Genomic DNA, 72,089 nt, shown 5'->3' on the forward strand with positions numbered 1-72,089 from the left:
CGACTGTTTGGGCGGCAATGAAGGCAAAGACAAAACTCGGCATGGGGATGAAAAAGCCGTCGACGACAAAGAGGAGGAAAAAACGAATACTTCCAGTAGCGAAACGCGGTGGTATTTTACCACTTTTACCGTTGTTGGGAGTTGTCGGTTCTTTAGCCGGCGGTGCGGCGGGAATCGCAAAGTTGGTAAACGATAGCAAGGCGGTGCAACGTCAGCTGGAAGAGTTGCAGCGTCACAATCGCGCTATGGAAGGTCGCGGACTTTATCTGGCTCCGTACAAGCGTGGACAGGGATTCTCAACAAAGTCTAAGAGAAAAAAAAACGTCGAAAAAACATTAAAAATGCCTACGGGTGCGACAACTAACGTGCAATTGGAACAATTGGCGAAACATATGCGCATACCTTTCTTTAGAGGTGTTTTCATGCGCAATAATTTACCGATAAGCAGTGTACGACGAAACGAGAGCGGTATCGTCAATTTGGATGACGTTGATGGTCCCGGTACTCATTGGGTAGCGTACGCAAAGAGGGGAGATCGTGTTGTATATTTCGACAGTTTTGGAAATCTTCGACCACCCAAGGAATTTGTGTGATATTTCGGATGAGTGAAAATTGAATACAATTACGCATCTTATCAAAGTTACAATCAGAGTACCTGTGGACAGTTGTGTTTAAAATTTCTTCAGACAGTCGACGATCAATTTAAAGCCTGACAATCCATCGTCACGACTCAGTATTCGTTTGACATGTCACTGACACTTACGTTGACTGGCAGAAGCAGCGTTCTCGCTGTAAGCTATTTTCCCGCTATAGATTTGACCGATGCCGATTACGAGTTCGGATTAACGGATTTTGAAACTTATCATACGATTCCAAACATAAATTTTTCGAATAATAAATTTTACTTTGGCAACGATGACAAGGAAATTACGATTCCCAAAGGATCGTACGAATTGCACGCTATAAATGACTATCTCAAACGCGCAATTTTGCGAGATGAACACCTTTCCAGAGATGTTGAAAACAATTATGATGAGGAATATCCAATAGTGCTCCGCGCCAATCATAGCACACTAAAGAGCGAAATCAAATGCGCCTACAGAATAAACTTTACCAAACCCGACAATGTAGGATCCTTGCTTGGATTCTCGTCGAATCGTATATTGCAACCTCACAAGTGGTACGAATCGGACGAACCGGTTAATATTGTAAACGTAAATATTATTCGTATAGAATGTAACGTGACTACTGGTGCGTACAGCAATGGCATGCGCGTACACACGATACATGAGTTTTCACCGAGCGTACCGCCAGGATATAAGATATCGGAAACGCCGGCACAGATCATTTATCTGCCGATCATCGTACGGAGCATTACGGATTTAACGATACGTATTGTGGATCAAAGAGGTCGATTGCTCGATTTTCGAGGAGAAGAAATTACCATAAGATTGCATATACGGCGGCGACAAACATAGTATGCTCGTGCTGAACGAAACGGAGCACGCGAGAGACAATACTTTTACGAGGGACAATACTATTGCAGTAAGGCGAGCGGTATCGGGTGACAATAATAAGATAGCTGTTAAAAAGAAGCTGAGCGCGTTGAATCGTGAATTTTTAAAATCATTGGGATTCATCGTACGAAAAGAATGATTGATATTTTGAATATCGGAGGTGAGCCAGTCTTTGACGATCGCATCGTCAAGATTGAGACTCATACGTATCATCCGTACGCCAATACGACGCTTGGATACAGCAATGAGATACGAATACCTTTACAACATCAGGATTTGTACACGTTACCGTGCGAAAGCTTCCTTTACATCGAGGGAAGGTTTAATGTGCGTAAAGCGAATGACGAAATGAAGGTTGTATTGGGAAACAATTGCGCCGCATTCATGTTTGATGAGCTTCGATACGAACTCGACGGAGTAGAGATTGAGCACAACAGAAATGTTGGAATAACTTCGACGCTCAAAAATTATGTCTCTCTAATGCACCAGAAAAGTATAAACTTGAAGAACGCTGCGTGGGATTTGATGTACAACGGTGACAAAAATTATTTCAACTATTGCGTACCGCTCAACATGTTGCTGGGATTTTGCGAAGATTATAAACGCGTTGTGATTAACGCTCGTCACGAATTGATTTTGATACGTTCGCGCAACGATAATAATTGTCTATTCGGACATCTATCGTCGGAAGCTGAGATTGAATTACTCAAGATACAGTGGCGTATGCCTCATGTAATATTGAACGAGATTAATAAATTGTCGATGTTACGAATGTTGGAAAGCGGACGATACTTGAACATGAGTTTCCGATCTTGGGATCTATACGAATTTCCTCTGCTGCATAGCACGACTAAGCATTCGTGGACCGTGAAAGCTGCCTCCCAGTTAGAGAAACCACGATACGTGATCTTTGCACTGCAAACTGGTAAAAATTCAGTGTCACAAGATGTTACATTATTCGACGACTGCAAATTGACCAACGTTAAACTCTATTTAAACTCGGAATTTTATCCCTACGATGATTTAAATTTAGATTTTGAAAAAAATAGATTCGCCGTCCTATTCGACATGTACTCTCGTTTTCGCAAATCTTATTACGGATGCGATAACAGCACCATGCTATTAACCATTTCAAAGTTTCTACACTGCGGTCCTCTCGCGATCATTGATTGCTCGCGGCAAAACGAGTCTGTCAAAACTGCTACCGTGGACGTGAGAATAAAGTTTGAATGCAGGGAAAATATACCGGCGAATACTGCCGCCTATTGTCTCATCTTGCACGATCGGGTTGTCGAATATAATCCATTGACCAATGTAGTCCGCAAAATTACATAAGTCAGCAAATATCCCCTCCATTGCATATGAAGAAAAATATAAAAAATTGAGATGTTTGATGATCGACATCAGATCATCAAACATCTCAATCTTTTATATTTTTCTTCATATATCATCATCATTAAACTTTAAATTATTCTAATTGAAACATTTACGAATTGCTTTAATAGATATATAATTATATATTTTGTATCAATGTATATCCGATTTCGGGTAGAAGAAACAGATTATTTAATGTAAAAAATTGATGGTAAAAAATGAAAAATTACTCACTATACATATTTATTTTAATAATCTTAAATTGTGATATATTACATTGTTGTTATTTTACTATTTTTCTTCTTTCAAAGATTACATCCTCAATTAATAAAAAAAATTTAGTTAAAAAGATTAAACAACAAAGAACAACTCAAAACAGATACACAACAAAATATTGTAACAACACTAACAACGTTCCAAAAGAAATCAACCGTTGCAGAAAAACAAGTAAATATTGTTTAATTGTTTAACATATTTAAAAAAAATAATTTTAAACGTCAATATTTCAGTAAAAAAATATTTTTGTATTTACAGGTTCATGATTTAATTTTGATAGTATTTGATAGAAGAAATGCGTCCTCTAAGTACTGTTTATAAACCGTCTTTCCGAAATTTAATTTGCGGATTAGTAGGCTGTAATGAGCCAGACAAATTTGTGCCTTTTTTTTTTTTCGATGGAGAAATCCTTTATGGATACCCGCACTCCCCGGGGAGGGAGGGCGGGTTATGTCGGACTCCCGGTCATGTGGTGCAAGGACCGGTATACCGACTAAAACTCCACCGGATGCCTACTCGGGTGCTGAGGGGAGGGCCGGGGACGCCAGAGGCATTACTTCCAGACACCCTTCCCCGACCCATCCGACATAATTAAAACGTCTTGGGGCCCACACACGCCGCCTATGTGGCGGCGCCATCCTATTTGCGGCGCAGAGGGGCATCACCTCCAAGACAAATTTGTGCCTGAAAAACATATTGTACGCTCTAAGATTAATAATCTATATGAAATTAAAAAAACTGAACTACAAGCTTTATTAGAAAAACAAACTTATATTTGTTTAACCACTGATATTTGGTCCTGTCGCAACAAGAGTTACTTAAGAATGACGACTCACTTTATAGTAAATACATTTGAAAGAAAGTCCTATATGTTAGCTTGTAAGGGAATTTTGTATAATCATACATACAAAAACATTGCTTTGCTTATGCATCATATATTGACAGAGTTCAATATTGATATATCTAAAGTTACTCATGTAATAACGGATAATGCCACAAATTTTGGCAAAACATTTAGATGCTTTGGTGTTACCCAACTTGAAAACTTAGATTTAACTCAATTTACAGTAGAAGAAGAAAATGAAGATAGCATAGATGAAGATTCAGATATTGAAGTCAATAATTTTGAAAATATTTTTAGAAATCCCGATAGTACTGAGAATGATAATTTATTTACAGATGAGTTGGGAAATGAAATTATATTACCTCCACAGTTAACATGCTGTTCCCATTCATTAAATTTAATCGTTACTGCAGATTGTAAAAAAATTTTAGAGAATCCTAGTAATGCCACTTTAAAAAAAATTTATCGTTCCACTTTTGCAAAGTTAAGTGCGTTTTGGAACATAGGTACTTAGTCGTAGCACGGTAGCTTCTGACATTTGTATTAAAAAATGCGGATGTAAATTTCCTGTACCCATTATTACAAGATGGAATTCTCAGTACGATGCTGTAAAAAAATTCTTGCTTATAAAAATAAGCTCAATACAGTTTTCGAAAAACTAAAGCTTCAGAAATTAAGAAATAATGAAATTGAGTTCTTAGAAGAATTTGTTATGATTATGGCTCCTTTAGCAACAAGTATTGATATTTTACAAGGCGAAGAAATGAGTATTTTGGGTTTGGTTGCACCTACTCTTATTGTATTGCGAAATAAGTTAAAAAACTGTATTCACTTGACATACTGTAACCCATTAGCAACTAGAATTGTATTGAATTTAGAAAAGCGATTTAAGCATGTTTTTGAGCTTGATCATTCTAATAGTAGAATTTACGTTCTTTCTGCTATTTCTTTCCCGCGGTTTAAATTAAATTGGATTCCAGAAGCTTATGTGGAGTTATGTAAAGACTTATTTTTAAAAGAAGTACAGTATTTATACTCCAAAAATGTCACTATACTCGAAAAATCAACTTCTAGTAGCAGTGGGGAGGAAGATTTCTTCCGCGATCTCGAGAAAAAAAGTGAGAATAATAATCAAACAGTTTTTAGCGGTAAAATCGAAGCACTTTCGTATTTGGGATGCAAATCAAAGGAACTCCAATCTCTTATGAACTTTCCAAATGTTAAAATGGTTTTTATGAAGTATAATACATCCTTACCATCGTCGGCACCAGTAGAGCGCCTTTTTAGTATGGCACAGCAAATAACTATACCTCGTCGCAACCGATTGTCAGATATGACGTTTGAAAAACTTTTATTTTTGAGGAACTTAAAACTTAATAACTTAAAATGAGAAAAGAACGCCGTCGAGTCTTTTCCATTCTGTTCATTTATTTAAATTTACTTACTTGCACTTGTTTTACTTAAATTTGTGCAATGCATTAATGTATATTTTATAAAAATGATATATGTATTGTTACACATTGATTATTATATTATTAATATATTATAAATATATTATAAATATGAATTAATAAATAAATATTTATCATATCATTTATATACCTTTTCGTTATTATTTAAATATTCTTTAGGAAAAGAGAATGAATATGTGTTTATGATTTTAATATCCCATTTATAATCTGCGTCACATTTTTTACAAATATTTATAGTCTTATAAAATAAACAAAAATATCTAGGTAATTATCTAGATTATCGCAATAATCATCTCATCTTTCATCTAGATTAAGTAAAAGCAAAATCATCTTTATCTCATCTAAGATAAATTTACGGATTTTTATCTTTATCTTTATCTAGATAATTTTGAAATTATCTACAGCAAACACTGTTGATAGGTTATTGCATCAATTATAATGAAGAGAGAGACAATGGAGAGCTGGACAAATAATCGAGTACTTGAACTTGTAGAAGACATAAGAGAACATAGATGTTTATGGGATCCAAAAGATAAATATCATTAAAAAAACTGGTCGAAGTAACGCGAACTAAGAAACGACGAATTACGAATTACGAATAATATACAGCGAATCGCGAATAGTGTGGAAGGTTTACACTGACGAATAACGAATCTCCCTGAATGTCCAACGAATCTCTATGAATCACGAATTACGAATCGCGAATTACGAATCACGCATAGTCTGGCGCTAGCTTTATGTACACGCGAATGTTTGTAAGGGATAAACGTATGTATATATAAACACATAAATAACAATTCTATTACGTAACTAATAATATTAAATGAATATTTTATAAATACTTAAACATTATACATTTTTATAATTCAAATATGTTATAATAATATCTCATACTTTAAAATATAATTAAATGAATGTGAATATAACGTAATTTAAAAATGTACAATATTAGTATATAGTAATAATGTGTGTGTGTGTGTGTACATACATATCATAAATAATTTTTTGCTAAAATTATATAAAATAAAATAAGATATAAAATAGAACATTCTAAAGAAGAAACATACACACAAAAGTTAAAATAATATCAATTTGATGTCATATTGAGTAAATTTTTATTATGTTTTAATCACTTTGACGTTAAATAACATTAGTTTGAATTTTATATTCTCCTTATTAAATTATTATATAAATATGGATAATAATATAAATGGGATTATACAGGGTGACCCATTTTAACTTAGGCAGCCAAATAACTCGAAAAATAAGCAAGATAGAGAAAAATGTTTTAGACAAAAGTTGTATGGTTTCGAGGGGGCCATAAGATGGTATCATTGGTTTGACCTTGAAGAGTCATTTGAAGGTCACGTGAAGGTCACTTCAATTTTTTTAAATGGAATACCCTATATATTTTTGTACATTCTTGTAGCTTATTTCGAGAGCTTTCCAAAACACTATAATTAAGTACCTTTCCGTTAAGTACTTTTTGAGTTATGATGCTTGAAATAATTTCTTAATTTTACATAAACCGTAAAATATCTTGTAAAATATTCATTTTTCGATTATCTTACCTTAATACTTTTATGTACAAAATAATGAGAGGAATCAATTGGTGTAAAGAAAACACATAGTTGTTTTTAAGAAAAAATATGGAATTGTTAATTGCAAATTACATATTTTTTCTTCGAAACAACTATGTGTTTTCTTTACACCAATTGATTCCTCTCATTATTTTGTACATAAAACTATTAAGGTAAGGTAATCGAAAAATGAATATTTTACAAGATATTTTACGGTTTATGTAAAATTAAGAAATTATTTCAAGCCTCATAACTCAAAAAGTACTTAACGAAAATGTACTTAATTATAGTGTTTTGGAAAGCTCTCGAGATGAGCTACAAGAATGTACAAAAATATATAGGATGTTCCATTTAAAAAAATTGAAGTGACCTTCACGTGACCTTCAAATGACTCTTCAAGGTCAAACCAATGATACCATCTTATGGCCCCCTCGAAACCATACAACTTTTGTCTAAAACATTTTTCTCTATCTTGCTTATTTTTCGAGTTATTTGGCTGCCTAAGTTAAAATGGGTCACCCTGTATAAATATATGGTAAAAATGAAGTACACATGTTAAATAATATATCTCCTTATTTATTTATTATGTTTTATAAAATTTTGCGTTCCTTTTAATTCGTTTAATTCGATTTATTTTCTTTTTTTCATTATTTATTTCATTTGCATTTTGTACACAAAACTATATAAAATTCAATAATTTGTACTAATACTTGGTCACCATGATCTTTACAAGGAAACGATATAGCAGGTGTATAAATGTCTTCAATTATTAATTCAAATATATTCGGTCGATGACAATGTTTTACAAATAAATCTTCTAAATATTTAATAAGATTATATAATTTTAAATTAAGATGTATTGTGCGTCTTTGTGTTGCATCTTTGTGTGTTTTCATATGAACTAGTAAAGCTGTAGGAAAAGCAGAATATGTAGCAGAACTGATAAATGCATTTTTGCATATGTCACATTTTATTGATTTCAGTATGTGATTTGATAAATATCCAGTTACGTAATAGATAACGCAGTCAATGATTTCTGGTCGACTGTAATCATAATCCATGAACAGATCAAAATTTTGATCAAATTCATTATTATTAATAGCATTGTCTAATTTTTGTTTTAATTTGTTTATATTACAGATGTTTTTTTTTTGAGAATCATAATAAAGATTTTTTATTTTCGAAAGTGTTCTAAACTAGAACATTAAAAAATTAAGACTCGAATAATTGTATTCGATTAAAAGGAGAGTCCAGGGCCCGACCGTTTATTCGGCGCCCCTGGCAGCCGGTAGCGAGATATCGCTTTGTCAGCGAAAATTCAAAACAGCACTCGTCCTTCTCAAAAGATCTAATGACAACAAATAGCACGTTAGATCGTTAAATTTAAACGTTGTCTCGGCCACCGTCGAGTTCTTGAAAAATCGGGATCCTTCGAGAAGGGCTTGAGTATAAATTGACGCGATCGGTGAGCGCTGCGCCTTTTGTCGAAAAGTCTCCGACGCGCTCATTTCGCTCTCTGATATTAAAAGTTCTTTCTGTTGCTCGCGGAATTTATCGATTCTTTCCGTTGCTTGCGGACTCTATAAAATTCAGCTTGAATTTTACGCATCGAAATTACACTTTTTTTTGGTTTATCATTATTCTTTTGTCCGTTAATTAAAAGACTGTAAATTTATTAGGACTGTATTTGTGAAATAGAATAAAGGACTTTGTACATATATATATATATATACAGGGTGGACCATTTTAACCTTTAATGGAGAATAACTCGACCGGTAAGCGAAATAATAAAAAAAGTTTTATACAAAAGTTGTTGGGCAAGGAGGGGGACGTATGACCATGACCTTAGGGGTTATTTGAAGGTCAAATAAAATTTTTCAAATGGAAACGCCTATTTTCGACCCCGGATTCGGAAAGAGCGGGAAATTTTACAATAGGATATGTATGATTGATAAGGTCAAATGTCATGTTTTGAGGTCATTTCAAGGTCAAAAGGAACTTGTACGTGTATTCATGCGAAAATCGTATCTGTATACGGGGATTTCTAAATAATCTTCTACACCGGCAGAACTCGAGGCGTCGATCAAAATCGGCAGGTAATAATGCTTGGGTCAAAGTGATATGATAAGCATGGTACTTCCGAGCCTTCAAAATCCGCAAGATTGTGGACTTCGGTATTCCTTATTTTTATATTGATAATAATGATTATAATAATTATTATTAATATAATAAAAATATTGTCCATAGTGATAAAACTTAATTATTATCACACAGCTTGTCTCTTAGTATCAATAAGCAGTGATCTGGTGTGATTAAAATGGGAGATTTTACACCCAATGAGATCGTTGATATGATTTTGATTTTAGGAGAACGTCAAGGTGTCTATGTGGATGCCGCAGCACTTTACGCTCAGCGCTTCCCGAGGAGACGACATCCGTGTAACGTGACGATTAGGAATTTGACCACGAGGGCACGTGCTGGGCAAATGACACGCCAACGTCGTCATCACGAATATGACGAGAATGACGTTCGAGTGCTGACTATTTTGGCATCGGTCTACCTCGATCCTCATATTTCGAGCCGTAGACTGGAGGTATCCACAGGAATACCGAAGTCCACAATCTTGCGGATTTTGAAGGCTCAGAAGTACCATGCTTATCATATCACTTTGACCCAAGCATTATTACCTGCCGATTTTGATCGACGCCTCGAGTTCTGCCGGTGGGCCTTACAGCAGATCGATCGGGACCCTAATTTTTTTAGATTTGTGATGTTTTCCGATGAAGCGACGTTCAAGAACACAGGGGAGTTGAACCGGCATAATTGCCATTATTGATCCGATACCAACCCGCACTGGCATAGAGCGATTGACAATCAACACCGCTGGAGCCTCAATGTCTGGTGCGGGATTGTTAATGGATACTTGGTCGGTCCATTCTTTTTCGAACATACTGTGAATGCAAATACGTACCTAGATCTGCTCACAGACCAATTGCCTCATTTGTTGGAGAACGTAGACTTGGAAACCAGGCGAAGGATGTTCTTCCAACAGGATGGTGCATCACCGCACTTTGCACGTATAGTCAGGAGGTTTTTAAATGAAAGGTGCCCGAACCGATGGATTGGTCGAGAGGGTCCGATTACATGGCCTCCTCGTTCTCCTGATTTGACGTCACTCGACTTTTATCTCTGGGGCTATTTGAAAGGAGTTGTTTTTGAAGAAGAACCAACAACAAGAGAAGATATGGAAAATCGCATAAGACGAGCTTGTGAAGCGATTCCACGAAATGTCTTGCTCAGCACAGTGGCCCATTTCCAAAGAAGGCTCAATTATTGCATAAATGCTAACGGTGCAGCTTTCGAAAACCTTTTGAATAGCTAGATTAACAATAGCAAAGTATGCATTGTGAGAGGACAAGGGGACTCACTTTAAACAAACACCCCGAGGAGTGAGAGGCAAGGGGACTCACTTTAAACAAGCACCCCGAGGAGTGAGAGGCAAGGGGACTCACTCTAAACAAGCACCCCGAAAGAGGCAGAATTCTACCACGTCCACGTCGTTGTCTCTGGGTAATGCTAAGTGTAGAAGATTATTTAAAAATCCCCGTATACAGATACGATTTTCGCATGAATACACGTACAAGTTCCTTTTGACCTTGAAATGACCTCAAAACATGACATTTGACCTTATCAATCATACATATCCTATTATAAAATTTCCCGCTCTTTCCGAATCCGGGATCGAAAATAGGCGTTTCCATTTGAAAAATTTTATTTGACCTTCAAATAACCCCTAAGGTCAAGGTCAAGGTCAAATTCAAGGTCATGGTCATACGTCCCTCTCCTTGCCCAACAACTTTTGTATAAAACTTTTTTTATTATTTCGCTTACCGGTCGAGTTATTCTCCATTAAAGGTTAAAATGGTCCACCCTGTATATACATATATATATATATATATATATATATATATATATATATATATATTGTGACGTTGCTGTCCCGATGCGCGTCCATCCGCCCTGAATATCTTGACGGGGCGCGAGCCGAGCGGCTGCGCCAGAAAAAGATAGCGAGAGCCGTATCGTGATCTCCGGAGAGACGAGCTATTATTGTAATTTCGCATTTTTCTAATTCTATCTTTTTTTCTTATTATTTTGTACGTCGGGCAACCCGCCGAAAAACAACCGGAAGAAATCGAAGAGGAATCTTTTTACGACCACCGACACGGCGCTCCCAGCCTTCAAGTAGAGAGCGGAGATAGCGCCCGAGGATCCGGACAGCGCAGAATCGCGGGTGGAATTCCCCTTCAATTAAAGGAGGAAAAGTCTCCTAGAAACAGCTATCTGGGACCGGGATCACCGGGCCGGATCGGCGCTATCCTCCGAGGACGGAGGACGAAAGATTAACCTGAGGAAGACCGCCGATAGGAGGGTCGCCGACATTAAGATTTTCAAATTATCGGGGCCGTTACGGCTCCTGATACGGCGTTGTCGCGGGGCGCATTAATATCTCGCTTGTCGCGGCGCTATTGGCCGCGAATCCGCGCACACCTGCGCGCAGGATTGACGCCGCTATCGACCCTGGATCGCGAGATCCAGGGAATCATTCTGGTGCGGGCGCTCACACAGAGTAGTCGTCTCGTATTTCGTTATTGTGTGTGTCGCAGACGAAATCAGGGCGAGAGGACGAGCCGAAGATCATCCCCTGGCCACGGGAGAAAGTATCGGTGAGGTTACCCATCGCATAATTGTAAGTTACGTACGCGATTCCGTCCACGGACCGGCCGCTCTGTCGCCGTCGCCATTTTCGTGTCTCGTTGTCGCTTGGTCTTTGTATCGAGCTTTCAATTTTCGTGTATTTCGGGCGACCGGAGACAAGCGACCGAGACATCAAGGACGATCGTAACGTCGGCCGTAGTCGATAAGGAACTGTTCGTCTCTCTTCGGGATTCGGGGTGTTGTAAAACGCGTAGCGACCGGTTCTCGTATATCGACCACGTGCACGGTAAATCGCGGGAGATTGCATTCGCTTTCTGTGCGGTCGAAAAGAATTGTCGACGCCGCGTAAGACATCCCCGCAATCGATCTTCGTGCGACTTTCGTTATTAATTAGCGTGTATGTGAGTTAGAGGCGTGCAAATCTGCTCTCACTCCCGCTCGTTCTCGACAGCGAGACTGGATTCTCGAGACTCAGATTATCGGGAGCGCTGTTATCGAGAATAGAGGCTCGAGAACGAGCGAGTTCTGAGTCTCGATGCTCTATTAGACGGAGTGGGGATAGAAATCTATCCCCACTCCGTCTAATAGAGCATCGAGACTCAGAACTCGCTCGTTCTCGAGCCTCTATTCTCGATAACAGCGCTCCCGATAATCTGAGTCTCGAGAATCCAGTCTCGCTGTCGAGAACGAGCGGGAGTGAGAGCAGATTTGCACGCCTCTAATGTGAGTGTGTGACCGTGTGCGTATCGTGAAATTTGCGAATGTCATGCTGTCCTTGTTGCGCTCGTTACGTGTATGATTTGCGCTTATTTCGAAATATCTGTCGTGCGTGTGAATGTGTCGCGGTGTGCGATAAATTACGATAAATTAAAAAATCGCCGAAATTCGAGCGAGATAAGGTGAGCTAGTCGGCCTGTGGCGAAACAGGCTAGCGTTTTTCGCGTTATTCTGGCATTTAGCGAAACTGATACGTAAAAGACCGTATCTGGCGTCCAACTTCGAGATCTCGAGACGGCCTTCGCTTCGCCGCGGCTCGCGCGAGAACACCCTCCATTCCTGTTCCTCTGAGCGCGAATATTCTCTATCCGCCTCGCGTTTTTGACGACGTTTTCGTTCCCCAAATTTCTATCTACCATCCGAGAAAAATCTTGGTAAATTGAAAAACACGTCGCAATATATATATATATATATATATATATATATATATATATATATATATACAGGGTGTTTCATTTTAATTCGACCAGTCGAATATCTCGAAAACCAAGCCCGGGAGAGAAAAATATTTCAGACCAAAGTTGTTTGGTTTCGAGGGGGCCATAAGATGGTATCATTGGTTTGACCTTGAAGAGTCATTTGAAGGTCACGTGAAGGTCACTTCAATTTTTTTAAATGGAACACCCTATATATTTTTGCACACTCTTGTAGCTTATCTCGAGAGCTTTCCAAAACACTATCATTAAGTACCTTTTCGTTAAGTACTTTTTGAGTTATGAGGGTTGAAATAATTTCTTAATTTTACATAAACCGTAAAATATCTTGTAAAATATTCACTTTTCGATTATCTTACCTTAATACTTTTATGTACAAAATAATGAGAGGAATCAATTGGTGTAAAGAAAACACATAGTTGTTTTTAAGAAAAAATATGGAATTGTTAATTGCAAATTACATATTTTTTCTTCAAAACAACTATGTGTTTTCTTTACACCAATTGATTCCTCTCATTATTTTGTACGTAAAAGTATTAAGGTAAGATAATCGAAAAATGAATATTTTATTAGATATTTTACGGTTTATGTAGAATTAAGAAATTATTTCAAGCCTCATAACTCAAAAAGTACTTAACGAAAAGGTACTTAATTATAGTGTTTTGGAAAGCTCTCGATGTCAGCTACAAGAATGTGCAAAAATATATAGGATATTCCATTTAAGAAATTTAAGGTGACCTTTATGTGACCTTCAAATGACTGTTCAAGGTCAAATCATTGTCACCATCTTATGGCCCCCTCGAAACCAAACAACTTTTGTCTGAAATATTTTTCTCTCCCAGGCTTGGTTTTCGAGATATTCGACTGGTCGGATTAAAATGAAACACCCTGTATATATATATATATATATATATCGGGACTTATCGTTCTTTTTCTCTCGTGCCGCGCTCACTTTCCGGTCTATTCTCGCGCTCTCGCAAACATTTGCTGGTCCTTCGAGCCGGATCGCTTGTCCGGTGCCGTGCAGTGGAGTGAGTGACCGCGCCTTTTCAGTGACCTTCCGTGCTATTCCGTACAGTGTCTACCTGGAAGAAGAGAGGAATCATGACAAAGGAAAGTAAAGGTATTTTGCGTGCTCAATACGAGCTTCACGGGCAAATAGCCCGAACCTACGACAACCTCCGGAAGTCTGGCGTCGCGAACATAACCGTCGGGCTGGTGGAGGCGCGCTTGCAAGCTCTCGAGTCGAACTGGTCCAAGTTCGAGACCAACCACATTAGGCTGATGACCGCCTACTGGGAAGTCTTGGAGAGACATGAGTATGTCCAAGACGACTTCCTGGCCACCGTGGAGGAAACTTACCTCGACCAGAAGGGTTTGTTCCTGGAGGAATTGCGCAAGACCAAGGCCGCTCACGATGTCACTCTTGCTGTCGCTCCTGTGGAGGCGTCCACGTCATCGCCTACTCACCGAACGACGTTGCCGAGGATACAATTACCTCCGTTTTCCGGGCTCTATCAGGACTGGCCGTCCTTCCGGGATCTCTTCAGCTCAATCATCGGCCAGGACACTGCTACCAAGTAGAAAAGCTGCATTACCTGAGGACGTGCCTGAAAGGAGAAGCAGCTTTATTAATTGGAGATCTGCCAGTGACCGGCGAAAACTTTACACGAGCGTGGACGGAGCTTACCCGCCACTACGAGAACAAACGTCTCCTGGTTCGTTCCTATCTTGTTCGCTTCTCGTCTCTTCCGGCACTAAAGGGTGAGTCCGCTTCTGATTTGCGCAAACTATTACATGGAGTTATCAATACGGTCAGTTCGCTCGAAAGCATTGGCCGGCCGACGAGCAGGGAAGACTTTTTCGTCTACTCCGTAGTAGAACGACTTGATCCTCGATCGCGGCGGGAATGGGAGCATTCCGTCAAAGGCACGACGGAGCCACCGTCGTATGCCACGTTGAGAGCGTTTCTTGATGAAAGGCTACAAACTCTCCAGGCTTTTCAGCCTTCCAAGGTCGCGACGGAGTCCACTTCTTCAAAATCAAATCGAGCGGCGCGCGTGCAACACGCTCGAAAATCACAAGGCAAGTGCGGTCGTTGCTCCGTTTGTCAGCAGGACCACTATATAATGTTCTGCGACGGATATAAGTCGAAGACCGCCGCCGAAAGAAAGCAGCTCATCGAGGCCGCTAATTTGTGCCTCAACTGTCTGGGCAAGCACAAGACAGGCGAGTGCGCTTCGAAAAAGTCGTGCTCCGCGTGCGGCGAGAGGCATCACACGACACTGCACGACGCTTGCATCGAACCTGCGATTGCCAAAACCGCGCACACCTCGCGTTATTAATCGAAGACTCCAATCGCCGTTCTGCTCGCGATGGCTCGCGTCCGCGTCACGGACCGATTCGGGGTTACGCACGTCGCTCGCGCCCTGGTGGATCAGGGCTCCGAATCTTCGCTAGTCTCTGAAGCCTTGGTACAGCGCTTACGACTAGCCCGAACGCCTACATCCGTCGCAGTGTTCGGCGTCGGCGGGAAACAGACAGGATGAGCCCGCGGACAAGTGGCGCTGAAGCTCTCTCCTCTGGGAGGCGGTTCGACGATGACGGTCTCAGCACTGGTGTTTCCTCGGCTCACAATTTATGATGGCAGAATCAAGGCCAACTCACGCACGTGGAATCATGTCAGCGGGCTGGAGCTTGCTGACCCAGATTTCCTGACGACGGATCCTGTAGATATCCTGCTGGGCGATGTCTATGCAGCCATCTTGCAGGAAGGACTTCACGAGGGTGAACCGCATTAACCTGTGGCACAAAAGACTTCGTTAGGATGGATCCTTTCCGACACCGTCGGCTCCGCGGCCGCTCCGCACCGCGCTCTAACTCACGCATGCCGCGTCGAAGAAGATCTGTCTGTTCTTGTCCGGCAGTTCTGACAGCAGGAGGAACTTCCCGTCGAAGATTCGCCTCTCAATCCTGAGGACCAGAGATGTGAGGACTTCTTCCATCAAACGTACTCTCGCGCGATTGACAGTCGCTACACGGTTCGCCTCCCTGTCATCAAGCCGCTGCCTAACCTTGAAGTCACGCGCCGATTCGCTCTACGAGTCCTCTTGAACGTGGAAAAGAGGTTCGTCCGAGAGGCCCGTCTGCAACAATTATACAAAGACTTCATGAGACAGTATGAAGAATTAGGCCACATGACCTTAGCGGGCCCCGCAGCTTCAAATCGGGTCAGCCACTTACCGCATCACGGCGTCATGCACGAGGCCAGCTCTTCCACCAAATTGCGCGTCGTCTTTAACGGCTCGTCACCAGTGTCGTCAGGAGCTTCGTTAAATCAATGTCTCCTCGTGGGGCCGAACTTACTGCCTCAGCTCGCGGACGTTCTACTGAGATGGAGACGACATCGCTACGTCCCACAGTGGGCGGAAATCCCGAAAACGTGGGCAAAAGTCGAAAAAGTTTTCCGATTTGCATAGAAATTGGTACAAAAGGATTTTCGGGGTCGCTGATTACGAATCTGGGATCAAAATCACGAAAAACAAAATGGCGGATCCAATATGGCCGACTTATATTTAACAAAATTTTACAAAATTTCAGATATAGATTCGTCTTCGGAATCACCTTCCGAATCGGAATCATCTTCCGAATCGCGGAATAACTCTGTGACATTTGGAGAGACGATCGGAGCTACTAATAGTTGCACAGCCTCTGGCAAAAAAGAATTTAATTTTTTGGACGGCAACTTCCTTAAACTCGAAATATAAGGATCTGAAGATACTGTTAACCAATTGAAAACATCTTTCACAGTCTTCGTCCTGCAACATTTTCTCGAAAAGCCTTCGCGATATTTTTTATGTCTTTATTACGGGCTTCTTGCGCATCTTCAGATAGTTGTCCGATTGGTAATATGTCCTTATCTTATTGGAAATATGTCCTTATAAGTATATATGAAGTGATCGTTACCCGATCGCGATCCTGTAATATAAGTATAACTCTTAACCTAACCTAATCTAATCGGCGCGCGGCGTGACAGCAAAAATGACCATATAACGCGTACCGCAGGTTGCTGCAGCTAATTTTGCGAAATTTCGTCGCGCAACACTTTAAACTAAAGATTGGTACTTGAAACATCACGGGATATTATGGGATCTTTAACTTTTGTCACCGTTGAATATAGATCTAATTGGAAATTCACAATTTATGGACACCAATTGTTTATCTTTAAATTCAATACATGCTAAGCTTAGAATGAATAAAAAATTAAAACAGAAATATTCTATATACTTCCAGGAATACCCTCCATTCTGCAGAATTGCGATCTAACACTCCTGTCAAAAGTTATACTCGTCCAAAGTCGATCGAAAATCGCTTGTATTTATACGCAGCGCGTGCTACTCTCTCGAAGGGCAATTACACACTGAGTTAGAAAGTCAGGTATGGAAGATAGCCTTCTCTTCTTTTGTCATTATATGCACAGAGAGGTCCCCCATAAGGCCCTATGGTTCTAAACTCAAAATAATAAATTTAATTTTTCGACTTTTGGCCACGTTTTCGGGATTTCCGCCCACTGTGCGTCCTAACTACAGACGTTGAGAAAATGTATCGTCAGATACTCGTGCACTCCGACAACCGCGATCTGCAAAGGATTTTGTGGCGTTACGACGAGAGCAATGAGATTCAGGAATATCAGCTGAATACAGTAACGTACGGACGCCCCCCTTCTTGGCGATGCGTACTCTTCGACAGCTCGCGGATGATGAAGAAGAGAAATATCCCGATGGAGCTGCTGTCATCCGCCGCGACGTCTACATGGATGATGTGCTCACGGGCGCGGACACTATTGAGGAAGCTTTGGCACTGCAGCGACAGCTAAACGACCTCTGCTTGGGGGGCGGCTTTCCGCTCCGAAAATGGTCATCAAACGATCCTGTCCTTTTGGTCGACGTTTCGGCTGAACACCGCATGCAGAGAGAAATTCGTGAGTGGCGACCACACGAGACCCACTTGGCCTCCAATGGCATCCGGCCGCTGACAGCTTCTCATTCGCCATGCGAAATATCTCCATGACTCAAATTACAAAACGTTCAGCTCTCTCTCTGACGTCTCGCCTATTCAATCCTCTTGGGTGGCTGGCCTCCACGGTAGTGAGAGCCAAGATCTCTCTTTAGCAGATCTGGCTTCAAGACCTCGGATGGGACGACCATCTCGACGTCTTCGCAAAGAAGTGGCGGAGTTATCAAGCGGAACTCCCGCTGCTCGAACAGATCCGAGTTCCCCGGTGGATTGGCCAGTGCACACCAAGTACCGAACTCGAGATGCACGGATTTGCTGACGCCTCCGAGAACGCCTACGCTGCCGTCGTTTACCTGCGGATTAAGCACAAACAATCCTGGAACACTACTCTGCTGGCTGCAAAAACGAAGGTCGCCCTAGTTAAGCGGGTGTCATTACCTCGGCTGGAATTCTCTGCGGCCACGCTCCTGGCACGACTCACTTCTCGTCTGCAGTCGGTACTTGACATTTCCAGAGCTCCTCTACATCTATGGTCGGACTCCACGGTGGCTCTTGGCTGGATAAAAGATCATCCTTCTCGATGGCAGAAGTACGTGGCGAACTGGATGTCCGAAATCCAGACGACCGTCCCGGATGCGCAATGGCCCCACATCCCCGGACGGGAGGACCCGGCTGACTGCGCCTCCCGCGGTCTGTCGCCCAGCGAGCTGGTCGACCATGAACTTTGGTGGCAAGGCCTTTCTTGGCTCAAGAAGAACTCCCTCGACTGGCCTACCGTCGCAGGTCCTATAGACGAGGAGATGCTGCCCGAGAAACGAGCCAAGGTCCACGCAACCGGAACTACAACAAAGGAGCCGGAGGAGTTGCTGAGATTCTCCTCTCTAAGCCGACTGTTACGCGTCACCGCGTGGTGTCGACGCTGGCTTCTAAGAAGGAAGAACAAAAATCGAGTAACCGCTGATCCTGATTCTGTTCTCGGAGAATTCCTCTCCACGACCGAACTCGACGACGCTCGACTGCTGTGGATTCGGCTGATTCAGGCTGCAAATTTAAATCCGAATTAATTGCCTTGCGACAAGGTCGAGATCTGTTAAGGTCAAGTCAGCTTAATCGACTTACTCCTTTTATAGATCCTCAAGGTCTCTTTCGAGTTGGCGGACGTTTGAAGCATGCTCTGCTGGCATATGACGAGCGACATCCACTCATCCTGCCTAGTGAGTCGCACTTCACTCGACGTGGACGCTTGTCATCTACGCTCGCTGCACAGCGGAGTCCAGATGACCTTAGGCTTGGTGCGCTAACGATATTGGATCCCTCGCGGGCGCGCGGTCGTAAAGCAGCGGATCCATCAATGCGTAACGTGCGCGAGATGGCGGGCGGCGACTCCTCAGCAACTCATGGGCAGCCTTCCTCGTGAGCGAGTGAGGCCAGCACGGCCCTTTCTTCACACAGAAGTGGACTACGCTGGCTCCATCCTTCTACGGACGATCAAAGGCCGAGGTCACCGGGCCTACAAGGCCTTCATCGCCATCTTCGTTTGCCTGACCACTCAAGCGGTGCACCTGGAGATAGTCTCGGACTACACCGCTGACGCCTTCCTCGCCGCGCTACGGCGATTCACCTGCCGACGTGGATTGTGCAGCACCCTCCGCAGCGACTGCGGGACAAACTTTGTCGGAGCCGACGCCCAGCTGAGAACTCTCTTCGCAGCCAGTCATCCAGAGCGATGCCTGATCGAACAAACTTGGCTCTCCGCCGAGCACATTCACTAACGATTCAATCCGCCGTCGGCTCCTCATTTCAGCGGTATCTGAGAGGCAGCCGTTAAATCTGTCAAACATCACCTGCGTCGGGTGTTGGGAGACGCCACGTTGACCTACGAGGAGATGAGCACTCTCCTCGCACAGATCGAAGCGTGTCTAAATTCTCGTCCGTTACAGGCACTTTCGGATGATCCGGACGACCCTGCTGCCCTAACTCCGGGACACTTCCTCGGGGGTTCCGCACTGACTGCCCCGGAACCGTCACTGGCGGATCAACCAGCGAATCGCCTAACCCGTTGGAGCCTCATCCAGCAGATGCGAGACCACTTCTGGGATCGATGGTCCAAGGAATACCTCCACGGACTCATCCATCGTTCCAAGTGGTGGAACAAGGACGACGAGTTTCAGATCGGCCGCTTATGCCTCATACGCAATGAGGCCACTCTACCTACGCGATGGCCTTTAGCGCGCATCGTGCGTGTCCATCCGGGCGAGGATGGACAGATCCGCGTCGTATCGATTCGTTCAGCCACGTCGGAGCTGACGCATTCAATTACGAAGCTCGTCCTCTTGCCGAAAGGCGACGAGTCGGCGAAAGACAATCCTTTGTAAATAACAAAAAAAGGGGGGGAACCTTGTAAATAATTATTGTATATAAATTACTTAGTTATAATCGATTTGTTAATAATTACCTGTCTTCACTTGTAGATAACTATTTCGCGAATCCGTATTGGTTTATTATTCACGCACTTCACTCGCGTTCACTTTTAAAAGACACAGATTTACGCGTTACAATGCGTTTACTACGGGCTCGCATTACGCCATTCATGTCAATTTCAACGGTACGCGAGGGGTGCCCCGTAAGGCTTTTAGTGGAAACCGCCGAGATTCCTGCTGTCTTTTTGTATCTTTTCGCCCGAAGCTTTGGACGAGGCGGGCGGAATGTTCGAAACTAGTCGAACATTAAAAAATTAAGACTCTAATAAATGTATTCGATTAAAAGGAGAGTCCAGGGCCCGACCGTTTATTCGGCGCCCCTGGCAGCCGGTAGCGAGATATCGCGTTGTCAGCGAAAATTCAAAACAGCACTCGTCCTTCTCGAAAGATCTAATAACAACAAATAGTACGTTAGATCGTTAAATTTAAACGTTGTCTCGGCCACCGTCGAATTCATGAAAAATCAGGATCCTTCGAGAAGAGCTTGAGTATAAATTGACGCGATCGGTGAGCGCTGCGCCTTTTGTCGAAAAGTCTCCGACGCGCTCATTTCGCTCTCTGATATTAAAAGTTCTTTCCGTTGCTCGCGGAATTTATCGATTCTTTCCGTTGCTTGCAGACTCTATAAAATTCAGCTTGAATTTTACGCATCGAAATTACACTTCTTTTTGGTCTATCGTTATTCTTTTGTCCGTTAATTAAAAGACTGTAAATTTATTAAGACTTTGTATTTGTGAAATAGAATAAAGGACTTTGTATATAGATATATATATATCGGAACTTATCGTTCTCTTTCTCTCGTGCCGCGCTCACTTTCCGGTCTATTCTCGCGCTCTCGCAAACAGAAAGTGAAATTGAATAGGTCCACAATATATATATTTGTAACGATGCATCCCGGTGCATCGTTACGATTCCCGGCATAACACCCGCCGGAAGCTGCCGCCGGGCATAGGCAGGGGCGCGGTGCGCCCACCTTTTTAATCGTTCTAAACACGGCCCGGAGCCGTTAAGGGCTTGAAAAGGCCGAACACCGCCGAGGGTAGCCAATGTGGCCCGAACCGCCGGCCGGCGGAAGCTTGTGTTCGGCGCGCACCCGAACCCCTCCGAGCGGGCCCGACCGTACCGTTTCCGAAATTCCGCTCGGTAGGGGTAATACCGCCGCGCGCCGACGCGGGTAATTAGCCGGAATAAAAAGGCCACGTCTCGGCACCTAAGGACCACTTCTCCAGATCCGCTCTAACAACGGGAGTGCCAAGTAGTGAGATCACGGATTTGGCTGAATTTTAAATATGTTTGTGAGGTAACCCCCCCCTACTTTATATGCAAGTGGCACGATGCAATATTCAAGTATTCGCGAGAAATTTGCATCGAATGTTTTCCGTGCGCCTTGTATACTGAACAGATTCAAGAGATTTTCAGGTAGTGAGCGTAGCGTAGCAGATAAGGTAGCGGACGAGAATACTGTACGTTGCAGGTTCGAATCCTACTTTTCCAATTTTTTTTTTTTTTTTTTATGTAAATTTATTCAAAATGCACATTAATGTGAATAATTTGGATCCATGGAGTCGTTAAGTTAAAAAATTATTATTTTTAGTATACAAAATTTAATATTTTATATTACATTCTTATTGCCGTTTCTACCTGCGAAAACCGTTATTTTCGGGAGAGTTAGGATGGGGATAGCCCTTGCTCTTCTTTGTCCATTTGATTCACTCCACAGTCAAACAGCAGCTGCCGTTATAACGAGTTGTTCAGTGACTAGTGCAGATAATATTTTGGAAACATGCAAGAGCCAGGCAGTAGTGCAGAGAAAAATCCATCTGATTGTGAATTAGAAATAGAAGAAACGAACGATGAGACGAAAAACACCTTTACTAACGCTTTTACATATTGTAAAAGTTTATTGGAATCCGAGAATCTTCTTACAAATACACCTCCTCAACAAATATCATCGGCTTCCATTGCAATGGGTGACGAAATTTTTAAAGAAATAATATGCATGTTAGGAGAAAGAAAATTAATAACGGACGAAGATCTCATAACTTTCGAGGAGACTGACACTATTAAATTTTGTGTACTAAAAATAATAATTTTTTAACTTAACGACTCCATGGATCCAAATTATTCACATTAATGTGCATTTTGAATAAATTTACATAAAAAAAAAAAAAAATTGGAAAAGTAGGATTCGAACCTGCAACGTACAGTATTCTCGTCCGCTACCTTATCTGCTACGCTACGCTCACTACCTGAAAATCTCTTGAATCTGTTCAGTATACAAGGCGCACGGAAAACATTCGATGCAAATTTCTCGCGAATACTTGAATATTGCATCGTGCCACTTACTTATAAAGTAGTGGGGGGTTACCTCTCAAACATATTTAAAATTCAGCCAAATCTGTGATCTCACTACTTGGTACTCCCCTTGTAAGCAGTAAGCTTCAGAGAGAGAACAGAGAAATCCTACCGAGCACGACTACCACGGACGAAAGGTGGAGTGAACTCCGTCTTAGCCGAGTGATCTCGATTCCAGAGTACGAGTGCATCCGCCTAATCCTGCAGCTGGGCCATCCCGGAAGGTGGAGCTCAGAGCCGCCCCGAGTCGAATGATCTCGACCCAGCTGCAACGCGAATTCCATCTTTCGCGACGCGATCCTGTTTCGCATTGCAAATATCACCGAGCGCACAGCGCATTCGTTTATCGCAGCCTCCGCCGCCGTCGTTAAAGAGCACCGTCTAAATAAAGCCGGACGCATAATTTAACATCTTTGCGATAGATCGAAACATCTGGGAAACTAATATTTCCACAAAAGCGACCGTCGATCGCGCGAAACCGGGGATTCTCGGAACGCCGGGATTCCTCGTGGAAAAAGCGCCGCAGAAACGCGTGCGGCACATTGACCTAGATTCGCGCGTTATAAACACGAACACGTGTCCGACATAAAGGCCGTATTTCGATACTCTCGAAACTGCGTTTACCACGTTACTTCGTCGTCACATCAATTATAATAATTTAGCGCAACTAATATCCGCACAACACACACACACATACACACACTCACACACACTCACACGCGCACACAACCACATACACTCTGTACATTTATTCAAATACAAATAAAGACATCCAATTAAACACACATCGCGTATTTTCTTTAAAGGACCTTGCACCGGCGATCTATCCGTAGCTGCGAAAAACGCCCGAAAATACGACCGTTACATGTTATATCCAAAAATTTGCAATTTCCACATTTAGGTGGTTTAATAATACTGAAAATGCTTAATATTTTATAAATTTGAAGAAAAATAGGGGTTCCTGGATAATCATTCGATCTTGCCGCATGTCTAACTGTTCCAAAGAATCTCAGACTTGACCGACTTGACGAACTTGACGGATTTGATGGACATGATCGGATATAAGAATTACGGAGTGAATGGAGAGAACTACGGATATGAGAATTACGGAATAGCTTAGAGCGCTTAGAGACTGAATGAACTAACCTCAAAACTAAACATAATAGGGCTACATATCAGGTAGCGCCGCGTAATGACTTTAAGACATTAAGTAGACATCCCGTAACAAAGGATTTCAAGAAAGTGTCAGAGGGCTGAGACAGACAGTCAAGCGAAGAGCACAGACTTTTGCATAAGCACATAACCATAAGCATAAGAAAATTGATTGGTTCATTTTCTTATGCATATACTTGTGGACCAATCAATTTCCTTATACATATGGTTATGCGCCTATGCAAAAGCTTGTGTTCCCGGCTTCACTTATCGCTTGCGTCTCAAATCAAAGCGATCGGGGAGTCGCTTTATGCCCGTATCACACTAGCGGCTGCGACTGCAATTGCATTTGCGATTGCGATTCCATTTGAATCAATTAGAAACCAATGGCCAGCGATTGCGACTGACGACTGACGACTGCCATTTAGCTTTCCATCTATTTTTCTTGAGTCGCAATCGCAGTCGCGGCCGCGGCCGCGAGCCGCTAGTATGATATGGACATTATGTGCTAAAAGTGTCGTTCCATCTTTGTTACTTATAGAAATTGAGCAAGGACAGAGCACGCCCATAGCGTTAAAAGCGTGTTTTCCGAACGTACCTAGATAGTAAATTGTTTTAAGAGACAAAAGGCTCTATCCATGATACCACATTGCATAAACGTGCGTGGACACGAATCATCGAAGTGACACAAATTGCCTTTTTGTTGGTGCTGAAAGCAATTAGTGTTTTTGGCAAGGAAACAATAAATATGATAAAAGTAAGTCTCAAATAACGTCTGCATAAATCATTTTAAGTAACATTCTGAAATGCCTCCGAGAAAAATTTTACTGAAAATCTATAATATACATAACGTGCACTATAGGTTTTGAAATAAAATTTTTCTCGAAGACGTTTCGGAATGTAACATAAGTATATACCTAAGTATATTAATGATACAACGTATTAAATTTTTTTAAATGTTTTCATCATGTGATATGTATTTTGGAAGCGTAATTGAAATATAATCTTTATATCTAAGAATAAATATACACAGAACAATAAATGCGAGCATTGAATACTGTTTGTTGAATATTTAAACATTTATATTCATGATTTATTCATTTTTTTTGTTTATATTGAAAAGTTGTAATCACAATCAGGATTACAATTCTGTAATATGCTACCAATTATCGGCATCGATAACTATCGGTATCGATAATTATATTGTTGCACAGATAATTGTAATATATAACATATCACAGAAAAACATGCAACATAAATTATTAAATATACAACACATTATATATTTTGAATTATTATTTACAAGTACTGTTCTTCTTAAATTTCATGCTCTTTAAATTTTAAATTTTCTTATCCTTAAAAAAAGATTTTTGTTTCCTAAATCAAATGTTATTGTTAATAAATAAAGAATAGCTTATTTAAATTTATAAGTGAAGATACACATACGTTTTTTCTGTTTTTATTTCTGTTATTGTTTATTGCAATGTCCTCAAAAAGACGTGCCAAATAGCAAGTGATAAATAAAAGAGTAAAAAAACATTTGACACTTGAAATACAAGATAATGAAATAAATGAAATAGAAAATAGTTTTCAGAAAGAAATTCAGTTAATAATAGCCAAACTATTAAAGAACCATTAATAATAGTCAAACTACTAAAGAACCTATTAAACTATTAACATTAATAATAGAAGAACCTATTAAACTATTAACATTAATAATAGTCAAACTATTAAAGAACCTATTAAACCAGAATATCTTCTTGATTCTGATATTTCAAAAAATTCCCAACAACTTGATAAGCATGATTTTTTTACGATAACTCTATACTCTAACAACACACATGTCCAAAAGACACGTCTATAGAATATAGACTAGAGGACAGCCAAAGGATATTTTATGTCCTCTGGACATCTTTTGGACATGTGTGTTGTTAGGGTAATAAAAAAACAAATAATATTTTTAATTGTGCAAATAATGCATCTGATAATAAATCTTGTTCTTCAATAGAAAATTATATAATTAAAAATGATATAATTGAAGAAAGTTGTAGAAATAAGAAACAATAACGCAGAATTTTTTAGTAGTAATAGTAATAATAACCCTAGTAGCACAATGCATTGACGCAATATTGGGAAATAATGTAAATTCGATATTATATATTGGGTGTGAATTGATGCCCAACATTGCACAGTGGGCCAGGAGACCCAAATTCTTGGCCAAAAACCAAGTATGGAATTTAAGTAACAGAAACTATTCACGTTTTTGTAGGTACTATAGAGTACTTGAAAATCGACTCTAACGTACATATTCATCGATTAATATCATTGGGCGGCACTTTGAACTTAGAAAACCACATAAAATCAGTAATAGGAAGCATAGTGCATTGACTAAAATATATTTTCGAAAAATTTTGTTACAGTTTTTTTTGTATTTTTGCATTTATAAATGTTGAGAAAGAATAAAATAAGTAAAATAGCTATAAAGAAATATGCGACTTTAATGTGTCTGGTAAAATTTCTTCACCCGTAAATTGATATTTTCCATGTATGCATATTGTCAATTATCGCTACACTTGAACTTCACACTCAAATGAGAAAAATGAAGTATCATTTTATTCGATAAAATGTGTGCATTGTCATTGACCTTGAGTATGTTACAATAAATGTTGAAAATGTTCACCATTTTCCTGAATACAAGCAGACACGGATCCTGGATCTCAATCCAATAGACTTTTATTTGTGGGGACATTTAAAGACAATCGTACATGCTACACCAGTGCGTGATATTCAAGATCTTCGTGACCGTATCACTGCAGGTTGCGAGACAATCCGCTGTACGCCAGGCATTTTTTAACGTGTCCCTGAATCGATGCGTCGACGTGTCACTGCTTGTATTCAGGAAAATGGTGAACATTTTCAACATTTATTGTAACATACTCAAGGTCACATTAAAACCAAATGTAAATAAGCCTAATTAAACGATTGTCGTCTACAATAATTAATCCTAAATTTTTCCTTGTGTAAGTAATACAGCTAACAGTATTTTCAACATAACTCCTGAAATAAGCATTTCCGCACCTATGTCCATATAACATTTTTTCATCCTTCAGGTGTGAGGAATATCTCCTTAAATTTTTGACATACCTTTTTAGAACACCCTGTATATAAATTTACCGATTCGTTTTCTCGTGATTGTTCTGTGAGATCCATTGTTTGAATTATCTCTTGAATGATATGTTGATCCACAGCCTGATTGAGCTATATCTCCCTGAAACTGAGTTTCATATGTCAAATTGCTTGTACAAATCACTTCATCTGTACGTGTATGTGTATGTATATGTATAGGAACAGGAGGTAAATAATTATTGTTTTCATAATTATGTAACTAATTGTGTACGAAGTGATGGGAAGTGTTGTATATGTAGTAGGTGTATATGTAGTTTATGCATATGTGTGTGGTGGTGTATTTGTGGACATTTGTCATAAGTAATTTTGTTCTCAAAAAATTAAAAAGAAAATGGCATAAGAGCCAACGCGCGGCAGTTGGAGCGCAGAGAAGCAGCAACACTTCTTTCTCCCCTCAGTATTAGTTTATTAAAAAACACATTATAACAACAAAAAACGTCGTTTGACGTTTTTTGTTGTTATAATGTGTTTTTTAATAAACTAATACTGAGGGGAGAAAGAAGTGTTGTTGCTTCTCTGTGCTCCAACTGCCGCGCGTTGGCTCTTATGCCATTTTCTTTTTAATTTTTTGATTACTTGAGCCAAATCTCTAATTATTAAATTTAATTTTGTTCTGTATATGTGCTTTGAGAGTATGAAAAAATATTATCAGTCTTATCTGTAATTGTAGAGTCATTTTCTAAAATCCCTCATAGATCACTGATGTCCTTGTTGATATCTGCATCTGTCATTGTTGGTGGTGGATCGTAAAATTTTTTTCGTCTTGGAGTTTCGTCCTCCGAAGAAGTCGTCTGGTAACGAGATGGCTTGGCGACAACGCGCTGTGGTCGTTCCATCTGAAGCAAAATGTATTTATTGTTAACATAATAGTATATATCATATATATGTTTTTCATATTACAGCTACAATATCGAATCATCTTTCTCTGAAGCTAACTCAAATCTATAACAATGTAACGATGCAGTAGGGCACCGTGTTGTGTCCGCGCCGTGGGGGACGGGACTTCAGGGTTTTTTTCTGCCACCCCGTCGTGGTGATCGGTTTATATATCGTTGGGTACAGGAAGGATGAGGCCGTGACTTGCTTTTCTTTTCGTCACGTTTTATTTTTATTTCTTAATATCTTAATATCTTATTTCCTAATCTCTTTCTTTTAGTTTAATTAAATTATTATTTCGTCGGGTTACGACATCCTTCCCTCCTTGGGGAAAGAAAATTTACTGGCGGTAAATTTTCTTTACCTGTTTTCAATTATATCTATTTTGTTTAGTATAATATTGCTGTGTTGTTTGTCGGTGAGTCTGGTTGGTAGGGTCTGTCGTAGATATGTTCTCTTGATATTCGCGGTATGCTTATTGGGTTTAATATTGCGTTGACTGGTGCTTTCTTTTTCGCTTGGTTCTTTTTTATCGCATAAGTTATCGCTACAAGGCTGACTATTATTACCGTCCCTGTGATACTTGAGATCGCCGGGTATAGTATATGTTCTCGAATCTGTAGGTTGTCTTCGTTTATTTGTTCGTCTATGTCGGTCAATGTTTTGCTGAGTTCCATTAATTCTGATGGGTTTTTTATTATTTTTCGTAACTTAATTGTCTCGATTCTATTTAGTAGTCTGTCTGTTTGTTTTTTGGGCGTTAGTGTTAAATTATAATCTGGTATGTGTGTTTTGATGTACGTTACTAGTGTAGATTTTTTCGTTCTTATTATTACGTCGGGTGTTACGATTTTACATTTCCCTCTAATCGTTAACTGTCCCGTTCTATCAATCTCGACTTTCCGTGTCGTCTCGTTCTCGCACGTTATCTCTACCTGCTGTTTCGCTCGCGTGGAATATATCCATGTGTTCGCGTTACTTAACATTGTCCATATCGTTGTGTTCGTGTGTACGTATTTTATGTTACAGTTGTCTGTGTGTTTTTCTAGTTGTACATATGTCTGTATTTCACACAACGCTTGGTCATCTACATGATGTATCGGATAGTTTTGTTCGCATACATATTCGTTGTTATTTCGCATACATTTTTCTAATTCGTTTTCCGTGGTTGTAAAATATGTTCGGCTGTCCATGTCTACCGCTATTATGGGTTGGTTTACCTCTATACATATAAAGGTGTTGTTTTGTTTGTGGGTGGGTAGGGGTGTTGCCTTTATTATATCATATGTGGGGTACATAATTAGTGGGAGTTTTATTACCGTAATTATGTCTTCGTTATCGTAGTATGCGCTAATCGCTATAAATTTTTCGATTGTTCCCCAATTTTCCTGTGTTATTTGAAAGGGGAAGTGCGTTCCTTGTGGTACTTGTGTCGCGATTTCCTTAAGGTTATCAATAATTGTTTCGATCGGTATTAATCTTATGTTTATTATTCCACTTTTTGTGCTGGTTAGGTGGTCAATAATGTCTGTAGTATCGATTATTAGATCTCTAATGATTGCATTTAATACGATGAAGTGTTCGTCCATCTCTTCTCTATCTCCAAAACTTGCTGTCGTTCGTAGCCAACTTTGTCGCATTTTTTCCGTTATATTTAGAAATCTTTCTTCGTTTTCTTGTATAATTTTTTCTGATTCGTCCACATGTGCGATAGTTGCGTTTAATACTCTTACTTGATTTTTTAATGCGTGCTGCAGCGTTTGTTGTTTTCCCTTTATTAATTTTAATTGTTCAGTGATGATCTTTTCATCGTCGGCGTCCATTGTGCCGAATAGCGTTTTTGCTATTGTTCCGAGGCCGTTTATTAGTCCTCTTCGTGTTTTCTTCGTTAATTGGTAAGTTTTCCTTAATCGTGTCAATAAGGTTTCTGCTTTTTTATATTCCTTCTCTGTTACTTGTAGTAATATGCTGCATGTTTCTTTCATTTTTTGTTCTAATGGCTTATCATAGCATAATGCTCTTGTTTGTGCCATATATCCCGTTACTTGTTCTTGTCGGTGGTCCATTGCTGTGATGTCTGCTCTGATCACCATTTTCCATGTGGACTCGACTTGATTAATTTTTCCTATTTTTTCAAAATATATGCCTGGTTCGTGCCGGAATTTTTTTATTTGCCAGGTCTTATAGGTGTCAGGTTCTTCTGTCCTGCCTCCGCTCAGGGCAGAGAGACTCCTGCAATACATGGGTATCATATTACGTTGTTGCGTTTTCCTAAAGAGTTTTATGCTCTCGCTGTCTTTTATCTAATTCTTTCTTAGGTTTGTTAACGTTTTCCTCCCCCCCTCTCTCTCTCTCTCTCTCTTTTTTTCCTTTTTGTGTGTTTAATGTTCGATAAAGGCTTTTAATCGGTTCACGTGTACGCGTATTGTTCTTCTTCCCATTTTGATCGTGTAGTTCACGTCGGAATTTTTCCCGGTGATTACGTAAGGCCCTATCCATAGGGAATCTAGTTTTTTCGATCGTCCTCGGCGAACTGTTTCGTCGTGTAATAGGACTTTTTCTCCTACTTCGAATTTCGTTTCATGTGTCTTCCTGTCGTAGTTTCCTTTAGCCTTCATCTTTTCGTTGCGTATATGCTCTTTCGCAACTTGTTGCGTCGCGCGCAATTTTTCTTTGAGTTCGTTCGCGTAGTCTTCGTACGTATATGTGGGTCTTGGAGGTTGTGATAGCGTTGTCGGTAGAATCGCAGTATGCCCGTAAATCAGTTCAAATGGGGTGAATCCTGTTGCTGTGTGTGGGGTTGTATTATATGTAAACATTGCGTATGGAATCCACTCGTCCCAGTCGGTCTGATCTGCATTTATATAATGTCGTAGGTATTCAGCTAGTGTCCGGTGTGATCGTTCCAGTGCTCCGTTGCTTTCCGGATGATACGCTGTCGTCTGTATTTTCTCGATTTTCAATAGTTTGCAAGTATTCTTGAATATCTCGCTTAGGAAATTTGTTCCTTGGTCGGTTAGAATTTTTTCTAGTATACCGTGCTCGAATATGATTTTAGTTGTGAATTCCCTCGCGATTGTCGCGGCCTCTTGGTTTGCTATCGGTATCGCCTTGCTAAATTTCGTCAGATTGTCTTGGAAGGTTAATATATATTTGTTTCCCTTATTTGTAATTGTTAATGGTCCTACTATATCTAATGCGCATTTCTCAAATGGTTTGTCGGCGGTATCTGTTAATATTAATGGCGCTTTGTTTTTTCTTGACAGTTTATTTTTCTGACAGAGTTCGCATTTCGTTATATAATTTTCGACGTCCTTCGTCAGCCCTTTCCAATCGTGGGTCCTTCGAATCCGGTTTATCGTGCGTTCAATTCCCTGATGTCCTCCTAAGGGTGCGTCGTGATATTCATATAGTATTCTTTGCTTTCCTCTGTATATTCTTTCTTTGTCGTAACGTCGTCTGTCTCTTTCTCTTCGACCGCATTGATGTCCGCCACATGCTGACTTAACGCGTCAGCATTTCTGTTTGCTGTCCCGGGCTTGTGTATTATTACATAATCGTATTCTTCTAGTTTAAGCCTCCATCTGATTAATCGGGATCCGGGGTCGGTGACATTGAATAGCCATACAAGCGATTTGTGATCCGTGACAATGGTGAACTTTGTTCCATATAAATACGGTCGGAAATGCTTAACGGCCCATACTATAGCGAGTAATTCTTTCTCGGTCGTGTTATAGTTTAATTCGGCCTTTGACAGTACACGGCTTGCATATGCTATTGGCCGGTCTTGCCCTATCTGGCCTTGTGATAATATGGCTCCGATTGCGTAGTCGGAGGCATCCGTTGTACTATAAATTCTTCCGTAAACTCTGGATACTTTAATACCGGCGCTGTCGTCAGTTTTTCTTTTAATGTCTCGAAAGCGTTTTGTTGTTCTTGCGTCCACTCGAAATTTTTTCCTTTCTTCGTTAGTTTCGTGAGCGGTTTCGCTATTTTGGAAAATCCTTCGATAAATTTTCGATAATATCCGGCTAGTCCTATAAATGCTTGTATGTCCTTAACCTTCTTTGGTATAGGAAAATGTTTTACAGCTTCTAATTTAGCTGGATCCGGTGATATTCCGTTTTCCGTTATTTTATGTCCAAGGTACGTAACTTCTTTCCTCAGAAATTCGCATTTGTCAGGTTGCAATTTTAGTCGATTTTCCCGCAATCTTCTCAATACTTCTCTCAATCTTTTGTTATGTTCCGTTAGGCTGACTCCAAAAATTACGATATCATCTAAATATACTAGACATTTTATTCCTTGTAGTCCGCTTAGCACCGCGTTCATTAAACGTTGGAATGTGGCGGGCGCGTTTTTTAATCCAAACGGCATTCTATTAAATTCGTAATGCCCGTATGGAAAACGCTGTCTTGCATTTGTCGCTCTCTTCCATTTCAATTTGATGGTACCCTGATGCCAAATCGAGGGTTGTGAAGTATTTTGCATTTCCTAGTTGGTCTAGTATGTCGGTGATATTCGGTAGAGGGAATGAATCGCCTACCGTTAGGTCGTTCAATTTTCGAAAGTCTACTACCACTCTCAATTTTTGTTTTCCAGACGCATCTGGTTTTTTCGGGACAACCAATAAGGGTGCGTTCCATTGGCTTACGCTTTTTCGAATTATTCCATTTCTTAGCATCTCTTGCACTTGTTTATTCACTTCGGTTTTTTGTTTCTCTGGTAGCCGGTACGGTCGTATGTTGACCGCTGCGCTATCCGCTTGCGTTGCAATTCGATGTGTCACTGTATTTGTACATGTGAGCGGCTCTCCCTCTGTGTGGAATACGTCGCTATATTCTCCGCAGATTTCCTTTACTGACCTTTCCTCTTCTTTGTTTAGATGTCCAGTGCGGAGATCCTGCAATATTTTCTCAGTGCGCCGGGGGATTTTCCCCTCCGCTTTTGTGCAAGTTTTATTTACTTCTGCTGTTTCTTCGGTTTTAATTTCCTCTAGTGATATTTGAGGCATTAGTATTTCGACCTCGTTTTCATTCGTGTTTATTACGCTCGCGGGGCATAAAAAATTTTCGGGCTCTACTAGGCAGTTCCCTATAAATACTCCTGGTATTATTTCTTCTGCTCTGGTTATCCCCATCATGTTGATTGTAGTTGCTACTTGCATTATCGTCTCGCTCCGTGGTTGTAACGTGATCTTCCGATAAGGATATAGTCTTAGTATATTCCGTCCGATTCTTAGCTGTTTTATGGCGTAATTACATATCGCCTTTTGTTCTTTAAGGAAGTCTATTCCCAATATTCCTTCATATTCCGAAGGGAAATCGTCTTTCACGACATACAGTCTGTGTTTTATTTTCTCATCTCGTAGGTTTATGGTGGCGTTTATCCGCCCAATTGGGTGGATCTTGTGTCCGGTCACACCTGTGAGGACTGTTTTATCCTCGGTTATCATTGTCTCTCCTTTTAACTTTCCTACTTTAATAAGTAAAATGGCCGCTCCTGTATCGCATAATAGGTTTGTTTTTCCTCCTTTTGCCTCCTGCATGGGTAATGCAATTAAATCCAGGCCTGTGTGTGTGCGAGGTGTTCGTCTTATGTGCGATACGTGATACTCGCTGGCGGGCCTCTGTTTTTCCTCTTCCTTGTTTTCTTCGTCACTCTCTTGAGCGTAGTAGGTCTTCTTTTTCTTTCTGTCGTGATTATATCGATTTTTGTTGTCTCGTGCCGTTTGATTCGGCTTTTGGCGGTTAGGTCGATCTCTGTTAGGTCGTCCGTGTAGCAGCCAACATTCTTCGCGATTGTGACCAGTTTTCTTGCAATGGTTGCAGTATTTGTCAACGGTATTTACGCGCGAGTGTCGCTCTGGTTTCGGTAATGAAAATCGTGTAGCGTAACGGCTCGTACGGCATTCTCGCCCATGATGCCCTAATTTTCCGCATTTTTGGCATTGTATGACATTTCTAGTGTCACGGTAATATGTCGGCGTCGCAGCGCTCTTTGGTCGTGTGCTGACTATCGCCGGTCCCTTGACCTTCTCTTCTGCGCTCGCAGCCGATATTGCTTCTTGCAGTGTCGTATAACCTCGGGATCGCACTACTGTTTTTATATCATCGTTTAATCCGATCTGGAAATTCTCTAAGGCTTGTTGTTGGATAATATTGAGTATTACGCGTTTTTGATCGGTCGTATACTGTTGTCCGTCTAGCATTGATTCGTATAGTTCCATCGCTAACTTGTCTGTTCGAAGTCCGTATGTTCTCGCGTTTTCGCCGGTTTTCTGTTTTAACGTATTGAAATCTATTTGTAGATGTGTCGTATTCCTTTTACTGGCGTAACAGGCTTCTAATTCTTGTTTCAATTGTGCAAAATTTTGAATCTTTCGCGTTTGAAAATCTAGCATCGCTCTGCCTTTTAGTTTCGTGCATAATACTGCGCCTAATAATGTGACTTCATCTAACGGATTAATATTTTCAACCGCGTACGTGGTTGCACTCACGAATTCCTGTAGTTTGTTTGCTGATCCGTCGAATTCTGGTATTAAACCGCGTGCTTCTTTCAACGATAGATGTCCGCGTCCCCGATGATGTCGTACATCGTCGAACGAAAGGTCGTATGTTGATTCGCGTCTATCTTCTAATGGCGTGAGGCGTCCAGTACTCTGTCTTCCTTGCCTCTCTCTGACATCATTTATTTCGACGTGCAGGTTTCTAATCTCCTGCATCATTGCTTGCATCATATCTCTGAATTCGTCGGGTGGATTATTTATTTCTTGTTGCGATCGAGCATTCGTGGTATCGTTATCCAATTCTTCTCGTAACCGATTGATTTCTCTATTTACTTCTACGGAAGTGATGTCTCGCGATGTACCCTGTGGTGCGTGTGTCATGTCTCCACGTTCGCGATATATTATTTCGGGGTTGAAAATACTCGAACCGTATGACGTTAATGAAAATTCGCGCCTATGTGTTATTCTACTGGGTGAGCTAACCGCTGACTCCGCGTCGTCGGTGTTCGCGATTAAACTCGGATCTATTTCGCCGAATGAATATTCGCGTTCAATTATTACGTTCGCTCCGTATTCGTTTTCGGACGAGCTGTCGCTTGAGTAGTATGCTTCTAAATTTTTACGCACATTACTACTGATATCTTGAAGCGCGGTCTCTGCTATTCTTTGCGAGCTTAATAGACTACGTGTTATCGCTCTTTCCGCAAAATCGCTATGTAGCCACGATGCGTTCGTTCTATTGTTTGATCGTTTGTTTTGTCCTTCCGACATCCACGCGTTATAATAATTGCTTCGTTCGACTTACATTAGTGCGATGAGCAGCATTCTCCTTTGGTCGCAGTTCTCGCGTTGTCCTCCGCGGTTGAGGTAGGTCGTCTCCTCCTTGGGTTGCAGTCCGGTCGTTACCTCGTTAAATCGGGTGTCCGGGAAGTTCCTAGTTGACTTCTCTGCTTTTCGTTGTAGTAGCGGGTGTGTGCAGTCACGACGTTTTTTATTTCCTTTGTCTCACTTGATGCAGGCGAATCCCACCGCTGCCACCAATTTATGTTGTGCCCGCGCCGTGGGGGACGGGACTTCAGCGTTTTTTTCTGCCACCCCGTCGTGGTGATCGGTTTATATATCGTTGGGTACAGGAAGGATGAGGTGTCCCTGGGCCGGAGCGCGGTTCGTGCTCCGTTTTGTTATGCTTATTCAGCTTTGGCCGTGACTTGCTTTTCTTTTCGTCACGTTTTATTTTTATTTCTTAATATCTTAATATCTTATTTCCTAATCTCTTTCTTTTAGTTTAATTAAATTATTATTTCGTCGGGTTACACGACAACCGTTACTACGAGCAATAAACTAATTTTACTAATCTAGGTATTTATTGCATGTCGCCTTTCCCTCGCTCCTTACCGCTTTCTCGCTCGCACGTATGGTCGTACACATCTGCTTTCGCATTCGTACACTCGCTTTCTCGCTCACTCGCCCGTTCGACGCTTGCTGTCTCGCTCTTACGCATGGGTGCTCTCTCCCTACTTCGCTCGACCGTTCGCTGCCTCTCTCGCACGCACTCGTCTTACCTGAGTGGCCCCTTGGAAGGGGAACTGTGAAATGCGGCCGACCGGGTATAAAAGCCGCCCGAGCCGGCACATCGAGACCAGATCCTGCGATTCTACTGAACGCTCCGACCAGATCACTCAGCCGAGGTGTCTCTCGGATCCGCTACCAGTCAGACTCGAGGCGTTTCTCGAGTCAGCCGGGTGTCTCCGGCTCCTGCTATCCGTCCGTACCGAGGTGTTTCTCGGATCCACTACCGAGGTGTCTCTCGGTTCCGTTACCAGCCCGAATCGAGGTGTCTCTCAGTTCCGCTACCAGCACGCATCGAGGCGTCTCTCGATTCGACCGGGTGTCTTCGGCTACCTTTCCGAGCCGAGGTGTTTCTTAGCCCGACCGGGTGTCTCCAGCTTCGCGTCCGGGTCGAGGTGTCTCTCGACTCCACCGGGAGTCTCCGGTCCTCTCGAGCTGACGTGGCACTCAGCTCTCGCGTTGTACTGTTGCATTAAGCCGTACCAACCTGCGAAGTATCGCTTACACACGCTTGACGCTGCGTCGTCACTCCGCCTGCAAACACCGCCTGGTTTCCGCATATATCGTAGACCGCCGCTTGTACATACCGCGTAGTTTCGTAAGACACACTCGTACACTATCTACTCGCACACACACACACACACATACACGCACACACACATCCACACTCACACTGCAACTCTGTAAATAGTACACATTAGTTAATAAAGAAATATTAATCATACACCGCTTTTGTTCGCACAAGCTTGTTTCTCCCCTTTCCTCGAATCCTGGTAATCCGACGATCCGATCCGGAGCGTCGAGGAAGGCGACCGTGTTACAACAATATAATTTTTAATCCATTTTCTTAATATTTGTTCGAGAAACGAGAAAAGTCATTCATAACATGCATCGCAATCAAAATTAGTATTAGCTGAAATATTACAAAATCATTCTCGAATTCAAAATTAACGGGTATTCAGAACCTTCTCGATTTTTCGAACATCCAGAAAAAACTCAACCGCTCGCTTATCTACCGCTTTTTCTATCACACAAGAAACGTACATTATAAACATTCATGATAACAACATCAACCGTCAGCAGAATCAGAACAGCGCACGGGCATGCGCGCCCATACGTCACGATCAGCTGATTGCCAATCAGCTGATCGAAAAAGGGTGCGCGCATGCCAACCGCAAATTTTGGCATGTCAAAACCCAGCAGTAGCCTATCAGACCACGAGCCCTGAGGTCACCGCCAAAAAATTGAAACCATTGGCCCACGCCGCAAAGGGGCACCTCAATAAAAGACGCGACTTCCATGAAACGGGCGCAGTCTAGTACTTCTCGCAAAACCGCATTTTTGATAATTCGCTTAGATAAACCGCTTCGCTAAGATAAACCGCCACACTCAGCCGCTCGATAATCTGAAAGCAAATTAGCTGTTCAGCATTGTATATATACAGGGTGTCCTAGACCACCCGTACACCCCTTTTCTTTCAAAAACTAAGCATTTTAGAGAAAAACGTTTTCGACAAAAATTGTATGGTTTTGAGGGGAACATAAGATGGTGTCATTGGTTTGACCTTGGATGGCATCGTTAAGGTGAGGTCAAGGACACCTTTAATTTCTTAAATGGAACCACCTATTTTTATTGCATATTCTTATAGCTTATGTCGAGAGCTTTCCAAAACACTATAATAAAGTATTTTTTTATCAAGTACTTTTCGAGTTATAAGGCTAGAAATAATTTCTTAATTTTACATAAACCATAAAATATCTAGTAAAATATTCATTTTTCGAATATCTTACCTTAATACTTTTATGTACAAAATAATGAGAGGAATCAATTGGTGTAAAGAAAACACAAAATTGTTTTGAAAAAAAAAATGTAATTTGCAATTAACAATTATATTTTTTTTTTAGAGAAACCTCACGGTCGGCGAAGTCGCACTTTGTAAAAAACACTTCCGACTTCTCGAAGTGCGCCGTGTGTAAGGGGAAGCACTCCCTCATGCAGTGCACTGAATTTAAGGTAAAACCCGCGAGCGAGAGAAAGAACATCGTAGAAACAGACTCTGTTATAACTGTCTCGGCAACCACTTGATGGCAAAGTGTCAGTCTGTTAAAACCTATTTCACATGTAAATCTCGACACCACACACTACTACACGACGCGTACACTCGACCCGACGAAGCAAACGCGTTGTCCACGACTCAACTCTCGTCGGACCGCAAGGCGATCCTCCTCGCTACCGCACGTATCACAATCGCGGATCACATGGGAAGACCTCAAGCCGTCAGGTCGCTAATCGACCAGGGATCAGAGGTCTCCCTGGTCTCTGAGGCTCTAGCGCAATGCTTGCGCTTGCCGCGAGTCCGCTCCTCGATGTCAGTCGCTGGTATTGGAGGGGCACCATCCGAAACCACTCGCGGAAAGACACTTATGAGCCTCTCCTCTGGGGTGACAGGAGAAGCCCTCCCTGTAGAAGCGTATGTCCTTCCACGCCTCTTGTCTTACCAGGGACCCATCATCCGAAGCAACACCAGTTGGCCACACCTGCGCGGCTTTTCTCTGGCGGACCCTCAGTACCTTAGTCGAGATCCGATCGATTTACTTCTCGGTGCTGATGTGTACTCCTCCATCCTGCAGGATGGGCTTCGCAAGGGACGCGAAGACGAGCCCATCGCACAGAAGACAGCCTTCGGATGGATTCTATCGAGAGGCCGCAGGGCGACACCCCACAGGCACCACAACTCGCATCAATGCACCGTCGACCACGAGCTGAACGAGCTCGTTCAGCGGTTTTGGGAGCAAGACAAGGAGCCCTCCGCCGCGGTCGCTCTCACCCCGGAGGAAGAGAAGTGCGAGGAGCTCTTCGCCCGCACTCACTGCCGCACGTCCACCGGACGATACTTGGTGAGACTGCCGTTCTCTGGATCGCCGCCGTCTCTCCCCGAAACCCGCAAGCCGGCCGAGCGCCTGCTGTCCGCTATGGAGCGTCGCTGTGTTCAGGACGCCCAGTTCGGGGAGTTGTATCGCACCTTCATGTTTGAATACGAGAACCTGCAACACATGGAGGAAGTCAACGCATCGCCAAAGGAGCAAAACACCGCATCATGCTACTTACCACACCACGGAGTGCTGCGGAATTCCAGTTTGACCACGAAGCTCCGAGTTGTGTTCAACGGGTCGCAGCGAACGACGTCTGGCACCTCGTTGAACGCCCAACTGCTCGTAGGCACCAACCTCCTGCCAGCCCTCGCTGACGTGCTCCTACATTGGCGCTGGCACCGCTACGTTCTGGTAACGGACATTGAGAAAATGTACCGTCAGATCCTTGTCCACCCAGAAGACCGCGATCACCAGCGGATTCTCTGGCGGCACAATGCCGCCGACGACGTCCGCGAGTACCGCCTGATGACGGTCACATATGACCTAGCTTGCGCACCGTTCCTAGCTATTCGGACTCTTCACCAGCTCGCTGACGACGAGGGTTCGCGGTTCCCGCGAGGAGCCATCACTTTAAAAACGGACACCTACGTGGACGACATCGTGACTGGAGCAAGCACCGCGTCGGAAGCCACCTCGCTACAGAAGGAATTGCGCGGCCTGTGCACGGCGGGCGGGTTTCCGCTGAGGAAATGGGCAGCAAACAACCCCGACATTCTGGTTGGAGTTCCTCAGGAGCACCGACTCACGAGAGCACCACACTCTTGGTCACTTGAAGCCCACTCAACTCTGGGACTACTCTGGCACCCGACCGGTGATCACTTCGCCTACGCGATTCAAGCCCGGCAAGTCATGGAGTTCACAAAAAGACGCGTCCTCGCTGAGACCGCACGCTTATTCGACCCACTAGGGTGGCTCACTCCGGTCACCATGCGGGCAAAAATCCTCATCCAGTCCGCTTGATTGAGAAAATTAGACTGGGACACTCCACTTCCGACGGCGGACACTCAAGCATGGAGGAATCTCCTGTCTGAACTTCCGCTCCTCAACAAGGTAACGGTCTCGCGCTGGTTAGGCAGCGACGGACCGAACACAAGAATCGAACTCCATAGGTTCGCCGATGCCTCGGAGCGAGGATACGCCGCGGTAGTGTACCTCCGTTCCATCACTGACGGCCACACCGCACTGCACCTATTGGCGACGAAGGGCAAGGTCGCTCCAGTGAAGCCAGTATCACTACCGCGATTGGAACTGTGCGCTGCCTCTCTTCTGACCAATCTTGCGGTTCACACCCGCGCCCTCTTAAAACTGTCCACAGCGCCTGTCTTCCTCTGGTCAGACTCCAAGGTCGCTCTCTTCTGGATCCAGGGACACGTATCTCGATGGAAGACATACGTGGCCAATCGGGTGTCACACATTCAACAGCACTTTCCAGAGGCTCAGTGGAGACACGTGCCCGGGCGAGAAAATCCAGCGGACTGCGCTTCCCGAGGACTCCAGCCCGGCGAACTGGTCAGCCATCCGCTGTGGTGGACGAGACCCGCTTGGCTTCTCCGGAGCCAACCCTTCTGGCCGAGTGACGACTGCGACGTGATCGACGTCGAGCTGCCAGAACAACGAGCCGCCAGCTCACTGAATGTCGTCAACCGAGCGATCGCTGAGCCAGAGATTCTCCTTCGTTTCTTCTCCTTACACCAGCTCGTGAGAGTCTCGGCTTGGTGTCTTCGCTGGCGACACAAAACCGCATCGTCAAGGACGCGCCACCCCACGAACATCGCGCTAACACTCGAACCACACGAGATCGACGACGCACTAATACGATGGATCCGCACTTCACAGACACTGCACTATAGCAACGAGGTCGCACTACTGGGCAAAGGACGCACAGTGCCGCCCCGCAGTCCACTTGTTCAGCTGAGTCCCTTCCTCGATCACGATGGCGTGATAAGAGTCGGAGGCCGACTAAAACATGCCATCCTATCGCAAGACGAACGACATCCTATGATCGTACCACCGGAGTCTTGGATAGCTCAACTCCTGGTGGACTCCTGCCATCGGCGGTCATTGCATGGAGGAACTCAGCTGACTCTTGGGCTGCTTCGCCTCCGATTTTGGATCCCGCGAGGCCGAGCAGTCGTGAAGAAGCTGATTCACCACTGCGTCAACTGCACTCAATGGAGAGCTGCTACTCCGCAGCCCATGATGGGTAACCTCCCTCAAGAGCGGGTGACTCCTGCTCGTCCGTTCCTGCGTACCGGAGTTGATTACGTCGGCTCGATCCTCATCCGGATCGGCAAAGGGCGAGGCCACCGGGCACACAAAGGTTTTATAGCCGTTTTTGTTTGTCTCAGCTCCAAGGCGGTTCATCTCGAGTTGGCATCGGACTACACGGCCGAGGCGTTCCTGGCTGCCTTCCGTCGCTTCGTTTCCCGACGAGGCCTCTGTCACGAAGTGTTTTCGGATTGCGGCACCAACTTCGTTAGGGCGAGTCGGGAACTCCGGGAGATGTTCCGTGCGTCAACTACCGACGGCCGTCGCATCGCGCAAGCAGCAGCCTCCGACGGCGTAAGGTGGAGGTTCAACCCACCCGCGGCGCCTCACTTCGGGGGAAGCGGCCGTCAGATCCACGAAACACCACCTTCGAAGAGTCATCGGTGAGGCAACGCTCACCTTCGAGGAGATGATTACCCTTCTCACACAGGTGGAGGCGTGCCTCAACTCGCGCCCACTGCAGCCATTGACCGACGGTCCAGACGACCTCACAGCACTCACGCCCGGACATTTCCTGGTTGGGGCCCCTCTTCTGGCCGTTCCCGAGCCGTCGCTGACAGACGCGAAGGATAACACGCTGTCTCGTTGGCAGCTCATTCAAAAAATGCGCGACCACTATTGGCAACGACAATATTTAAACCTTTTAAAATATTTGTCATCTCTAATATGCAGTACAGTTAAAGTTATATTTTTTATATTTTATTATATTTTTATATATTTTAGGGACCTTCTGAAACTTTTAATGATATCGTTACATATATATACACACATTGCAATATTGATATTCTAATCTAATATGGCTTTACGCATAATGCAGAAAATATTAGGAATACAAGTAAGGCTCTGCGCACAATAGAGAAAATATTTGGAATAGGAATAGAAATAAATCTTAGCACAGAAAGAGAGAGAAGAGATCTCTCTCTTTCTGTGCTAAGATTTATTTCTATTCCTATTCCAAATATTGAGAAGATCTCTTCTCTCTCTTTCTTCTGATATTTATTCTTACTCCTAATATTTTTCCTATTGCGCACAGGTTCTTATTTCTATTTCTAATATTTTCCTATTGCGCACAGAGGCATATTCAATTATGATATCAATATTGCGGTGTATATATTACATCCTAAAATAAAATGCACTTAAGCTTTGCTGTTAGAGTACTATAGAAAACACAAATATTTTAAAAGATCTAAAATGAAAAAAATAGATGAAAAATTATATTATTAAAGATATTGTGCGTAACATTCTAGAAATTATATTTTTTAATCATTTAATTATTTATGCAATAACTAGTTCTAGCATATCATCTTTATCTATCTGTCTTTTTCACAAATTTATATTAGCACTAACTTTGCCAAAATATAAAATTATGACATAATCTCCTGTTTTCTAAATATCAACTGAAACGACGAAGTAAAAAAGAAAAAATGTGTTAATCTTAAAAATAATGATGAATATATTGAAATCTTACAACATTGAAAAACTCACAACTTGAGCTACCAAGTATATTGATAAAAGACTTCCTATTGTTTCTCATTCAATGTATAAGAGCAGCGACAACATAAGATTCAGATATTTCTAAATCATCTTCTTCATCACTGTCGTTATCTGTCATCGATATCGAATTCCAAAAAGGCATCCTGTAACATTTTGAAAGAACTTCGTCCAGATAAACATAAAAGATGTCGTTACTTAATGTGGAACATTTATATATTTGAAGAACTAAGGATGAGATACCAATATCATATAAATCTTTAACCTGCAGAAATCTTTTGACTGCTAAACGATAGGAGTTATTATCCATGACAATATTGAAAATGATATAAATAGATTTATCATATAAAATGCAACAGTTGTCACGTGTCTCTATACTTAGGGATATTCTATTAAATCGAATTGTACGATATTGATGGTAATTATCATTATTATGCAATGGAATCACGCGAATAGATGAATCTGTATCATAATCATTATCTGTTTTATGAATGTCTATTTCTGTCATCCTATTGAAGATTTGCTGAAGTGGTAAACCTGGCTTACGACAATATTTCCTAAAAATTGACATGTTACTTTCATAGGGAAAAGCAGAAAAAGAATTTAAGGTACCGAAATGTCTCACATCGTCGGTAAGATGAAGAAAATCACCCAGACAGCACACGATATCTTATGGATATCCGTTTTATGTCCATTTCATGTCGGAATGTCCATGGACATTAAAAAGATATTCATAAGATATACAATTTTGGACATTTCATTTATCCCAAAATGGATACGTTAATATATCCATATAAAAAAATAAATAATATTTTTGTAAACGCCGGGTGCTGTGTAACATATCAATAAAGCTGACCAAAAAAGTACAAAATGTTTGCAATAATTAATTGAGATTTAAGGTTTGTCCTCGTCGCATGCCTCAATAACATATTATGCTCCAACATATTTTCCTTTTAAAAAAATTAGACATTGATAATAAATTCAATTAAGTGCGCGTTTTACGCAGATGGGTGATTGGCTATTATAATGCCCCAGGCACGTTAACAAAAGTGTCGCATAGCAACGAAAATAAGGCGCGAAGATTATCAACACAGGGCGTTATGATCGATGCCGCGAGCCGCTTCTGCCTACTTCTGCCTGTTTGCTACTCAAATGAAGTAAGTATAAGCTATATATTTTTATATTATATAGAATTATATATGTAAGATATGATAAAATATTCAGATTGGTGATTCTTTTTAGGTTAATTTGCCTCATATATAAGATATTTATATATAACCTCCAATATAATCTCAACCTCAAAAAGTAAAAAGCAAGTCTACTCTACTATTAAATTTTGCTAAACCTGAAGGCAGGATTGAAGCCAGCGCATTTGATTTATTATCCAACCAAACTCAAAAAGGAAGGTAACCATTTAGTGTAATATAAGTTTTGCGTATCAATTTATTACAATATGATAAAAATAAGACACCGGTCATTAAAACGAAGAAGTGTATATAAAAAAGCAACTAAAAAAGCATATTTATCTATTGCTGTAGATTATTTTGAAGAAAATTCCGTTGATACTGATTCAATTAATATAGAAAATAACTCGGTTTTGGATTCTGTAGCATCAACTTCTAATAATTATAATGATACATGTAGTGTAAAATATTCCTCTATTATTGAAAATGAGTGTTCACATACATTTGACAGTGAGATATTTAATGATATAATTTCAAACGTGTCTATAAATGTTGAAGAAAATGATTTAAATGAAAATAGAGAGAGTAATATAAACAACAACAATATATGTACTTATGATGAATCACAAAATAATATTGTTTCAAAAATGAAAGAATGGGCAACGAAACATAAAATTACACATTCAGCTATAAACGATTTATTAATAACTTTAAAGCCAGACTATCCTGAGTTTCCTTTTAATGTTAGAACTTTATTGAAACTCCAAGAAAAATTACAGTAAAAAATGTAGAACCTGGCATATATTATCATTTTGGATTGCAGCAGTGCATTGAAAACCTATTAACAAAAACCCATAATTCTTTAATTTCAAATTGTATAGAAATTTTAATCAATATTGATGGTTTACCGATTGCTAAAAGTACTAGTAGTCAGTTTTATCCTATATTATGCTGTATATTTACTACTTCTAATGTTGAAATTGTCGGTATTTATCATGGATATGAAAAACCAAATAATGCAAATGTATTTTTAAAAGACTTAGTCGATGACATAAATAATCTAACATCTAATGGTATATATTACAGTACAAAATTATATTCAATAAAAATAAAAGCATTTATTTGTGACGCACCTGCAAAATCATTTATTACATTTACTAAAGGTCGTTCAGGATATTACTCGTGTACAAAATGTTATGAAAAAGGAACATATATTAATAATCGTATTTGTTTTCCTAATATTAATAACTTAACTTTGCGTTGTGACAGTGAATTTAGATCTAAGCGTCAAGAAAATCATCATATTGGTACTACAATATTAGAATCCATTGTAAATATTGACATGATACATGATTTTTCATTAGATTATATGCATTTAATTTGTTTAGTCGTTAAAAAATTGCTTATGTTTTGGACTTATGGAAAACCATCAACAAAATTATCATACAATCAAACATCTAATATTTCTAAGTCATTACTTAATTTAGCATGTATAACGACAGAATTTAATCGTAAACCTCGTGATCTCAATGAAGTCAAACGGTGGAAAGCAACAGAATTCCGACAATTTCTTTTATACACAGGTCCTGTATGTCTTAAATCTATTATAAGTCATGATAGATATATGAATTTTTTATCGTTACACATAGCCACATCCATTTTATGCAATCCAATAAATTATAAAAAGTATATAAATTATGCAAAATCTTTAATGCAATATTTTATAAAGACATTTATAATTTTATATGGCAAAGATCAAGTCTCTCATAATGTACATAACTTGTTACACATTTGTGATGATGTTGAAAAATTCGGAGCATTAGATCAATTTAGTGCATTTGCATTTAAAAATTATTTACAATCATTAAAAAAATTAATTAAAAAGCCTGAAAAACCATTACAACAAATAGTTCGACGAAAATATGAAATAGATAACAGTAGTTCATTAAATAAAAATAAATTGCATTTACCAATTCCAAAAAAACAACATAACATGGGGCCAATAATCAATAATATATTTTTTCTTGCACAATATAAAAAAATAATTTTAAGCAAATTTGTATTAAAAATAACCGAGCCGGATAATTGCTGTTTCACAGTTAATAATAAAATAATAAATATAAAAAATATAATATCTATCACTAATGATGACATATTATTAATTGCTCAAGAATTTTTAGTGCTTGAAGATTTTTATACAAAACCTTGTAAATCTTCATCTTTAGATATACAAGTATATGCTGCTAAGAATAATTTAGGCTCACTTACATTATGGCAACTTGATCAAGTACGTAATAAATGTGTAAAATTATGGTTCAAAGATATGTATGTAATATTTCCTTTATTACATTCAAATTTAGAGCTGACTACTAATACTCTTTAGCAATAATACATTTTAGTATATAATATGCATATATATGTACATATACATGATGAATTATTTCTCAAAGATCCTTAGAGCTTTTTTTTATAAAAAAAGAAATTTGCTTTTTAAGTTGTTTTTTGAGATACACTTCTTTTGAATATTAATAAATTGTTAATTAGTTAATTTTACTTTTTCTCTTATACAAATATATGTTTTGTATATTTGTGAGTAATAAATAATGTACTTATAACTGATGAGAAGAAATGAAGAAAACGTGGACAGTTGTGCGGTTTGATGATGAAAATGTAGTGAAAGCAGTGCCAACAACTTGGATAAGTAATAACACATGTTATTGGCCACCATATACAATAGAGAAAGTCTTAAAAGCTATAAAAGACCATGCTGAGTGTGATCGTTCATGGGCGAGTTATGAAGTGTACGTTTTAAAAAGCAGTACTTCTGGTAAGAAATAAAATGTATTATACCCCATTGTATTTCACACACATGCGCACACACGCGCGCGCACACACACACACACACACCACACCACACACACACACACACACACACACATCTACACAAAATATTTAACAACATTTCATAAACTAAACATTTATATATATGTATATTACAATTTATCATTTTAGAAAGTTATCAAGCTTGTAGGCTAAAAGTCAAAAAGGCAGAAGATACATCGGATTTAACTTCTGATAATAACAAAAGAAAAAGAAAACGTAATTATGATAGCGATTCTAGCGTGGAATCAGACAATGAATCAACGGAGTTACCATCTCCACCAAGTATAATTAAACATTTTTTTAATTGCTTTCTTTTATTGCTATATACGTGTATGTATCGATATTTTTTTCATAAAAGAAACACCCAAAAATTTGTGAATGGTGCTTTTGCATCATTAAATTATTTCATACAATACATATGAAAAAAGTATATTGCTTTTTTTTTTAAGAATTAAAATATAGCAATATATATTTTTTTTTAAATTTACAAGAGCATTCTGACACAGAAATCTTAGAACTAGCAGGCAAGTTCTTATTTATTATTTCAATGTTTGATTTATAATGTTAAAAATTATTATATTAATACTCGTTAATCTTTCAGATAAAAATCCCACAACTGAGAAAGAAGAGAGTTATACACAAAATAGTACATTCCACAAACATTTCATTTAACAATTGTTTGCAGTTGTTTACATCTATATATTATTACATAATGCATAATCGAAGACCTACGTTTATATTATTTTAATCTTACCTATATTTCAGATATGAGATGCAATAACTATTTAAATAACAATGTAGAAAATAAAACATGTGCAATATTTAATTTAAAAGATAAATGTTCTAACAAACAAAACTGTACAACATCAGGCAAGTTTTTGTTATTGTATTATTTCAATATATAATTTCTATAATAATTTAAATATTAATTTATTAATTTTTTAGATCAAAAGTCTTCAAAAGACAAATCTAGAAAAGAAAATACATATTTTGGAAAGAGATATGACTCTTTAAATAATGACGTACCTGGACCATCTAATACAAATATTTGCGCTTCTAATAATATGCAACAAAGATATTTGCAAAAAGTGTATGTGTTTGTGATTATTTCTGCTAATTCTCTTAATTTTCATAAATAGCTTTATTGTTAAATTATTTTCAATTAAAGTTTGTTGCATGTTTGTTATGCATGCAGTTTGTTATAATTATGATTTATTTTTGTATATATGAATGTTCATACTATTTACTTTTAATCAAATATATTCTTTATCGGGCGCAGTATATTATTAATTAAATATATGTGTATTATTTAATACATGAACAATACATTTTATATGTGAACATGATAGACATAATACAAGTTCTAATTACAGAAAAAGAAACTAATAATAATGCACAAATTTGCACATGTTGCCCCATTCATAAAAATAGTGGTACGTATCAAGTATGTTTACAGTTTTAATTAAGTATTAGCTTTTAATATATTTTAATAAATTGTTTTTATATTGTAACCGGTTTTAGTTTTTATCATAACTTTTCTTTTAATCCTTTTGTTTAGATGAAAAATTCCGAAGAGTATTTAAAGAATTATTTTTGATTAGAGAAATCACAAAAGAATGTTGTGAAGAACTAAAAGTTACAATTATGGAAAAAGGAAATGTAAATGTAACAGATGGGAATGAGCCTACATTTTTAAGTACATTCCATTTTCCATTGCAAAATATACAAGAATTGGAAGAAGTAGAACAATATCTCGAAGAACGAAATCATTTCCAACCCACCGTATGTTCTCTATATTTTTGCTTCAAGTTTTTATGCTTTGATTCAAGTTTTTATAATCAACTTTAATTATTCATTATTATAAATTAAATATTGCTTTTATTATAAATTAAATTAAATATTTGCATATTGCTTACATATTTTTTAGGTACGAGAACTGTCCAAAATAGGAGGAACTACTCCATATGATTTTATAAAACGATGTTTGTCACTTCTCTTCACAAATAGATTTGCTGAACAATACAGCTGGTACGGTGCCAAAAAAAAGCAAATTTTTGGAAAATTACATTTAGCAAATGTGTTACTAGGTAAGTTACTGCTAGTCAAGTCATCTAAAATATAAATATAAGTGCTAAGACATAAGTTCCGATTCATATTACATCAGTTCTGAAAAATAACATGTTAAAAAAGTTAGTACTAAAATTACTAAGTCACTAATTTAGAAAAAAATATATGTATATATACTATATACTATATAAACTAGATATATATACATATATGTTGTGACGTTGCCGTCCCAACGCGCGTCCATCCGCCCCGGAAATCTTGACGGGGCGCGAGTCGAGCGGCCGTGCCAGAAAAAGATTGCGAGAGCCATATCGAAATCTTCGGAGAGACGAGCTATTGTTATAATTTTGCGTCATTACTAATTCTTTTTTTTTTTGGTATTATTTTGTATACAACGTATACAACGTGCCCGTATACAACGGGCAACCCGCCGGAGAACATCTTGAAGAAAAAGAAGAGGAATCTTCTGCGACAACCGATACGACATTTCCGGCCTCCGATTCGAGAGCGGAGATAGCGCCAGAGGATCAGGACAGCGCCGAGTCGCGGGTGGAATTCGCTCCCCGCGAAAAGAGGATGAACAGCGGAAAACAAAACGGCTGTCAAGGACCGGAATCGCAGGGCCGGGTCGGCGCTATCCTCCGAGGACGGAGGACGAACGATCGGCATAAAAAAGACCGCCGACAGCAGGGTCACTGAAATTTTGATTTTCGAATTATCGGGGTCATCACGGGCCCCGATACAGCGTTGTCGCGGGGCGCATTAATATCTCGCGTGTCGCGGCGCTATTGGCCGCGAATCCGCGCACCCCGGCGCGCAGGATTGACGCCGCTATCGACCCTGGATCGCGAGATCCAGGGAGACATTCTGGCGCGGGCGCTCATGTCGAGTAATCGTCTATTGTAAAGTCGTGTGTCGTTGTCATCCTCGTGAGGGGTGTCCCAGCCGAGATTGGCGAGAGGACGATCCGAGGATCATCCCCTGCCTGCGGGAGTAAATATCGGTGAGGTTGCCCATCGCATAATTGTAAGCCACGTACGCGATTCCGTCCGCGGACCGGCCACTCTGTCGCCGTCGCCATTTTCGTGTCTCGTTGTCGCTCGGTCTTTGTATCGAGCTTTCAATTTTCGTGTATTTCGGGCGATCGGAGACAAACGACAGAGGCAACAAGGACGATCGTAACGTCGGCCGTAGTCGATAAGGAACCGTTCGTCTCTCTCGGGGATTCGGGGCGTCGTAAAACGCGTAGCGACCGACTCTCGTATATCGACCACGTGCGCGGTAAATCGCGGGGAATGCGTTCGCTATCCGTGCGATCGAAAAGAGTTGTCGAAGCCGCGTGAGACATCCCCACAATCGAGCTTCGGGCGATTTTCGTTGTTAATTAGCGTGTATGTGAGTGTGTGACCGGGGCGTGTCGTGACGTTGCGAATATCGTGCTGTCTCTATCGCGCTCGTTACATGTATGATTTGCGCTTATTTCGAAATATTTGTCGTGCGTGTAAATGTGTCGCGGTGTGCGATAAATTACGATAAATTAAGAAATTGCCGAAATTTGAGGGCTTCGCATAAGTAAAAAACGCCACGCCAAAAGGAAAGTAAGCGACGTCCGACAGCTGTCGATTACACAGGCCCACAAAAAAAAAAGTACCTTGTGCTGGCGATCTGACTAGGCTAGTTTTATGTATTTTGGCCCGCTGAATCTGACGTCAGAATTGCTCCATCACGTCACAGTTTTTTTTAAATCTCAAAAATAGACGAAAATTTCGTAAAAATCGACATTCTAGGATAATAAGACTGCGCTTCTTAAAGAAAAAATTACCAAAATCATATTTTAATGTATTTTCAGACATTATAAATCCGACCTAGAATATAAACGTTGTGCTCAATTTTTTTTGTGCTCATTTTTTATTTTTTTTATTTTTTCAGATTGTAACACCTAAAATTTACTGCAAACAGATTCTATTTATCAAGATGCGAAGATATTAAGATAGGTTTTTATCTCCAGATAGCACAATCTTTTTTTTCATGTACCTCTAGCGCTTTAAAGACATGAAAAGAGGTTTGTGACATATATAAAGAAATTTCTGCATCTTATACGAACTCAACAGCTAGAAGCTGTAAGTTTCGAAAAAATTTTTCTCAAAATTTGGACTTGGAGAATATAAGATTAATTCTTTCCAATATAATATTTATGAATGAACTAAAATCAAATATGGAATACGGAAGATTGCTACTTTTTCATGACAAATGTTAATGGAATCGATGGTATGATTGGTGTGACAAATCGGATTTGGATTTATAATGCCAGAAAATACATGGAAATATGATTTCGGTAACTTTTCCCTCAAGAAGCGCAGTCTTACTACCCTAGAATGTCGATTTTTACGAAATTTTCGTCTTTCTCTTTTGAGATTTAAAAAAAACTGTGACGTGATGGAGCAATTCTGACGTCAGATTCGAATTCAGCGGGCCAAAATACATAAGACTAGCCTAGTCAGATCGCCAGCACAGGGTACTTTTTTTTTTGGGAGCCTGTGTTATCGATTGCATCAAACGCGTCCGTCGCAAGCGAGATCGTCCGTCTTCGCAAATTGCTTAATTGCTCTCGCTCAATCATTAAACCTCTTTTCGAATAGGTGGCCGTCGATTAACAGAGCGAGGGAAAGAATAAAAGGAAAAAAAAATCTGTAAAATGAGTCGGCGATGAGAGTGTTAAAATTTCCGTTTCGTTTTCGAAACGCTGTTCGGCCTCGCAAAGTCTCGCCATAAAAACGGGCTAGAGAAACTATCAAAAACAGCGCTTTCTTATAGTCTCGATTTCGTACTGTTATTATTATAACCGCTATTGAAGACTACTCGGTTCTATATTCCGTTATTTCAAAATTTCGAAGTTATGCTAACATCTGATATATTTCGTTATTTCAAATTTGCTAAGTTATATTGTTCTTATTTTTTTCTTGAATTCGTTATTTCTGTTACTTTCTATATTTTTTTTTATACATTTCTTTTCTTGAATAAATTTGTTATCTTGTCTTTTATATTAAGCCCGCGTAATTTATTTGAGTGTTCGCGTTTCATGATTGTTAAAGTCCGTTGTGCCTGTCGATTTTCGAAATTCCCGAAAGCCTCGCATAAAATAATTCAATATCCTTTTCCACAGACCCTGCCCCTCTACCGTAAGGTGAGCTAGTCGGCCCGTGGCGAATTAGGCAAGCGTCTTTCGCGTTATTTTGGCGTTTAGCGACTGATACGTGAAAGACCGTATCTGGCGCCCAACTTCGAGATCTCGAGACAGCCTTCGCTTCGCCGTGGTTCGCGCGAGGACACCCTCCATCCCTGTTCCTCCGAGCAAAGTTGCCAGATCTTCTCCGCAAACAACATGCAACGCGCAGTGGAGGGGGTAACGGAGATGTGAGCGTAAGCGTACGTGTGAGCTTGGCGCTTCGGCTAGTTTCGGATAGAAGAGGACAGAATACAGTTTTCTGTCTCCTTCTTACCAAGCAGGCAACGAAAGCGACGGGCGACGCGCGACGCTGCTCGCTCCTCAATATCTCGATACATGCTCGATATGTTTCTCTGTTACAGCTTTTCTTTATGTTTTATATTTTTGTTACAACTGTGTGGTAAATATGTATAAATATATATATATATATAAACGTATAATATATTTAAAAAAATATATGTATATATATATTATAAATATATTATTTATATATACATATTTATACATATATATAAAAATTTATATATACATATTTTATACATATTTATAAAAGAATATATATATATATATCGATATATGCTCGATATGTTTCTCTCTTACAGCTTTTCTTTATGTTATATATGTATACACACACACACACACACACACGTTTTGCGATATATTTAATATTATTAATTTTTTTATATATCAAATAATAAAAAAATAAAAATATAAGTGGCGACTTTCCACACCACCCATGAGGTATCACCAATGGCGCGTTAGGTTTTTCATGTGGACCTTCGCCTGAAGCCCTATTATACCACATTGCATTATTTTGTTATATTTTAAGTATGGTGTCTGTTATACAGACAAGATATTTTTTATAATCTAGTTTTTTCAAGTATGGTGTCTGTTAGACAGACAGACAGACACACACACACACACACACACACACAAGATGTTTTTCATATTCTTGCTTTCTGCAAGTATGGTGTCTGTTATACAGACAAGATATTTTTTATATTCTTGCTTCTTACAAGTATGATGTCTGTTAGACAGACAGACAGATACACACACACACACAAGATGTTTTTCATATTCTTGCTATCTGCAAGTATGGTGTCTGTTTTACAGACAAGATATTTTTTATATTCTTACTTCTTACAAGTATGGTGTCTGTTAGACAGACAGACAGACAGACAGACACACACACACACACACATACACACACACACAAGACGTTTTTTTATATTCTTGCTTTCTGCAAGTATGGTGTCTGTTAGACAGACAAGATGTTTTATACAAGCGTAATGTCTTTAATAAATTTATTATTAATGAGATGAGGGGCCAGCTATGTCAGTATCTGCAGCATGTAATCTTAAAATACTTTTATTTTTCTTAGTAGCGGTAGCATATAATTTATCCGCTGACATAAGAGATAAATGCTTTTTATCAATTTTCATTTTTATAGCTGTTTCGCCCCTCGTTCTTAATGCCGATTTAAATACACAAATAGCATTTACAGTAGTTGACGAAAAACTGTTACGTTTTTTCGTTTTTAAATTATTCAAAAGAGAAAACATTCTTTCCGGATCGGCATTTGAATTTGGAAGAGATCTTATAGTACTTATAACCTTTTTTAAATTGGGATATTTAGCAAAATTATTATGTTGATTTTGTAAAATTTTTTTCCACATGCTGTCGAAATTTAATTTGGAAAAGCTTTGTTTTTCTTCTATTGTAAAATCTAATGGTAAAGCAATCCATTCTTTCTTTAAACCATTTTCATCAAAACCGCCGATAGTTTTAGCTATAAAAAAAACATCATTGAATGATGTTTCTCTATTATCATCAAATAAACTTATGTATGGCCGAAAAACTTGTAACTTTGATAAAAATATGTTATTTATAGGTAATTTTTTACTTCCGCAGCAGTCACATAAAATGTTAAACATTCCTCTTGAATAATATTAACTATGTTTATGTGACCTTTCAGCGTTAATTCGTTTAGATATTCTTCACATTCTGTTTCCAAAATAATTTCATTCATAGTTTTTTTATTTTCTTTTAATGAGAATATAATGTTTGTAGAAAATGGTTTTGGAATGGAATGGTTTGGAATGGATTTGGAAAAGAAAGTTTATAGATTTAGGATGTAATAAATGAATCCTTGTTTCTAATGCTTGAAAAAATGCATTAAATGCATTAAAGAAATTCAAAACGTATTTTAAAAACAGAAAATAAGCTTTCATCTCTACGTTGTTCATCATAGACAATAGATATTCTCCAGAATTTGATTTTTCACACAACCATTTCAGTAAGAAAGTATTTAATTGCATCCCAAGATTCAAGAAGCCTTTCGATACATAAATAGTGCGAAAGCCAGCGTGTATCACATAATTTCAATATTTTGCGATTTGTTTCTTGGAAACATTCGCAAAATTCAAGAAAAATAGCCGAACGTTTTGGACTACTATTGAGATAAGTAGCAATTTTTTTTAGAAATTTCTTTAGAAAGAAATTTCTTTAGAAAGAAAACACAATTGTTTCGAAAAAAAAATGTAATTGTTAATTGCAAATTACATTTTTTCTTTCGAAACAATTATATGTTTTCTTTACACCAATTGATTCCTCTCATTATTTTGTACGTAAAAGTATTAAGGTAAGATAATCGAAAAATGAATATTTTACAAGATATTTTACGGTTTATGTAAAATTAAGAAATTATTTCAAGCCTCATAACTCAAAAAGTACTTAACGAAAAGGTACTTAATTATAGTGTTTTGGAAAGCCCTCGAGATAAGCTACAAGAATATGCAATGAAAAATAGTAGGTTCCATTTAAGAAATTGAAGGTGATCTTTATGTGACCTTCAAATGACTATCCAAGGTCAAATTTTTGCCACCATCTTCTGTTCCCCCTCGAAGTCAAGCAACTTTTATTTGAAACATTTTGTTGTACATTAAAAAATAAAAAAGTTATTGGAGTGGGTAACTTAAAATGGCTCACCCTGTATATGCATCATTATAATTTATTTATTTTATTTTTCAGAAAACAACAAAAAAGAGAGGAGGCGGCCAGTCTCGTGCCCGGTGATATGCCTGGCGGCACCAGGGCACCAGGGCCACCAGGGGCACCAGGAGCGTCGCCCGAAATAATAGTCGTGGCAGTCAAGGCCGAGGAGGCGGACGAGGCCGAGGAGGCGGTCGAGGCCGAGGAGGCGGCCCGACTATTATTAAAAACTATTATTATTATTAATTATTAAATAAATATCAAAAAATAATTCAGGGAGTATTTATTTTTACTTTCCCATACTTTCTTCCTTTATTTTTTTTCCTTCTAAAATATAATATAAAACAATGTGGTATAATAGGGCTTCAGGCGAAAGTCCACATAAAAAACCTAACGCGCCATTGGTGATACCTCATGGGTGGTGTGGAAAGTCACCATTTTTATTTTTTTATTATTTTAGATATATAAAAAAATTAATAATATTAAATATATCGCAAAACGTGTGTGTGTGTGTGTGTGTATACATATATAACATAAAGAAAAGCTGTAAGAGAGAAACATATCGAGCATATATCGAGACTGGGTGTTAAAAAAGTCTGGACACGGTCGAATATCACGATAAGGAAGAGTTTTACTAGAAAGTGTTTCAGACAAAAGTTGTATGGCTTGAAGGGGGCCATCAGATGGTGGCAATGATTTGACATTAAAGATAAGAGAGATAAGATTTGAAGGTCATGTGAAGATCACCATCAATTTCTTAAATGGAACCCCCTACTTTTTATTGCATATTCTTGTAGCTTATCTCGAGGGCTTTCCAAAACACTATAATAAAATATTTTTCCCCCAAGTACTTTTTGAATTATAAGGCTTGAAATAATTTCTTAATTTTACATAAACCGTAAAATATCTAGTAAAATATTCATTTTTCGATTATCTTATCTTAATACTTTTATGTACAAAGTAATGAGAGGAATCAATTGGTGTAAAGAAAACACAGTTATTTTTAAGAAAAAAAATGTAATTGTTAATTGCAATTGTTAATTACATATTTTTTCTTCGAAACAACTATGTGTTTTCTTTACATGAATTGATTCCTCTCATTATTTTGTACATAAAAGTATTAAGGTAAGATAATCGAAAAATGAATATTTTACAAGATATTTTACGGTTTATGTAAAATTAAGAAATGATTTCAAGCCTTCTAACTCGAAAAGTATTTGAGGAAAAAATATTTTATTATAGTGTTTTGGAAAGTCTTCCAGATAAGCTACAAGAATATGCAATAAAAAGTAGGGGGTTCCATTTAAGAAATTGATGGTGACCTTCACGTGACCTTCAAATGACTCTTCAAGGTCCAAATCATTGCCACCATCTGATGACCCCCATTAAGCCATACAACTTTTGTCTGAAACACTTTCTAGTAAAACTCTTCCTTATCGAGATATTCGACCGTGTCCAGACTTTTTTAACACCCAGTGTATATGTATATATATGTTTCTCTGTTACAGCTTTTCTTTGTTTTATATTTTTGTTACAATTGTGTGGTAAATATGTATAAATATGTATATATAAACGTATAATATTTTTAATATATATATATATATATATTATAAATATATTATAAATATATTATTTATATATACATATTTATACATATTTACCACACAGTTGTAACAAAAATATAAAACATAAAGAAAAGCTGTAACAGAGAAACATATCGAGTATATATCGAAATATTGTGGAGCGAGCAGCGTCGCCCGTCGCTTTCGTTGCCTGCTTGGTAAGAAGGAGACAGAAAACTGTATTCTGTCCTCTTCTATCCGAAGCTAGCCGAAGCGCCGAGCTCACACGTACGCTTACGCTCGCATCTCCGTTACCCCCTCCACTGCGCGTTGCATGTTGCTTGCGGAGAAGATCTGGCAGCTTTGCCTTCGAGCACGAGTATTCTCTATCCGCCTTGTGTTTTTTGACGACGTTTTCGCTCCCCTCGCATCCTCCTCTATAACACCTCGAGGAGGAATATTGTGTATAAACTTTAAAATTATCAATTAAGAAACGTCGCAATGTATATATATAATATGTATATACCATATATATACAGGGTGTTTCATTTTAATCCGACCAGTCGAATATCTCGAAAACCAAGCCCGGGAGAGAAAAATATTTCAGACAAAAGTTGTTTGGTTTCGAGGGGGCCATAAGATGGTGACAATGATTTGACCTTGAACAGTCATTTGAAGGTCACATAAAGGTCACCTTAAATTTCTTAAATGGAATACCCTATATATTTTTGCACATTCTTGTAGCTGACATCGAGAGCTTTCCAAAACACTATAATTAAGTATCTTTTCGTTAAGTACTTTTTGAGTTATGAGGTTTGAAATAATTTCTTAATTTTACATAAACCGTAAAATATCTTGTAAAATATTCATTTTTCGATTATCTTACCTTAATATTTTTACATACAAAATAATGAGAGGAATCAATTGGTGTAAAGAAAACACATAGTTGTTTTGAAGAAAAAATATGTAATTTGCAATTAACAATTTCATATTTTTTCTTAAAAACAACTATGTGTTTTCTTTACACCAATTGATTCCTCTCATTATTTTGTACGTAAAAGTATTAAGGTAAGATAATCGAAAAATGAATATTTTACAAGATATTTTACGGTTTATGTAAAATTAAGAAATTATTTCAAGCCTCATAACTCAAAAAGTACTTAACGAAAAGGTACTTAATTATAGTGTTTTGGAAAGCTCTCGATGTCAGCTACAAGAATGTGCAAAAATATATAGGGTATTCCATTTAAGAAATTTAAGGTGACCTTTATGTGACCTTCAAATGACTGTTCAAGGTCAAATCATTGTCACCATCTTATGGCCCCCTCGAAACCAAACAACTTTTGTCTGAAATATTTTTCTCTCCCGGGCTTGGTTTTCGAGATATTCGACTGGTCGGATTAAAATGAAACACCCTGTATATATATATATATATATATATATATATATATATATATATATATAATGTTATATACACATAATTCTCAAATTAAATATTAATTAAGTATTTGCTTTATATTTATTACACACATTTTGCATGACGATTCGTTCCGCGGCTTTGCATGGCAACAGCTTTGGTCGAACAAAGAAATGCAAACAAATATAAATAAATTATTTGACGTATATACAGAACATCAATGTGTAAATAATTAACAAAAAGAAACGTATAATGTCAGTACACGTTGGATCGCCCCTGGCTTTATTAGTATATAAAATATATAATATAAAATATATTTATATTAATATAAAATATTTTTAAAAATATTTCATATATAGAATGGGCCCCATCCATCGCTCATTCTCGTAAGACGCAACTATTATATTTTCGTCTTTCCGATTTGCACACCAAGTGTATAAATAATATAGCATTCTTTTTATGCGAATAAGGGACGCATTGAATATTATTATATTAAACAAATGCTATTTATTATGGTGCAACAAACATTTATTTTGAAGGGAACGGTGACAGCTTGTTAGTTTCTATTATATTCATAAAATGACGTCTCATGCGCTCTACGTCATTAGAATATTTATCCTCACAAGGATTTCTTCCTAAAACTACAGATGTAGCAAAAGCAGCTGCATAAATTCCGCAACATATGCTATCTGGTTGTTCTTGGACTTTTTCAAATATTATATTGCTTACGTTTATTCTTGGATAACATTCGCGAATATAATCTTTCTCTTTTTCTGCCAATTTTTTATATGTACAGCCAGGTAAGCTGTCATATACATACAGTTTGGAGCCATCACAGGAAATGCATCGCCAGTGATCAGTACAGTTGCCTCCAATTATTTGTAAACTGTTGTCGCTATCATTGACTGTTATCAGATCCGGAAACTCCAAATATAGAACGCTTTGCGTTTCGAAACAAGAAGTTTCTCTAACAACACGCAAGAATCTATCTAACGATTCATCGTTCAGTTTGCTCTGTACAGGCAGAACGTTCTCTCTCACTAAAGGAAGAGGAGCAATTATATCATCTAAAACTTTCTTACGTTTTGCTATTTCATTTTTAGATAGATTTTGTTTAATCTTTGAATAACTGACTAAGATGCAATCGCTATCTTGCTCTGTATCCGAAACAGTAGCAATATTCGCCAAGTCTCTTTGCATAAAGTTCAGTTTTAATCGTTTGTTTTCTTGCTTGTTATCTACATTATTTTGTTGCGCAGTTTTGCGGAGAATTTTTCTTTCAGATGCTTTTTTTTGAGCATTTTTTACATATTGCGGGTCTCTAATAAACATATGCCTGTTATGACGGCTATCCAAAATTTCTGGAAGCATACAGCCATGATAGAAACGTTTTAGAAAAGGCAGCATTTGATTTTCCCAAAAGTCATTGTCTCTATTTACTACCACAACTTTTAAATTTTTGGGAGTCCATATAGCGAATATGCAATAGTTTCGCTGCGTTATGTTCAACTGCTCTTGAACTTGATAAAAGAATCGATGATTTCGATTCATTTTATCATTATTTTTTCTGTCAAATATGCCTTTCAGTAAAGGCAATTTTTGTACAGCCTCATCAGCTGTTAAATTCTCTGCTGATAGAGGACATTTAATCTCAAACCATCTTCATCGATAAGTCCATCGGGAGAAACACCCAAAAATGGATTTTTATAATCAATGAACAATCCACATGGTTCAATTTTTTTATTTAATTTTGTAGCCAACTCTTTTCTGGCGACTTCCTCTCTATCGCGACCATATTTCATGGCTGCTGTGTCAATTTGTGGAGGATATAAAATGCTTTTTACAGTCGCTGCACAAGACGTTGTTGGTCTCATGCGACATACAGTTACAAAATTGGATGCTGTTAGCATTTCACGCCTTAATGAATGTCATAGTTCACATTCATTTTGGTCTCTTGTCTCCCGTTCAATTTTTTTCCTGTTTTCTGCATTTTCTGACAACTTTTCTATGTGATTTATTTCAAGTTGTTTGTATACGTCAGATAGAAGATCTGGCTTTTGTGATTGTGGGCCATAATATCGATCTGTTCCTGCCTCTCGTTTAAATTTTTTAGATCTGCCATCCTCTTCTCGAGGTTTTTTGGTTATCGCAACTTTTATTTGTCGTCGTTTTTCTAAATTTTTGACAATCGGGGAAATATCACATGCTTTTGTGTACTTGCGTAAGCACTTGTTGAGTATTATACTGCACAACAATTCTCGCAATTCTAGCATTGTAAGAACCTCGTAAATCAAAATTAAGGCGCTTTCCACCTATTTCTTTGCAGATTATCGAATTAAACGCTTCTGCAGAATTGTTTGTCAAATTTAACAACAAACTATCGGAATAAGCACTCAAATACCTAACAGCACTTTCAATTTTGTCATATAAACTGTGGAATTTTAAATACGGCATATAATTTTGTATTTTCTCACGGTTTTCTTCGCATGTACGGCCACGTTCATTACATCTTTTATGCTCAGCAAAAATATGGCTAGGAATATTTAAAATATCTTTTTGTAATTCCGTAGCTTTGTCATGGTGAGGTAATTTTTCCTCTCTTCGTAGAGCGGCAGCTTCTAGTACTTCTTTCCGTATTTTTAAAATGCTGTTTTTTACAACATTTCGTAGCTGTACAAAGCCACTTTTTCTGTGCTGTTTTAGTTGAACTGTACCTGCAACGACTTTCAACTTTTTGCACAAGTTACGAAGCAAATGATTAGTGCATTCTACTTTTTTTACGGTCACCATTTGTTCGCGATACGGTGCGTTATTTAGTATGGCCTGATATACACTGCTGTCGCCATCAGCAATAATTGTTTTATATATCAGTCCATGCATTTCAAGGCTATTTTTAAAGCCTTCTACAATGGCGTCACTTTCCATACTTGTAGAGCTAGCGTTGCGGTCAAAATTTTTATAACATTTGTGACTGCGTGACTCAAGTCCATTTCGCTCCGCTCTGTCACACACTGTACAAAATTTGTTACGGATACCAAGAGAACTTTTTTTGTGCGGTAACCAATTATGGCACCAACACCGGAAAGTGAATCGTAAGCGTTGCCGTACGACCTCTTCCAATGACCTTCATCCAACTACCATCCGCTACAACGGTTATGTATGGAATGCCATTTATTGTTTCATTCCTCTCGAGGGCGAGTTGTTTTTCTACTTCGCCTGCCATTATCATTTTCAACTTTCTATAGCTGTTTTTTGAAAATCATCGACTAGATTTTCGTGATGTTTTATATAAGTCTTTTCAGACATGCAAGGAATATTTACACCTGCACAGAACTCTTCCAGTTGGGCATAACCATTTCCAACTGTTATGCGTCGTCTACAATGAGTATTCTCTTAATACTTGACTGTGATTGGTCAATTTCTTAAGTCTTACGCCTTAAGTCTCCTTAAAATCTCATTGTAGACGACGCTTTATAGTTGTAGCTACAGCAGCTTGGTTGAGATCCAACTTTTCAGGTTCTGTGGGTTCTGACCATATGTTGTCTTCATAATTGCGCATTTGGCATTTGAAGAACAACTGCGTCATTAACCCACAGCGATGAAAATTTACGAGTTTCCAATCTTTAAATTGGCACTCTACTCCTCGCGCATGGTTATCAAATGTTCTGTGGCTTTCATTCCACATAAAAGAAATGTCGACAATGCGACGGCCTTCGGGCATGCTTTCCTGAATATGATTTGCATCCAGAGGGCCGTTATCAATAACAAAACTATCGTCATCGCAAAGTTCGACATTTTCATAATACATACCTGTATTTGAAGGTGACTCCAGGCATTGCATTATTTGGGTACTAACGTTAAAATCCATCGTATCAGAACATTCTATCGATTTCTGAAAATCGATGGATTTGTTGTTAATACTCTTTATGCTCCTGGAGTCATTTGTCCCTTCTTTCATCAGCTTCAATAATTGTCGCCTGAAAAAATGAATGGTTTAATATTGTGTAAAATATTATTACAAAAATAACATATATTTCATACACTTTATTTTTTCTATAATCTTGGAAGAAATAAAATCTCTTTAAAATAAGTGTAATCCTTTGTTTACAAAATTTTACATAATTATTACTGCAAATTAACTATGGAAAAATATATTATATTAAAACAAAATAAATATCAATCTTCTTTAGTAAACTAAAGCACGCATGCAAATCTGGTATAATATCTGGTATAATTATTTTTCAAAGTAACCAGCACACGAATAAATCGCCTCTGGGATTATTTTTTACAACCAGCACACGAACAGGTCGCCTCTGGGATTTTTTTTACAACCAGCACACGAACAGATCGCCTCTGGGATTTTTTTTTACAACCAGCACACGAACAGATCACCTCTGGGATTATTTTCTACAATCAGCACACGAATACATCGCCTCTGGGATTTTTTTTACAACCAGCACACGAACAGATCGCCTCTGGGATTATTTTTTACAACCAGCACACGAATAGATCGCCTCTGGGATTTTTTTACAACCAGCACGCGAGTAGATAGTCTCTGGGATAAATATTATTTTGTGACCAGAGCGCTCATGCAAACCGCATCTGATATAAAATATTTTTTTAAATAGCCAGCTCACGAATAGGCCGCCTCTGGCACTAACTACTATAGAAAGTATAATAAGCAATTTTGAATTACATATAAAGGTAAACAAAGGATTACATTCTTATCTTTCAGAGATAATCTATCATGATTATTTGTGTATGTTTTACTAAGTATTGTTAGATGGATAATGTGTACACACACATACGATTATAATTTTACATATAGGATGTCCTATTTTAAGTGATGCACTGGAATATCCGGTCAGGAAAGCATTTTAGAGAAAAAGATTTCAAACAAAAGTTGTTTGGTTTGAAGAGGGATATAAGATGCTGCCATTGATTTGACCTTGGATAGTCATTGGAGGTTACACGAAGGTGACTTCCAATTTCTTAAATGAGAACTCCTATTTTTCATTACACATTGTTATAGCTTTTTTTGAGAGCTTTTTAAAACACTATAAAATATTTAGTATTAAGTACTTTGTGAGTTATGAGGCTAAGAATAACGTCTTAATTTTATATAAACAATAAAATATCTCATAAAATATTCACTTTTTTATTACATTACCTGAGTATTTTTATGCAATACAAAATAATGAGAGAAATCAATTGGTGTAAAGAATACAGTTAATTTTAAGAAGAAAGTAATTTGCAATACAAATAATTACAATTACAATTCAAAATATTTTCTCATGCAGGTATATAAATTATAATACGTATAAAAATGTTACTATTTTTCCTTCTTTTCTGTCATTATCAATGGTTATATTTTACGTAAATGATCAAATGTACAATGAGAGATACTTATTACACACGCTATCTCTCTCTCTTTCTATCTCTCTCTCTCCCCTCTCTTCTTCTGTTTAATTTTTTTGTTTATCCATCTCGTTATTAAACACGTGCTGCATGTATACAAATCATACACGTATAATCAATATGTGTGTGTTATTTGGATGCATAAATTTCTATTTATATACAGGGTGATTCTAAATAACTTTATGTTTTTGCAAAAACATAATCTTGACCGAATTCTAAGACGATTTTTCCTTTGGCAAAATTTCGTCCAAAGCTTAGTTTTTGAATTATTAAAGGAAGTAGTTAACGTATGACGGGTCGAATACAAAAGGCAGGCAAGGGTGGCGCGATTCACCGTCAGACGCGGGTGCTTACGCGGGGTGCCTGCTGCGATCAGCTGGTCGCTATACACATACAGACACACATGCGAACACATACATTCTCTCTCTGTCTGTCTGTCTGTCTCTGTCTCTCTCTCTCTCTCCCTCTCTCTCTCTCATTCGCTCACTCACCTGTAATTTTTTTTTTACGAGAGAGGGGAAAATGCATTTTATGCATACCCACCGGTCGATCCAGTGAGTTATGTGGGACTCGAGTACCAAGTCGAATTACCAACTCGGTACTCCCTACCCACTAAAAACCCCTCTCTTTTCACGAATTTCCTTTGACACACTGTCCCTCTGACTTCCCGAGATCTGTTTTCACGTAACGTCAAAAAATAGTTATTATTACCTTGTTCGATGACTTTTGATGTATTGCTGTAATTGCTTGAAGGAGAAATGAATTTTCCGATAGATCGTACGTTCTCAAATTTAACGTAGATATCACGTTGCAAAAGACAAGAAATCCACACTAAATTATTAACTGAAAGTTTTTCTTCTTTCATGAACTGTATTCTTTTATAAACTTTAACGTAATCACATTTATTTACTCACTCGATGAGACGAGAAATTTACTAATGACTCTATCACTAATCACTATTAATCACTGTCGAATAATAACTGTTGGCGATTAAAAATCACTCGATGAAAGAAACACGCGCGGACACGTTACTACACGACGCGACAATGCGACGATAATTACTCGGCGACTGAAAGCAGTTTTTTGTCATGGTAGGTTGCGGTAGGTTAAGGTACTACTGGTGCTATCGAACGCGATCATGTGTTCGATTGAAGAATGCGGTAAACATAATAAACATTTAACATATTTTAGTGGGTAGGGAGTACCGAGTTGGTAATTCGACTTGGTACTCGAGTCCCACATAACTCACTGGATCGACCGGTGGGTATGCATAAAATGCATTTCCCCCTCTCTCGTAAAAAAAAAATACAGGTGAGTGAGCGAATGAGAGAGAGAGAAAGAGAGAGAGAGAGAGAGAGAGACAGAGACAGACAGACAGACAGAGAGAGAATGTATGTGTTCGCATGTGTGTCTGTATGTGTATAGCGACCAGCTGATCGCAGCAGGCGCCCCGCGTAAGCACTCGCGTCTGACGGTGAATCGCGCCACCCTTGCCTGCCTCTTGTATTCGACCCGTCATACGTTAACTACTTCCTTTAATAATTCAAAAACTAAGCTTCGGACGAAATTTTGCCAAAGGAAAAATCGTCTTAGAATTCGGCCAAGATTATGTTTTTGCAAAAACATAAAGTTATTTAGAATCACCCTGTATACACACACACAACATATACATATGTATTTATACATGTGTATATGCTGTGTGTATATAAATAGAAATTTGTACTTGAAAAATATGTATATAATAATCATTAATATTATATTTATATACATTTATATATATTAAATGTTAAAAAAATAATATTGACATGAATTTAGAACTATTACTACATGCAAATAACACACACATATTGATTATACATGTATGATTTGTATACATGCAGCACGTGTTTAATAACGAGATGGATAAACAAAAAAATTAAAGAAAAGAAGTGAGGGGGAGAGAGAGAGAGCGTGTGTAATGAGTATCTCATTGTACATTTGAGTAGTGATACTAGGCCGGTTCTAACTCAGGGATCTCAGGGGGATGAGGGGCGAGGAGAACCGGGGGGTGACGTCACGCGGGGGGGTGACGTCACGTGCGGGGGAGGGGGGTGACGTCACGCGGGGATGACGTCACGCGGGGGGTGACGTCACGCGAGGGGGGGTGACGTAACGCGCGGGGAAGGGGGGATCCGCGGCGCGAGCGATGGACGAGGGGGTCCGCGCGGGTAGAAGGGATCCGCGGCGCGAGCGATGGACGAAGAGGTCCGCGCGGGGAAGGGGGATCCGCGGAAAGAAGACGGTGGTGTGAGAAGGATAGCTCTAGTTGTTTATTGTGGGAAAAGGATAGCGTAAAGTGTGTGTGAAGAGGACAGTGCAACAAGGATGGCATCAATGTGCAACAAGGATGACATCAACGTGTGACAAGGATGGCGTCAACGTGGGACAAGGACGACGCATTGTAAGATGCTGCATAGGTGGGAGAAGGACGACGCAAAGGTAAGTGAGTGAGTGATAGCGACGAGCATATGAAAGAGAGAGAATGATAATATCGCGAACAACGCGTACGAAAGAGAACGATATTGCAAGAGCAACGCGTGCGAGAGAGAACTATAATATCACGAGACTTAGAACGATAATAGCGCGAGAACAACGCGTGCGAGAGAGAGCGAGAGAGCGCGAGAACAACGCGTGCGAGAGAGAACGAAGATATCGCGAGACTTACAACTAACCCGCGAGAGAGAACGCAACGAAGATATCGCGAGACTTACAACTAGCGCAAGAGAGATAGAGATGTCAAAGGATGGGAGCGCAAGGAGAGGCGCGTAAATAATCACATTCTTTTTTTAAATTAAAACAAAATTTATTTTAAAATATGTGTGTGTGTGTAAATACATTTATGTGTGTGTGTGTGTGTGTGTGTGTGTGTGTGTGTGTGTATGTGTGTATGTGTCTAATAATAAAGTAATAATAAGAATAATAATAATAAAAATAATAATAATATAATATAAAATATAACTTATTGTAAAAAAAAAATATATATATATATATATATAGGGGGGAAGGGGCGATGCGCCGGACTGAGGGATGCCGCTCCTGAAACAGAAATACATTTTATTATTTTTAAATTATTTAATAATTTATTTTAAGATACTTTTTGATATATTACAAATTGAAAGATACTTACAATATTATCCATGGCTCATCTTTATATTGAGCAATACGCACAATTTATAATTTTACGCAGGTTTGGATTCACATATCTGTTTATCCTCTCGTCGACCATTCATATACTCTCGTAAACTCTGAAATTAAACATAACTGTGAATGTTTTAAATTTATTACACATCGGTAAAAATATTTTTACCTTCAACGTTTCCAAGTCTTGCCGTAGCATATTCTCGTGCTCATATTCGAATTTGTCCATTTTTTTCGTAATTCAAGATTTTCATATAGTCTATTTCCAAAACATCGTAATGTAGTGTGATTAGGATCTTCCTCGTAGATACACGAACTTGTATCACATTTTCTAAGTGAGTTCGCATAATATTTTCGAGATTTGAGAAATCTCTTCAACGAATTTGTGCGAGGTTTTTCAAGCCGAGCTCTCGATGTCTTATAAACTGAACGATTGAAGTTTCAAGATTCTTCTTTGAAATTTGTTCCCGCTCATATTGAAGTAATTCTTCATCATCACTAGTCCGAAAATCGAAATCAAATTCCTTATCAGATGATTCTTCCTTCGCATACAATTTCTTCCATTTCTTTCTCTTCTCTCTCTCCATCTCAATTCTTTCCGCCACAACTGGATCCATCCAATAATCACCATCATCCGTATCATCATCGATGATAATAACGTCGTCTTCAGCCATTATACGTGACCAACGAAACACAAGACCAACGAAACACAGAACAACGAAAGAAATAATATTCTAATGCTGCAGACTCCTCTTCATTATATATCTTTTAATATCTTTTGTCTCATTCCAACTAGAGCATCACGTCTCATCTACCTCAGCATTTCTCTACATCTTTAGCGGAGCGTGTTGAGAAAAGTATAACTATTCTTATTCGTATGGAAGGAAAGAATTAAAATCACAGATGGAATAAAAATAATTATTTATTGCACACATCGTAAAGAATATCATTTACAGCACATGTTAATAATTCGCAATCGATTAATGATTCCCTGTTAAAGACATCACTCTCGCGTATCGTTTTTACAACATCGCATACAGTAGTAATATTGTTACGTTGTAATACAGTTTCAAATTGTTCAAATTTTTCATTCACGAGATACGTATTCTCGCATAACCAATTGTGCATATGATCGATACAATTTTCAAAATTAAATAAATATAATGTTTGTGGTTTCATGTACAAAGAATTTTCGCATAATGTGAGTTTTACAATTTTCGATTGATACATTTAGATCGATAAATCTCCAATCCTTAATGGGAGAACAGTCGATTGTAGAAATTGTTCAACGTCTACTTGCTTCTGCATCAACAAATTCCACGTTGAAAAAGGCAATACTATTTGATTGCCTCGATTATCGCCGAGAATCAGTTCCACGTACGATACAGCTCCAACGCTTATTCCAATGTCCAAATACTTGTACGACGTTGGGGTTAGAGCGTATCTTCTTCCAAGTATACGAGTCGCACGACGAGGCTGAATGCTATAAAATATATAAATTAGATCAATATTTAAAAAAATTAATAAATACAATTTTTAAACGATTGAAACTTACGTGTCGCATTTTTGCTTCTTACACGATGGAGTTTCACCGTTTCGAATCGGAACGTAAAAATTCATGTTGATTTCTTCAGTGAACCTTTCACACGCGTGATTGATGTAATACTGATCGTATTAGAATTAATATCAATTCAAATGGTATCGCAAATTGCAATGTAGAGGGGATTATTGCTGACACAACATTTTAATTTCCTCTAAAATTTTGTCGCGCCGATGTACGGCTGCGATGACATCATCCCCAGAACAAAGAATTAGCTGAATTCGTTAAAATCGAGCGCCGATGTACGACTGCTCCTGATGCAATCACGTTAGACTTTTCAAATGTACGTGACAAAACGTAAAATTTTCAAGGTTAAATTGCACATCGGAACAAAGATTTAGCTGAATGCGCTAAAATCGAGCGCCGATATACGGCTGCTCCTGATGCAATCATGTTAGATTTTTCAAATGTACGTGACAAAACGCAAAATTTTCAAGGTTAAATTGCGCATCGGAACAAAGATTCAGCTGAATGCACTAAAATCGAGCGCCGATGTACGGCTGCTCCTGATGTAATCACGTTAGATTTTTCAAATGTACGTGACAAAACGCGAAATTTTCAAGGTTAAGGTGCGCATCGGAACAAAGATTAACCGTCAAGGTTAAAACGCACATCACCCCTAGACAAAGATTTAGCTGAATGCGTTAAAATCGAGCGCCGATAAACGGCTGCTCCTGATGCAATCACGTTAGATTTTTCAAATGTACGTGACAAAACGCGAAATTTTCAAGGTTAAATTGCACACGCTATTCCGGGGAATATTTTAAGATGAAATCATTCTAGAATGTTCGATGATATGCAGGAGACAGTATATAAATCATGATAAAGAGGCACACCCCGCCAGTATTTTCGCTAAAGTACATTCGGAACTATCATTGGGAAGCGCATTTCGCAAGTCTGATACAATATGGAGGAACAAAGTTTGCGAGAGCAATCCACATTGATTGATTCGCTGGAAGATTACATTGTGTGGGAGCAACGATGCGACCAATACATCGAGTCGTTGGAAGAGCAAAGTCGCATCAAGCGACCGCGATTATCGATCGGAAATCGACAATCGCTGATTGCTCGGATCGCGCGTCTCGAAGGGTTGAAAAATTCGGTACGTGGACGTTTCGTACACGCGGGTGCCGGATGTAGGACGCGTTAAAATGGACTTGTGTGGCGTGAGATTGATACGGCGTTCGAGAGTCGCGTATCGACTGGTGCGGTGATAAACTATAATCACATCGAGCCTCGCCAATTTCTCGATGACGCCAAAGACATTGTGATAGAACACGTGAAGAACGTTATGAAAAGACACAATTGTGTGAAAGTGAACACTTTATTTAACGGTGAATTCGTGGTTGGAGATAAACGCGCCAACAAAAGTATCAATACGAGAAACTATGAACTCTTTCGCACATCCGATTTACGCGAGTGGTACGAACGGCGCGTTATCGAACCCTAGCGTCTCTGGAAGAGTTTCAGGAACGCGATAGCGGGTGGGCTTTGTCGCGAATACTAAATTTAACTGTAAATATAAATAAGTATAATCCTATGCGTGCGGGATGTTACATCAAATTGCCGCGGGAGATTATGATGAAAAGAGCGGTGATTAATGTACAATCCAGAGACAATGCATGTTTCGCGTGGGCAGTAGTCGCCGCACTATATCCCGCCGAAAGGAACGCGGAACGGGAATCCTCGTATCCGCATTACACGACAGTGCTGAATCTCCGGGACATTGAGTTTCCAGTGACTGTGAACCAAATAAAAAATTTTGAAATTGCCAATGACATTTCGATCAACGTCTACAGCATCGAAGAGAAGAACATTATTGTCCCGATGCGTCTTTCGCAGCAGAAGCGGGATAAGCATATCAACTTGCTGTACATTGAAGACGACAATGGCGTCGGACATTTTGCATGGATTAAGAATTTATCCCGACTCGTGAGCTCACAATTGATCAAACAGGATCACAAGAAATATATCTGCGATCGGTAAGTTTAATTTATATTATTTGAATAATCATAGGTTATACACTTTGTTATATAAATCTTTAAAAAATTTTTTTTTTACAGATGCCTGCATTATTTTAATTCGAACGTCAAGTTGCAGTCGCATACGGTCGACTGCGGAAAGATGAACGATTGCGCTGTCCGATTGCCGAGCGATAAGGACAAGTGGTTATCGTTCAACAACTTTAATCGGAAGGAGCGGCTTCCATTCGTCGTATACGCCGATTTGGAATGCGTTCTGGCCAAGATGGATGAAGAACAGCGAAATTTGCGTCAACATCATCAAGTATTTAGCATAGCTTACTATGTACATTGTTCGTACGACGAATCTTTATCGGGGTATCATTTGCGTCGTAGCGCCGATTGTATAGCATGGTTCGCCGAAGACCTCAAAAATTTAGCAATTCGCGTTAAGAATATTTTAAAAACAAATGTCCCCATGGTAAATTTGACGTCCGAAGAGTGGGAGAAATTCCATAGCGCCACTCAATGTCATATATGTGAAAAACCGTTCGTGCAAGACGATACACGCGTTCGCGATCATTGCCATCTGACCGGACGGTACAGAGGTCCAGCACATTCAAATTGTAATTTAAATTATAAAGAATCTTTTCGCATTCCCATAGTTTTTCATAATTTATCCGGTTACGATTCACACTTTATTATCGAGGAAATAGTCACATCGTTCGAAGGGAAAATCGAATTACTTCCGATAACAAAAGAGAAATATATTTCGTTTACTAAAAATGTTGACCTTAAAGAAGAAGAATCAAAAAATCATGTAAAATTACGTTTCATCGATTCATACAAATTTCTCGCATCGAGTCTCGATAAATTGGCATCATTTTTGGATAAAGAAATACTTAAAATTTTAAAATCAGAATTTCAAAACTTATTAACAGAAAATTTCAATTTATTAACGCGAAAAGGTGTATTTCCATACGAATACATCGATTCCGTTGACAAGTTGCAAGATACGTGTTTACCACCGCGCGAATCATTTTACAGTTCCTTGACCGGTGACACTGTATCCGAGACCGATTACGCGCACGCCGAGAACATCTGGACGCGATTCTCCATTCGGACGCTAGGCGAATATAGCGACTTGTACCTCAAAATTGATGTCTTTATTAGCTGGCATTTTCGAAAACTTTCAAGATAGTTGCATCGAAAGTTACGGACTCGACCCCGCGTATTACTATACTCTCCCCAGATACACGTGGGATGCCATGTTGAAGCATACCAAGATCACGTTCGAGCTGCTTACCGACATCGACATGGTTATGTTCATCGAACGTGGTATACGCGGCGGTCTGAGTCAATGTTCGGGTAGATACGCTCGCGCTAATAACAAGTACATGGAGTCGTACGATCCATCGAAACCATCATCGTACCTGATGTACTTTGATGTAAATAATTTGTACGGATGGGCAATGTGTCAACCGTTGCCTTACGCCGATTTTCGATGGGTCGATGACGTGAACAATTTTGACGTATCATCCATCGCGCTAGATTCGTCTACAGGCTATGTCCTCTAAGTGGACCTCGAGTACCCGCAACATCTTTACGATGCGCACACTGACCTACCGTTTTGCCCGACACGCGACAAACCACCTGGCAAGCGGGAATTCAAACTGCTTGCAACGCTATACGATAAGAAGCGTCACGTGATACACTACCGCAACCTGCAGCAGTGTACGCGTCACGGTCTTCGCGTTACAAAAATACATCGAATTT

General features: G+C 39.2%; 2 protein-coding genes and 3 pseudogenes across 2 annotated transcripts; 3 read left to right on the plus strand and 2 right to left on the minus strand.

The window, feature by feature from the left end:
* Positions 1 to 7,373: 7,373 nt before the first annotated feature.
* On the plus strand, positions 7,374 to 10,445 carry LOC145963661 (uncharacterized; annotated as a pseudogene).
* Positions 10,446 to 19,895: 9,450 nt separating this feature from the next.
* LOC145963731 (uncharacterized) lies at positions 19,896 to 20,384 on the plus strand. Its single transcript, XM_083085940.1, has one exon. It carries the CDS (start codon positions 19,896 to 19,898, stop codon positions 20,382 to 20,384), a length of 489 nt encoding a protein of 162 aa, XP_082942066.1.
* Positions 20,385 to 38,219: 17,835 nt separating this feature from the next.
* On the plus strand, positions 38,220 to 44,090 carry LOC145963913 (uncharacterized). The gene is made up of 4 exons (XM_083086299.1): positions 38,220 to 40,001; positions 40,119 to 41,719; positions 43,834 to 43,984; positions 44,070 to 44,090. Exons 1-4 carry the CDS (start codon positions 38,220 to 38,222, stop codon positions 44,088 to 44,090), a joined length of 3,555 nt encoding a protein of 1,184 aa, XP_082942425.1.
* Positions 44,091 to 58,685: 14,595 nt separating this feature from the next.
* LOC145977637 (uncharacterized) lies at positions 58,686 to 61,893 on the minus strand (annotated as a pseudogene).
* A 4,900-nt stretch (positions 61,894 to 66,793) lies between these two features.
* Positions 66,794 to 67,660, minus strand: LOC145963981 (uncharacterized; annotated as a pseudogene).
* Between the last annotated feature and the right edge of the window lie 4,429 nt (positions 67,661 to 72,089).

This window comes from Camponotus vicinus, unplaced genomic scaffold, assembly GCF_025532165.1.
Source record: "Camponotus vicinus isolate PSW18456_S1 unplaced genomic scaffold, iyCamVici1.0 SCAF_1, whole genome shotgun sequence".
Lineage (NCBI taxonomy): Eukaryota > Metazoa > Arthropoda > Insecta > Hymenoptera > Formicidae > Camponotus > Camponotus vicinus.

Coding starts and splice junctions, on each gene's coding strand:
- LOC145963913 (XM_083086299.1), top strand. CDS start 38,220: ATGGCAAAGTGTCAGTCTGTTAAAACCTATTTCACATGTAAATCTCGA. Junction 40,002..40,118: donor TCACTCCGGTCACCATGCGG/GCAAAAATCCTC, acceptor CTCCTCAACAAG/GTAACGGTCTCGCGCTGGTT. Junction 41,720..43,833: donor CCACCTTCGAAGAGTCATCG/GTGAGGCAACGC, acceptor CGTTTTACGCAG/ATGGGTGATTGGCTATTATA.
- LOC145963731 (XM_083085940.1), top strand. CDS start 19,896: ATGAGCACTCTCCTCGCACAGATCGAAGCGTGTCTAAATTCTCGTCCG.